Source organism: Vigna unguiculata, chromosome 5 (assembly GCF_037176805.1).
Source record: "Vigna unguiculata cultivar grain cowpea cultivar isolate G323 ecotype 2 chromosome 5, ASM3717680v1, whole genome shotgun sequence".
NCBI lineage: Eukaryota > Viridiplantae > Streptophyta > Magnoliopsida > Fabales > Fabaceae > Vigna > Vigna unguiculata.
In genome coordinates this window covers 9,771,130-9,842,871 of record NC_140796.1, presented here as the reverse complement: position 1 = coordinate 9,842,871, position 71,742 = coordinate 9,771,130, and the positions used below count along the sequence as shown (strand labels likewise).

At 32.0% G+C, this 71,742-nt stretch overlaps 8 protein-coding genes and 2 pseudogenes across 11 annotated transcripts in view; 8 read left to right on the top strand and 2 right to left on the bottom strand.

The window, feature by feature from the left end:
- The first annotated feature begins 1,516 nt into the window (after nt 1–1,516).
- LOC114184911 (beta-glucosidase 11-like) lies at nt 1,517–5,641 on the top strand (annotated as a pseudogene). Its single transcript, XR_014995368.1, has 13 exons — nt 1,517–1,788; nt 1,871–1,940; nt 2,088–2,128; nt 2,302–2,377; nt 2,561–2,632; nt 2,727–2,814; nt 2,939–3,194; nt 3,379–3,494; nt 3,975–4,195; nt 4,710–4,741; nt 4,842–4,929; nt 5,013–5,103; nt 5,199–5,641. The product of XR_014995368.1 is annotated as a beta-glucosidase 11-like (transcript).
- A 5,001-nt stretch (nt 5,642–10,642) lies between these two features.
- LOC114183009 (beta-glucosidase 11-like) lies at nt 10,643–14,930 on the top strand. Of its 2 annotated transcripts, none has more exons than XM_085673707.1 (13): nt 10,643–10,895; nt 10,999–11,068; nt 11,191–11,231; nt 11,405–11,480; nt 11,676–11,747; nt 11,854–11,941; nt 12,075–12,330; nt 12,515–12,630; nt 13,114–13,334; nt 13,772–13,803; nt 13,902–13,989; nt 14,096–14,186; nt 14,285–14,930. In XM_085673707.1, exons 1-13 carry the CDS (start codon nt 10,764–10,766, stop codon nt 14,565–14,567), a joined length of 1,566 nt encoding a protein of 521 aa, XP_085529833.1. In that variant the 5' UTR covers nt 10,643–10,763; the 3' UTR covers nt 14,568–14,930. The 2 variants fall into 2 exon arrangements, with proteins under 2 accessions (XP_085529833.1, XP_027925637.1); XM_028069836.2 differs by having other exon boundaries at nt 10,645–10,895; nt 11,176–11,231.
- A 1,015-nt stretch (nt 14,931–15,945) lies between these two features.
- LOC114184331 (receptor-like protein 6) lies at nt 15,946–19,326 on the bottom strand (annotated as a pseudogene).
- A 13,065-nt stretch (nt 19,327–32,391) lies between these two features.
- On the top strand, nt 32,392–32,778 carry LOC146886052 (uncharacterized). The gene has a single exon (XM_085673283.1). It carries the CDS (start codon nt 32,392–32,394, stop codon nt 32,776–32,778), a length of 387 nt encoding a protein of 128 aa, XP_085529409.1.
- A 598-nt stretch (nt 32,779–33,376) lies between these two features.
- LOC146886051 (uncharacterized) lies at nt 33,377–33,769 on the top strand. The gene has a single exon (XM_085673282.1). It carries the CDS (start codon nt 33,377–33,379, stop codon nt 33,767–33,769), a length of 393 nt encoding a protein of 130 aa, XP_085529408.1.
- A 1,437-nt stretch (nt 33,770–35,206) lies between these two features.
- LOC114184330 (uncharacterized) lies at nt 35,207–38,461 on the bottom strand. The gene has a single exon (XM_028071642.2). The coding sequence runs from the start codon at nt 38,459–38,461 to the stop codon at nt 35,207–35,209; it is 3,255 nt and encodes a 1,084-aa protein (XP_027927443.2).
- A 6,858-nt stretch (nt 38,462–45,319) lies between these two features.
- LOC114183772 (protein trichome birefringence-like 3) lies at nt 45,320–47,944 on the top strand. The gene is made up of 6 exons (XM_028070899.2): nt 45,320–45,727; nt 45,805–46,072; nt 46,165–46,336; nt 46,653–46,849; nt 47,010–47,168; nt 47,464–47,944. The coding sequence occupies exons 1-6, from the start codon at nt 45,547–45,549 to the stop codon at nt 47,792–47,794; spliced, it is 1,308 nt and encodes a 435-aa protein (XP_027926700.1). The 5' UTR covers nt 45,320–45,546; the 3' UTR covers nt 47,795–47,944.
- A 2,452-nt stretch (nt 47,945–50,396) lies between these two features.
- LOC114183368 (UvrABC system C protein) lies at nt 50,397–52,831 on the top strand. Of its 2 annotated transcripts, none has more exons than XM_028070379.2 (5): nt 50,397–50,531; nt 50,756–50,846; nt 52,239–52,300; nt 52,387–52,448; nt 52,540–52,831. In XM_028070379.2, exons 2-5 carry the CDS (start codon nt 50,776–50,778, stop codon nt 52,558–52,560), a joined length of 216 nt encoding a protein of 71 aa, XP_027926180.1. In that variant the 5' UTR covers nt 50,397–50,531; nt 50,756–50,775; the 3' UTR covers nt 52,561–52,831. The 2 variants fall into 2 exon arrangements, with proteins under 2 accessions (XP_027926180.1, XP_027926181.1); XM_028070380.2 differs by having other exon boundaries at nt 50,419–50,462.
- An 8,511-nt stretch (nt 52,832–61,342) lies between these two features.
- Nucleotides 61,343–64,893, top strand: HCC1 (electron transport SCO1/SenC family protein). The gene is made up of 7 exons (XM_028071020.2): nt 61,343–61,567; nt 61,726–61,917; nt 62,070–62,160; nt 62,980–63,192; nt 63,536–63,625; nt 63,745–63,877; nt 64,452–64,893. The coding sequence occupies exons 1-7, from the start codon at nt 61,424–61,426 to the stop codon at nt 64,558–64,560; spliced, it is 972 nt and encodes a 323-aa protein (XP_027926821.1). The 5' UTR covers nt 61,343–61,423; the 3' UTR covers nt 64,561–64,893.
- Nucleotides 64,894–70,881: 5,988 nt separating this feature from the next.
- The window catches only part of G4 (UbiA prenyltransferase family protein), a 5,637-nt gene continuing 4,776 nt past the window's right edge, over nt 70,882–71,742 (top strand). The window contains exons 1-3 of the mRNA XM_028074360.2: nt 70,882–71,090; nt 71,318–71,362; nt 71,480–71,568. Of these exons, the coding sequence (XP_027930161.1) occupies nt 70,973–71,090; nt 71,318–71,362; nt 71,480–71,568 (252 nt within the window). The 5' untranslated portion in view covers nt 70,882–70,972. The remainder of the gene's footprint in view (nt 71,091–71,317; nt 71,363–71,479; nt 71,569–71,742) is intronic.

Below are 71,742 nucleotides of genomic sequence, written 5' to 3'. Positions count from 1 at the left end.
TTTTAAAATACGATAACTAAAACATTCTCACTTGTTAAAAGGCTTAATTATCATTTTGGTCCCCTAATTTGTTGGGTTGGTTTATTTTGATTCCCTTATTATTTTTAGGTTCAATTTGGTCCCCACTTGTTAAAAAAAATTATACTGCCACGTGTCACCTTATGGTTGTGACACGTGTAACCTTATGGTTGTGACACGTGGCAGGTCACGATTGTGCCACGTGTCAAACTAACATTGGTTGTTTTCAATTTAGTCTCTTTATTTACAATTTTGATTCAATTTAGTCTCCCAATTTTTTAAAATGATTTAATTTTGTCCTCTCCAATTTGAGACCAAATTAATAATTAAGCTTAATTACAATTTATACATTCATGTTTAAATAATTTTTTATCATTTATACATCAAATCACTCCTTAAATACTCATGTTATTTCATTTGTTATATTTTTCACTTGTAATTTTTTACACTTGAAAGTTTCTATACATGTAAAAAAAAAAATAATTTGCATAGTTAGATGGAGTAATTTAATCTATAAATATAATAAAAATTATTTTAATATGTATATATAAGTTGTAATTAAGCTTAATTACTAATTTGGTATCAAATTAGAAAGGACAAAATTGAATCATCTTAAAAAATTGGGGGACTAAATTGAATCAAAATTGTAAATAGAGGGACTAAATTGAAAACAACCAATGTTAGCTTGACACGTGGCACAATCGTGACCTGCCACGTGGCAGTGCATTTTTTAAATAAAAAATCTCAAAGTAACATGTGTCACAACCATAAGATGACACGTGTCACAACCATAAGATGACACGTATTACAACCATAAGGTGACACGTGGCAGTTTATTATTTTTTAAAAAAAATTAAAAAATTTAAAAAAAAAATTTTAAAAAAAAATTGAAAATTTCACAAAATGATACGTGGTATATAGGGAGACGGTGTTAAAGTTGACTTAACGGCATGGACTAAATTGAACCTTTTAAAGAATTAGAGGACCAAATTGAACCTAAAAATAATAAGGGGACCAAAGTGAACCAACCCAATAAATTAGGGATCAAAATGACAATTAAGCCCTTGTTAAAATATAACTTTATCCCCTCCACGCGGGGAAGCGAAGCAACGGCCAGCTTCTGATCTCCGATGATACCAAGCGAGTTAGAGCGACCATGAACGATTTACGTAGTTACTGCAATCCGCTCATTCCAGGGGTAACGCAGGTTAGGGATTTGTTCTCACTCTTTCTTATCTAATGTCGTAGCAACTTTAATTTTTAAAAACATGTTTCATAATTACCGGTTGCCACAATAATGTCTTCGCCATGAGAAAAATATCAACGTTACATCTGAAATTATAGCGACACAATTAATGTTCTTTGTTTTGTTATACTTTTTTTCTTGAGAAGGAAAGAAAGTGTATTGCTTTATATATATGTTTTTTCATTTTTTTTTCTGCAAGATAATTTCAGCCGCATTTTCACATACATAACTAGATAGGTGTGGGCACATATGAGTTTACTCATCAGAATCAGAATAAATAAATAAATAAAGACAAGAAATAGACGCTGAATCACAAGAAAGCGGTATCATTTGTGTTTCATGGTGAAAACATTAAAACAGAACACGGCATTAAGAAGAAAAGGATAGAGAAAATGAGGTTGATGATGAAGGTTTTTGCAGTTATAGGATTAGTGCTTCTCATAGTCCACCCTGCTGCTCATGCCTTGAGCAGAGACCAGTTCCCTCCTGACTTCGTGTTTGGCGCATCAACCTCGGCTTACCAGGTTCTTCTCTGTCTCTTTTACACTCTTCACTGTCCTAGTTTTCTGATTCTTTGCTGAATTTGTGATTGGCGTGCTGTGAAAGGTTGAAGGTGCAGCAAATGAAGATGGCAGGAAGCCAAGCATATGGGATACCTTTTCTCATGCTGGAAATGGTACTACCCTCTACTCACTACTCTCATATGTACACTATGCTTCATTTCTTTTCTTTTCACATATTGAATCTATTTTTTAAGCGTTATTGCTCTTATTTTCTTTATAGAAATTTGATGCAAAATTATGTTCCGCGAATCTGTATGCAGATAATGGAGATGTTGCATGTGATCATTATCACAAATATAAGGTTAGTGACCCTGGAGTGTAAGTTTATATATTTTAAGAACCAAAAGAAGTTGTTATATATGTACATGCATGCATACACAAAAGGTCCATCTTGTATGCACTTTAAATTCTTGTTCAACTAAAAATACTTTATGGTTTGTTTGGAGCTATTATGCTACTCTGATTTTCCTGCAGGAAGATGTTAAGCTCATGGCCAATATGGGCTTAGAAGCCTACAGATTTTCCATATCATGGTCAAGGCTTATTCCAGGTGATCATCAAACTGTGGTCAAAGTACTCTTAAACTAATGTCTAAACTAACTAAGTTGTATTAGATACACGCACTTGGTTTAATTTAGGGGCAATCAGTCTCTCTGACTCCAATTGAAGATAGTTGCTCGGATCAAACATTATTATTTCCATGTTCTGACATGTTGTTTCCATGTATTACCAGAAGGAAGAGGACAAGTGAATCCCAAGGGACTACAGTTTTACAACAACCTTATTGATGAATTGATCAACCATGGTTCTTGTGCAGATTAGATTTAACTTAACACGTAAAAGGTTCTTCCAGGTTATCTAATACATATGTTTTTGTTCTATGATTTCTCTTAATGTAGGAATAGAAGCACATGTTACATTATACCATTGGGACCTACCACAAGCACTTGAGGATGAATATGGAGGATGGGTTAGTCGAAGAGTTGTGTATGGTCCCCAAACTTCAAGTCTCTAGTTGTGTTACAGTCTTGTCCTAGATAGAGATTGTGCAAATTAAATCTGGCATGATATTGAGAAATGGTATAACATACTTATATATGTATGTTTGTAGGAAAGACTTCACAAAATATGCAGAAGTATGCTTTAAAGAATTTGGAGACAGAGTTAAGTATTGGACTACTATGAATGAGGCCAATATACATGTACTAATGGGCTATGATCTAGGACTTTCACAACCTCAGAGGTGTTCTCCAAACACTATAATGAACTGTTCCAGAGGAAATTCCTCAACTGAGCCATATTTGGCTGCCCATCATATGTTGTTAGCACACGCTTCAGCTGCTAGGTTATATAGGAAGAAATACCAGGTAAAAATTATGAATCAAATGCCCCATTCTAGCCACTCCACTATGTCATTCATTAGGCCTTATATTTGCATTTTAAACCATGATCAGGAAGGATAGAAGGAAAGGTGATCATCTCGATGATGTCTTTTGGAAACGGTGACAAGATAGTTTAATTTATTCGGTAAACTATTTATTTTGGATGCAGGGCATGCAGCATGGCTTTATTGGGTTTAGTCAACTTCTTTTTGGTTTTCTTCCTCAAACAAATTCTACTGAAGATATAATGGCCGTTCAAAGGGTCCAAGACTTCTTCATTGGGTGGTAAGTAACAATCTAGGCATGGTATCTCTTTGCAATACCTGTTGACATTCATAAATTTGCATCTTGGTATTGCAAAGGAGCAACACTTCAAAAATCATTTGACTCAGGTGAAGAAATAAGATTTCTGTATCGATAACATGCACCTTCATATAAATGTTCTTTAAAATTAAAGCGTGACAATACACACACCTTGAATGTCAAATATAAAAAAAAAAAAAAGTGATGTGACAAGGAGGAATAAACTCTTGAACCTGTGTTTATTTCCCACCTCAAGTCTGTTGCGTCGTGACACTTCGATCGCTAGGCACAATCTGTCACATCACATTTATGTGATCTCTAACAGTGGACTTTATAAATTGTTCATTACTTTAAAGATGTACTGAAATACTGGTTCTGTACCATTTATGAAATTCATGAATGGTTTTATATCTCAATTTTTATACATTATACAGTTGGTTTTGTTATGATTTGTGAGCGCAGGTTTATGAATCCCTTTATATTTGGAGATTACCCGGATATAATGAAAAAGAATGCTGGCTCAAGGCTTCCTTCCTTCACTCAAAAGTAATCAAATCTAGTGAAGGGCTCAATCGATTTCTTAGGCATAAACTTTTACTTCTCTTTTTATGTTAAGGACCGTCCAGACAACCTAAAGAAGGAGAACAGGGATTACCTAGCAGATTTTTCAGCAAAATTACAATGTATGTCACAAGCTGTTTCCCTGACCCATTTTTATTGCATCATAACCAATTCTATATCTATGTTGAAAAAATGTTTCTTTATTGTGGGAGGTACTATCAAGTAACTCTTACGAATGGAATTGGACCATTTTCTAAGATACATGGAATTGGACTTATTGACATATGCTATTTTATATTTTTCAGCGACTGATAAAGGGTTTGCGTTTCCATATATCTGATTTTGTTTCCTGTTTATCAGAGAATATAAGGGTTGTTTTGGTTAAATAGTGTTTAAATTTTTTAATTCATCCGGCCAGGAAACATAATTCTCAATCAATGTCTCTCGCCCTTTATCAATTCAAAGCTTCAATAAATAAACTTCCATAATCCATGCCAACAAACGTTAAAAATCCTGTGTAAACTTTAATATTACCTTGTTATTGCTAAGAACTTGTTCAGATTGTATAAACTTCGGTCTCTGTTGTCATCCATCTTCCTCTAATTTTGTGATGATTATTGTTCTTTCTGGTTGCAGTATATCTTCCAAATATTACAACAAAGTTTGAGGTAATAGCATGAACACGGTGCTATTCTACTCTATGTATTCCTTTATTCCCTTAAAGATTTAGCTTCAATACTTTTTCCACTAATCAGCTGATGGGTTTAGGTGCCAATTACTCCCAAGATTCTCCTAAGGATGTTAGACTCACTAAGGAACGCTTATGGCAATATTCCAATTTTCATACATGAAAATGGTCTTGCAATTTTCTAACTTGCATTTCAACATATTCAACTGTCCTATTATGTAGTTGTATGGTAACCCTTTTTAGGTTTGCAGGCCAACTAACACCTCATAATTCACCATTAGAAGACTGGTCGAGGGTGAATTACTTGCATGCATACATAGGAAGCATGGTTGACGTACTCAGGTACTTGTAGTATTATTTTCATTTTGAAGTGCGAAGGAAAGTTAAAAGGGTGATTTTTGTTTATTCTTTTTCCATTCTTTTGGGTACATTGACAGGAGTGGATTAAACGTGAAGGGTTATTTTGTATGGTCCTTCATGGATGTATTCGAAATAGTGGGTGGATATGAATTAAGTTATGGTCTATACTACGTAGATATGAATGATCCAAACTTAAGGAGAAAACCTAAGCTCTCTGCTAAATGGTACTCAAATTTTCTGAAAGGGAAGCCTATGGATCCAAAGATCACCACGGAAACTCAGAACAATGCAACTGTGCTTTCACACATTCCCTCGCTGCATAGTGGTACATGAACTAATCAGAGCAGGTTTAAAATTCACAGCGAATAATAAAAGGTTTATGAGGTCAACATCATAATGTGTAATGACTAAATAATTTTTATTACTTTTCATTTCTCCAATAAATGACTGATATTGGACTATTTGTTTTCAGGACTTAATGTAAAAAAAAAAAAAAAGCTCGATTTATATTCTGGTTTAAGTTATCTTTGAAATATTTTTTTTTTCTTTTGATTTCTCAATTTCTATTTTATTTCATAATAAAGAGTTGACATTTATAATTCTGATAATTAATAAGGGTACGTACATTACAGTAATTTTATGTATATTATTTTAATACTAAGGTGGTATATATATATATATATATATATATATATATATATTAAATTTTAATGTATTTGATATTTTTAAATATTTTATATATTTCTCGTGTTAAATATATTTTTAATTTTTGAGTTTTGATGTGAAATTAAAATTCGTTCCTAGCATTTGAATTGTTTATTGTGTCTGACACGTTCTTGTTTTAATATCGGCTGAAAAACGCATTTGACACAAAAAAAAATAACTTAATTGGATTAAAATTACTATATCTATTCATTTAAAGTTTGAGAATTAAAATGTATAAAAGTTTTGGTAATAAATTCTAATTTTGCATCAAAGTTCATAGACTAAAAACATATTGGTTTAATTAGTCGTTGGTACCCACTTTTATTCGGATGTGTCAGCTTGGTACCCACTCTTAAAAATGTGTCAATTGAGTCTCAACTTTTGGAAAGATGTCTTGATTAAGTCCTTTCAGAAAAAGATTATTAACGCAGTTAACGGTATTAATATTTAAAATGACTTACACAATTAATTATTGATATTTATATTAAAATTTAATGGTAAAAGTCATGAATAAAGTTAACTGTGTCAATAATTTTTTTTTGAAATAAATCTAATTGAAACTTTTTTTCAAAAGTTTGAGATTTAGTTGATACATTTTAGAAAACAAGTATCAAACTGATACATCTGAAAAAAGTGGATTAATAAATTTTGTTTGAAGATCTGCCAATTTATATATATATATATATATATATATATATATATATATATATATATATATATATATATATATATATAATAGGTTATCTGTAAAAGGAAATTTTCCGTTTTCCTTTAAAAACATTACCATTTTCATAATATTTTATTGCAAAATCTTCACATTAGATCTTGGATGATCTCTTTTTAATATAATCTCCCACTACAGTAGCATTCAATATTTACCATATGGAAGGGTTTCTAGAAAAAAAACAATTCTCAAAATCTAAAAAAAAAACATTTTTTTTTTATGTTTCCATACCAACAAAAATTAAGTAAGATTAAATTATGAGACCAACAAAAAGTTTAATTAAAATCTCAAAATGAAATCAATGACTAAAATAATTAATGAAATTTTATATATTACGAATTACAATGAAATCAGTCACTAAGATTAAATTTTATATAAAATATTTTAATTGAGAAAGATTAGCTACAAATATTATTTTTTAATATAAATTTGTAACAATTTTGTTACAAACCAGCTACAATTTCAATTCCTTCGCTATTTCGTCGCAAATTAACGAGAAATTAACTACAAATATATGTTCTAGTAAATTTGTAGTTATTTTTTTACGAAAAAGTTACAAATTATTTCCTTCGTCATTTTCTCGCAAATTAGTTACAAATATATATTTTGGCCAATCTATAGCTATTTTGCTACAAACTCGTAATAATTTTATTCTTACACTTTTTCTTCACAAATTAGCGAGGGATTAACTTCAAATATTTTTCCTCGTTAATTTCTCTAGCAAAATAAAATTTTTCTTGTAATGAACCTAGAAAAGTAAACTAAATTTTAAAATAAGATTTTTCAATAAAGTTTTGTTATTTTGAAAAAAAAACTCAAAGACTCAAATTAAATTCGTAATACTTATATATTAATAATATAAATTTTATACATATTCATATAAATAGGCATATTAAACAAATTAACATTCTCGTAGTTAAATCTAATGTTATATTTAATGCCATTTAAACATAAAATTATAGCTATAATTTTGTATAAATATGATATCAATACAATTGAATATCACATATTCTAGTGAATTGCTGATGAAGGCTTAAACATACACCATATCATGTATATATTTATGGACATCACTCTAAAAAAAACTCCAAAGACATCCATCAACCTATGGTAAGCACTATCACCACTTGAAACGTCGTTTGCTCATGCCATAAAAGTGATAATTGTAAAAGAGACCTAATGACCAACAAACAAAAGATGGTAATCCAATGATAACTTAAACACCATATACAATTCTCATATAATAATATATTTTTCAATAACAATAAACCAAATTTATCCAAGACAACAATTCTCATACCACAAGACATTCTCAACCGTTAACATTTATATAACCTAAACTCAATTATCCAGATTTATGCATCCACTCGGACTTTAGAAGTTTTGCTTTATCATGTAAAATGAATTCCTTAATGTTACAATTCCAGTAATAATATATGGTCCCTCTCTCTCAAGACAAAGTGAGTTCACCTATAGCCTAATAGAAATGGGGTCTACAGCTTCAAGACCAACTATAGGAACCTGTTTCCCTCTTCACCACCTACACTCCTTCCTTTATATGAGTCTGAGAGTCTAGTAGAGTATAAGGATAACTTCCAAAGAGTGTTACTAGTATATGCATAATACTAGACTTACATGTCATATCGTTCTTCCTTAAGAATTATATGACAATACAATTGAAACACAATATTCAATCCACATATAACATTCCTCAGACCTGATAACATTTTCTTGCACCATTCAAATCCACCACATGCATAACCTCCTCATCAAATCACATATTCACCAAGCCCTCATTCTCACAAGTATTCTTTGTATTTATACATTTACCACATTCTATTCAAATAAACATCACACATTAACCATTATATATATATATATATATATATATATATATATATATATATATATATATATATATATATATATATATATATATATATATATATATATATATATATATATATATATATATATTAGTGATGGATATACTTAATGGATACCCCTACCCTCTACCTCTTAGGTAGTAGATACAAATATTTAATAGATTAAATATATTTAGTCCTAAATTTGCATGCGAAATTGGAATTCGTCTTTGTTCCAAATTTTAATACATTTTAGTCCCCAAGCTTAAAAAATGAATAAATATAGTCCTTTTAACCCAAAGACGTCACATTTTATTTTACGTGTTAAACGGTATTCTAGGCTAACATCTGGATTGGAACGTATCAAAGTGTCAAATTATATAAATAACTCAAATGTCAGTTTGAAACAATTCAAATGTGACGTATTTTAACTCAAAGACGTTATGTTTCCTTTTACATGTTAGTTTTTAACCCAAAAACGTTACATTTTCTTTTACATGTTATTCATTTTTAAAATTTAAAAAATAAATTATATCAAAGTTTAAGACAAAAACAAATTTCAATTTTATATCCAATTTTAAATATTAAAAACATATTTAATTCATATTTAATTACTTACTTATTGGTGGATAAATATAAGTAGGACGAATATAGATACTATGTATCTAACCAATAAATATCAGTCAAGTTTGAAATTTATATTTTGATGTAACTTATTTAAATTTATTTTTTTAAATATTAAATTTATTTACATTAATATTTATTTTAGTGTGAAATATTATTTGGATTATACTCTCTAAAATTAATTTTTTTACGTCAATTTATATTCTAAAGACTTTTTTTTAAAATAATTTTATTTAAAGTCAATAAAAGAACATATTGTAAAAAATATATTTAGATATCCATGTAAGTATACAAAATATTTTAAATATTTTATTTTATAAATACCGACAGGTAACATAATTAATAATATAATAATATATTTTTTAGATGAAATATCACGAAGATAAGGTCTCTCACCAAAATGTCCTTATATATAGATATTCTTAAATCAATGTCTTAAATAAGTTATGCAATAGACACACTTGGTTTAGTTTAGGCACAATGAACCTTTGAGTGTAAGGGATCCAAATGTTATTTTCATGGTGGTCGTGATCATTTTGTTTCCGCAACAACCTCATCAATGACTTCATATATATATATATATATATATATATATATATATATATATATATATATATATATATATATATATATATATATATATGTGTGTGTGTGTGTAAAATCTACTTATATACAAGTTAAATATATTTTATATTTTTTTCTTATTTTAAAATATAATAATTTCATTATAAATTTATAAATCACTTTATAACAACTTTAATTTTTAAAAATATGTTTCAAAAATTACCGATTGCTACAATAATGGCTTTGCGTAGGGATGACAATGTGGACCGGCCCGACCCGTTTAGGTCCGGTCCGCATAAGGCCCACACATTGTGGACTGGCCCTTCTGCCTTGCACAATTTATGCAGACTGTAATCGTTGGCCTGTCCCGCACATCACTTGACCCACGGGCTGGTTCACTTTGTTTTTTTTTTCCTTCATTATTTTTAATTTTTATGATAAAATTTTCAATGTTTGAAAATTGGAAAACTTTAAGAAGTTCACAAAATTAAGTAAAGATTTTGAGGAGTTGGACGATAAATTGATAATTCATATTCATACTATAACATACATAATGTATTCTTTAAACTTTTGCATATTAAACAATATATAATACTTGTCTTTTTCAATCATACAAAAATTTGAAATTTGGAACGTAAGTTCATAAAAAAGATAACTAATATACATATACATAAGTACAATTTTTTTTTTTCTATGCAAACATGCGAACAGGCTCATGGAGACTCCAAGCTTATGCAGGCCAAACTATAACGGACTTAAGAGTTCAACTTCTAAATAACGGGCTTACGTATTTTATCCGAGCCTACGGCCGGCTCGTTGGGCCAGGCATTTGCCACCCCTACTTCAACGTAATTAAATATCAATATTACACCTGAAATTATAGTGACAATAATTGAAGTTGTTTGTTAAATTTCTTTTCTTGAAAATGAAATAAACTGTATTGCTTTATATATATATATATATATATATATATATATATATATATATATATATATATATTCTGCAAGATAAGATCTAACCTACACGTCTCAACCGCATTTTCACCGTGGACAGTTGTGATCTTCCAACAACACTCAGCGGAATTAGATTAAATAATTAAATAAATAAATAATCAAAACATTAAAACAGAACACGGAATTAAGAAGAAAAGCATAGGGAGAATGAGGTTGATGATGAAGGTTTTTGCAGTTATAGGATTAGTGCTTCTCATAGTCCACCCTGGTACTCATGCCTTGAGCAGAGACCAGTTCCCTCCTGACTTCGTGTTTGGTGCATCAACCTCAGCTTACCAGGTTCTTCTCTGTCTCTTTCACACTCTTCACTGTCCTAGCTTTTTGATTCTTTGCTGAAATTGTTCTCATATGTCATGAATTTGTGATTGGCGTGATCTGAAAGGTTGAAGGTGCAGCAAATGAAGATGGTAGGAAGCCAAGCATATGGGACACCTTCTCTCATGCTGGAAATGGTACTACCCTTTACTCACTACTCTCATATGTACACTATGCTTCATTTCTTTTAAGCGTTATTGCTCTTATTTTCTTCATTGAAATTTAATGCAAAAAATATGTTCAGCAAATCTGTATGCAGGTGATGGAGATGTTGCATGTGATCATTATCACAAATATAAGGTTAGTGACCCTGGAGTGCAAGTTTATATATTTTAAGAACCAAAAGAAGCTGTTGTATATATACATGCTTGCATACACAAAAGATGCATCTTATATGCACTTTAAATTCTTGTTCAAGTAAAAGGACTTTATAGTTTGTTTGGAGCTAAAATCCTACTCTGATTTTCCTGCAGGAAGATGTTAAGCTCATGGCCAACATGGGCTTGGAAGGCTACAGATTTTCCATATCATGGTCAAGGCTTATTCCAGGTGATCATCAAACTGTTGTCAGCGTACTCTTAAACTAATGCCCAAACTAAAATGTGAAAAACTAAGTTGTGTTAGATACACACACTTGGTTTAATTTGGGGGCAATGAGTCTCTCTGACTCCAATTGAATATAGTTGCCTGGATCAACCATTATTATTTCCATGTTCTGACCATGTTGTTTCCATGTATTACCAGATGGAAGAGGACAAGTGAATCCCAAGGGACTACAGTTTTACAACAACCTTATTGATGAATTGATCAGCAATGGTTCTTGTGAAGACTAGATTTTCCTCTTAAATTTGATTAACACACAAGAGGTTCTTCTAGGTTATCTAATACATATGTTTTTGTTCTATGATTTCTCTTAATGTAGGAATAGAAGCACATGCTACATTATACCATTGGGACCTACCACAAGCACTTGAGGATGAATATGGAGGATGGGTTAGTCGAAGAGTTGTGTATGGTTCCCAAACTTAACGTCTCTAGTTGTGTTACTGTCTTGTCCTATGTTGAGATTGTGCAAAATACATCTGTCATGAAATTGAGAAATGGTATTTATTGTGATTAACACATTTATATATATGTTTGTAGTAAAGACTTCACAGCATATGCAGAAGTGTGCTTTAGAGAATTTGGAGACAGAGTTAGGTATTGGACTACGTTGAATGAGGCCAATGTGCATGCAGTATTTGGCTATGATATAGGACTCTTACCACCTCAGAGGTGTTCTCCTTCCCCTATAATGAACTGTTCCAGAGGGAATTCCTCAACTGAGCCATATTTGGTTGGCCATCATATGTTGTTAGCACATGCTTCAGCTGCTAGGCTATATAGGAAGAAATACCAGGTAAAAATTATGTAACAAGGGCCTCATTCTAGCCACTCTACTACATCATTCGTTAGGCCTTCTATTTTCATTTTAGACCATAATCAGGAAGGATAGAAGGAATGGTGATCGTCATTATGATATCTTTTGGAAATGGTGATAAGATAGTTTAAGTTATTGCGTAAACAATTTGTTTTGGTTGCAGGGCATGCAGCATGGCTTAATTGGGTTTAGTCACCTTCTTCCTGGTTTTCTTCCTCAAACAAATTCTACTGAAGATTTAATGGCCGTTCAAAGGGTCCAGGACTTCTTGATCGGGTGGTAAGTAACAATCTAGCCATGGTATCTTTTTCCGATGCCTTCTGACATTAATAAATTTGCATCTTGGGATTCGAAAAGAGAAACACTTCAAAATAATTTTACTGAAGTGAAGAAACAAGATTTTTGTATCTATAAATGCCCCTTCATCTAAGAGTTTACCTTTATAGCGTGACAATACACACACCTTGCAAGTCAAATATAGAAAAAGCGTGGTGTGACAAGAAATAAACTTTGATCTCTAGGCAATGTGACACTTTTTAGGGGTACTTTAACACTGATGTTTATAAATTATTTTTAACTTTAACTCCTAAGTAAATTGAAACTCCTTAGATGTACTTAAGTAGTGTTTTTTACACCAGATATGAAATTCGTGAATGGTTTTATATCTCAATGTTTTAGTAAAATCCAACATAATTTTCCCAAACAAATAGATGTTCGAATTATAAATTATGCACTTGATTTTGTTATGATTTGTCAGTGCAGGTTTATGAATCCCATCATATTTGGAGATTACCCAGATATAATGAAAAAGAATGCTGGCTCAAGGCTTCCTTCCTTCACTCAAAAGGAATCAAATCTAGTGAAGGGCTCAATCGATTTCTTAGGAATAAACTTTTACTACTCTCTTTATGTTAAGGACAGTCCTGACTACCTGAAGAAGGAGAACAGGGATTACCTAGCAGATTTATCAGCAAAATTACAAAGTATGTCACGAGCTGTTTCCCTGACCTATTTTTATTGCATCATAACCAATTCTATACATAGGATAAACAGGTTACTTGTATATAAATGTGTCTTTATTGTGAGAGGTACTATCCTACAGTTTAAGAATCAATATACTTCTTATGAATGGAATTGGACATTTTCTTAAGATGCAAGGAATTGGACTTATTGACATGCTATTTTATATTTTTAAGCGACTGATAAAGGAATTGCGTTTCCATAGACTTTGTTTCCTGATTATCATAGAATGTAAGGATCTTTTGGTTAAATAATGTTTAAAAAATCTATGTAAAATTGAATTGTTTTGCTAAGAACTTGTTTTGATGGTAAACTTCAGGAGAATCAGTCTCTGTTGTCATCCATCCTCCTCTAATTTTTTGGAAATGAAACAGCTGATTATTGCTCTCTCTGGTTGCAGTATACATTCCAAACAATACAACAAAGTCTGAGGTAATAGCATGAACACGGTGCTATTCGACTCTATGTATTCCTTTATTCCCGTAAAGATTTAGCTTTAATGCTTCCAACTAACCAGCTGATGGGTTTAGGTGCCAATTACTCCCAAGATTCTCCTAAGGATGTTAGACTCACTAAGGAACGCTTATGGCAATATTCCAATTTTCATACATGAAAATGGTATGGTAATTTTTCAACTTAGAATTCAGAAGTTGCATGATTCTTTTTTCAACATATTCAACTGTCCTATTATGTAGTTGTATGGTAAGCCTTTTTAGCTTTGCAGGCCAAGAAACACCTCATAATTCATCATTAGTTGACTGGTCGAGGGTGAATTACTTGCATGCATACATAGGAAGCATGGTTGATGCACTCAGGTACTTCTCTTATTTTCATTTTCAAGTGGGAAAGTTAAAAGGGTGTACAAAAGCTGATTTCTGTTTATTATTTTGCTTCATTGTTGACACATCTAAAGGAGTGGATTAAACGTAAAAGGTTACTTTGTGTGGTCTTTCATGGATGCATTCGAGTTATTGGAGGGATATGAAAGAAGTTATGGCCTATATTACGTAGATATGAATGATCCAAACTTAAGGAGGCAACCTAAGCTTTCTGCTGAATGGTACTCCAGCTTTCTGAAAGGGAAGTCTATGGACCCAAGGATCAGAAAGGAAACTCAGAACAATGCAAAATACAATCCCTCACTACATAGTGCTACATACACTAATCAGAACATGTTTAAAATTCAGAGCGAATAATAGGTTTATGAGGTCAAAATCATAATGTATAATGACTAAATAATTTTTATTAGTTTTCATTTCTGAAGTAAAAATGACTGATATTTGACTATTTGTTTTGGGGACTTAGTGAAAAAAAAAAACTCCAATTTATATTCTGTTTTAACTTATCTTTGAAATATTTTTTTTTTATAAAACTCATGCTAGGCATCATCACTATGATCCTTGACAGTTTAGCTTGGTTGACACCCCCAAGGACATCTATCATTTGCATCACACGAAAATATCATTAAAAAAAAGAAGATACAAAGAACTCATGGGGGACCCAACCAAAACCATGAACAAAAAACAGGCAAACTATAAAGTTATACACTAGCTAATAAGCCCTATACATAGGAAAAAGAAACTTAATTATGACAAAAGTCCAAACTTATAAAATCTAGCATAATCGTATACCATTTGAATACTTTTCTAGAAGACAGACCTAATCTCGTCAGCTTATCACAACAATGATTTTCTTCTTGAAGATATGTAGCACCTTAAAATTAATACCCAACCAAAACCCATGAACAAAAAACAAGCCAGCTGTAGCTAAGAAGCCCTATACATAGGAAAAAGAAACCTATTATGAAAAAAGTCCAAACTTATAAAAATTGGCATAAACGTATATCATTTAAACACTTTTCTAGAAGACAGGCCTAAATTCGTCAGATTATCAACACGATGATTTTCTTCTCGAAAAATATGTGACACCTTAAAATCAATACCTCTACAAAACTTAATGTATTTCCTCCAACGACCTCTAATAGACCATGATACAACCTCTTGATGAGAGAAAGCTTTACAGACCAAGGGTGAATCAAATTACAACCAAAGTCTTCTAAATGTGGCTCTTCTAGCATAGTCAATGGCATGATGACTCCCATAAACTTAGCAAAGTGGGCATTCTAAACTCCAAGAAAGTCCCAATTTTGATTTCTCAATTTATATGTGATTTAATGTATATTACTTTAGTATACTAAGGTGGGAAATGTGACATGTATTATAAATATATATATATATATATATATATATATATATATATATCTATATATATATATATATATATATATATATATATATATTAGAATCATTTTTTTCGTATATATTGATGTAGACATTTACGTGCTCTATTTTTCATTTTTCTAGCAACTGTATATAGCTTTCTAAAACTCTATGCTTTCTTGAAAAAGCATCATATATTATAAAGCAAGTCTGTAGCTTGCTTAGTTTAACTCAGTACACCATTACAGCGCACAAACTCTCCTTATTCACGACATTACATCAGAAACATGAGAAAAAAACACAAACATGGCAGAACATAGTACAAGATTTATTTGTTTTAGCCTCATTAGATCAACTATCCTGTCCACCTTAGAGATCTATACCTTTGTCCTTTGTGGTGTTCATAAAAGAAACCAAGTTGTGGAAAAAGCATGTAAAGTAGGTCATCGACATGCTTCCAATACAAAACCCTCCAACACTCAAACAAAATAAGGGGGAGAATAACAATTCCTAAGCCAAAGATAAATCCCAGTTCTACACTTAAAAAACTCCAGTCAATTGATCCTTGCATTTCATATACTGGTGTTGGAGATGAATGTCCCCCCCTAACACTGCTGCAATCTCTTAGTGGTGGCCCACATAATCCTTCATTGCCTTCAAAAGAACTTGAATCAAACGTTTGTATTTGAGCACCTGTGGGAATTTCCCCCCACAAATGGTTAAATGAGAGATTCAAGTATGCTAGAAAGTTTAAACCAGCAAGCTCAGAAGGGATTTTTCCGCTCAAACTATTGTTTGACAAGTCCAAGGATTCTATATTCATCAAATTTCCAATTGATGAGGGGATGTGGCTTGAGAAAGTATCGTGACAAGTTAAGAACATTCAGTGCAGTCAAACTCACAAGTTCTTCAGGTATTGGACCTTCAAAATGGTTGGAGGAGAGATCCAAGGAAGCGAAGATAGTGGGAATTTTGATCAACTTCATTTGCAAAGCTTTGTCCACAACTGTAACTGAATCCAAGTAGCGACTGCCATATTCGTTAGAAACTCTATAATAATTAAAAATGTGGACAAGCACATCATAAGGTTCAGTTTCCAACAATTTGTGCAATTTTATTACTAGAAATTTGTTGATGCACGACAACGTAGACAAACTATTGTAACGCATAATGTCATCAAAGATATCGAAAAATAGTGTCCCGTACTTCCCATGGGATTCGGTCTCACATCGCATCATTTGTTTCAAGCCTCTCAAAACTTGTCCAGTTAAAATACCAATAAAATTATTGGATGCTAGATCAACAATGTGAAGCATATCCCAATTGCTAGTGCTACGTGGGCATGCAATAGGACCATTGAGTTTGTTTGACCTCAAAATCAGCACTCTCAAGGTGGAAATTTTCATCAAGAAGCAAGGAAATCTATCATCAAACATATTGTTTCCAAGATTTAAGACTTGTAGACTCTTGCAATTTGCAAGAGTGTTTGGGATAACACCTTCCAAGAGATTTCCATTGAGATTGAGGAATCTTAAACTACATGAACTTGAAATGGTGTCAGAAACATAACCCTGGAGTTTGTTTTGAGCAAGATTTAGTACTCGGAGGGTACTGTTCCTTCTCATCAAGCACTTGGGGATGAGGCCATTGAAGCTATTATAAGAAAGATCAAGTAACCGGAGAGAAGACAGATTACAAAAGGACTCGGTGATTTTTCCTTGAAAGTTGTTATCTGAAAGGGAGAGAAAGTATACAAAAGGAACATACTTATCCATGTTGAGTGGCGCAGTGCTGAATTTATTGATTGAGTAATCTAAATGGACCACATATTTTGTGAAAGTGGGAACTGATCCAGTGAGTTGATTGGAATGAAGATCAAGGATGTATAGGTTGGAATTCAGATCATCAAAGGGTCCTTCCATATTTGTGAGAAAATTGTTCGAAAGGTTTAAATAAACCAGAGATTTAAATCTCCAGATCCAGTTTGGTATTTCTCCTTGAATCTGGTTGTTGGATAGGTCTAAAGCATTTATTTGGGTTTGGTTTCTCAGGAACCCCGGAAATTCTCCTAAATTGCAAGAACCCAACAATAAATATTTCATGCTGGGAAAGGATGAAATGTCATGATCATCCTTAAGAGTTACATCAACTGATAATTTGTTGTGAGAAAGACTTAATGTATGCAAATTTTGAAGCCTTTGAACCATATCAAGCCGCATGGTGCCATTGAATTCATTGTCAGAAAGTTGTAGGAAACGAAGTCCTTTAATATGAAAGATAGATACGGGAATATGGCCATTCAATCTATTGCTGCTCAAGTCAATCAACTCTAGTTTTGAGGAAGAAGCATTTGGAAATTCATCTAATAAACCATCAAGTTCATTATGAGAGAGTGTAAGCTCTTGCAAAGATAGAAGTGTAAAAAGAGACATGGGAATGTTTCCACTAAGGTAATTATCTCCTAGATTGATGCTGAGGAGATTTTCAAGTCCCTCAAAATGAGTTGTAGTGATAACTCCTGTCAGATTATTGTTCAAGATTGATAAATATCTGAGATTTTTTACCATCTTGAAAGAGGGAAGAGGACCAGTAAACCTATTAAAAGATAAGTCCAAATGAACAAGCTGAGTGAGATTTGAAATAGAACCTGGTAACTTACCAGAGAAATTTGTATTACTAAGATTCATGGTGTGAAGCGGAGCATCTTGTATGAAGTTTGGCAAAACTCCATGAAGATCCCTGTTGTTTGATATATCAAGAACCTTTAGGATTTGTAGTTGAAAGATGCCCTTTGGATAAAGACCACTCAACGAGCAACTGCTGATCTCTAAGACATTCAAATTGGAGAAATTTGCAAAGAATTCTGGCACCGAACTTGAGATGTTATTCAGACTCAGTCTAATTATTGAGAGTTTCTCAAGTGTTGCTAGCTAAGAATCAATTGGTCCAGAGATATTGCATGATGACATGCTCAACACTTGAAGATTTTGAAGAGAAGATAGAGCATGACACCACTCCTTTCCCTCAGCAGATACCTTTACACCGTCAAGGTATAGTTCTGTGATTTTTGCAAGATTCTGCAAAAACATTGAAATATTTGGATTCTGGAGTTTAAGAATAGGTTGTGAGGTAAGTGGTGTTGACAAGTCAAGTGTTGTCAAATATGTCAGATGAGAAATCTCACCTGGAATCTGGCCATGAAATCCAGCATTTGATAAATTCAAGTACCTCAAACTCTTTAGCTTGCCAAAGTTGACAGGAATGGAAGAATTGAAATGATTGTAAGCCAGATTCAACCTCTGCAAATATTCCAGTTCAAAGAGAGTGGAATTATCTAGTCCTCCAAAAATAAATTCCTGACTCAAGTCAAGACCAATGACAACGCCCTTGCTGCATGTTACTCCATTCCATTGACAGCAAACACTGCTTTGGTTCCAGTGAACCAATTTTTCAGATGTGGCTGGGTTGAATACAAGGCTGTCTTTAAAGTGAAGTAATAAGAATTGTTGATGGTGAAGACTGTGGCATGTTGCTACGTTGATGTTGATATTCAAGTATATCATGCACAAGGGTATGAAGACACGGAAGAAGATTTTATGGATTCTCATTGCTAATGAATAACAAAGTTCTGACCCAAAAGTTTGAAAACTTTAAGTCAGCATTCAATTTGGGGTGTGATGTTAATGGTTTCTGTCGAACTTATTTATAAGCTCTAAATCAGTGATATTTAATTCTACCTAAGGACAATGAGTCTTGTAAACAAGGGGCTCCATTCTTGAAGTTTGGACAATTAATGAGTCATCTCATCATGCAATATTCTTATTCTGTAATCACGGTAATCTCAGCTACGTGTGTGTAAATGTATGTATTAGATATTTGCTTTTGTTTCTGTTGTAGTTCATTTTCTTTTTTCTGTTACGGTTTAGTTTGTTTCTTTGTTTTTTTTTTCTCTGTTTTATATAATCCCATTTTGGTTATTCTGTATTTCATTCGGTTAAATACATCTTTCTTCTCTTCATTGTTTTTCTACAAACTCTTCTTTCCTCTATGCACAAGTTTAGTCCTAGGGTACTGCTATCATACGATCTTTATAGGATATCCCGTTGGTTATAAAGAACCAAACATCTTGAAATTTCACTTCACTTCATTAGATAAAATGTGAAGAAGAGAACTATCAAATTAATTCTACGAGACTGTATAAACCTCATATTATTAATATTAACAAATACATGAATACACTCCAGATGAAAAGGATGTGTAGGAAGAAATTCAAACATTTCTGTTATTCCTTTCCCACATTAATTCCTAAAAACAATGGGAGAAAATATGAACCTTCATTCTGTATCACATGACTTCTCTTGAAAAATTAGGTTGAAACTCTTCTAGATGAAATCAGATCGACATTAAACTGTGGCATGTACGATGTAATCGACCGACACAACAACCTGTTCTTGTAATAAACGTTGCTACTTTTAACTTTTGCATAGTCCACCATTCCATGCGCTTCACATTCAGATGCTGTCGTCTTCAGAAAGGTTGACAAAAACATTCTTTCGATTCAATCAAATTCAAGGGGATAAATTCAAATTTTTAATAAACAAATCGATCACTGTAGAAATATTAATACAACAATAATAACATTAAATAATATTGTAATATTATAAATAGGTAAATATAATTCAAATGTGATGTTTATGGATGTGCAATTGAATGTGAAATTATTCACAACATTTATTTTAGTCAATAATTAAAATAAAAAATTTTAAAAAGCGGTGGTTTTTTCTAAGGGGTTCATCATATAGATATTATATCATTAAGAAGATATTATATATATATATATATATATATATATATATATATATATATAATTTCATATAAGAGATTGACATCACTTTTAACATAAAATCTTGGATTTTTATTTTGGGATTATCATTTTTAATTAAAAATTTCAAAGCTTTTTCTTATATGGTGTTTTACTTGTCATTTTTACTTAATGTGAAACTTGAGTGACCTTTATTTATATCATTGTAAATATGGTGATGTCGTTGTTATCACAACCATCTAAGTTAGCCACCAAGATGAACCTAACTTTGATACCAATTCACATAGGGATTGACACAATTTTGAACCTAACTTTGATACCAATTCATATAGGGATTGACACAATTTTTAATTTAAGATCTGAAGATATTAAATTTATAAGTATTTTTTCTTACATGGTGTTTATTATTGAGAATAGTTAAAGTGTGAGTCAAAAGTCTCACATTGGATAGAATAGACAAAGTTAAACACTATATAAGAATAAAGATCCATAACACCATTGCCTTAAGGTTTTGGGGTTAAAGTGGTGTCAACTGTCTTATATGTGTAAAACTAATGTCATATAACCATATGGAACCACAATTTTTCAATGATTATAACCATAATCCATATATATCCAAAACATATGAAAGAATATATAAACCCAATAGTGGTATCAAAGCCGATGGTTCGGAGTGACTGACTGCATAACCATAACCATAACAAAAAGGAGTCACCTAAGTCGATGGTCATAATCTTTATAACCCCAAATAACCAATTTTTCAATTCTGTATTAATGGACTGATTAAAGATATTAGAAAAGGCATAAAAGATGAGAGAAACAAAGAACACAACAATTTTTATGCTGGTTCGATTCAAAATGAATCTACGTCCAGTCTTCTCCTAAGTAACCCACTTAGGAGGATTCCGGATTCCACTAAATCAATAGAGTTACAAGAATTACAAGAGCATCTATATAATTCAAGACCCTAAAGACAGGAGCTTGATCTACAAATCAAAAAGTCCCCCTAGATGCAGTGCCTCCACATAATTGCACCTAGACTTTCACTTTACACAGTGAATCATCTGTAAACAAAAATATAATAAGAAAGAAGCAAGGAACGAATACACCTAATGAATATGTATATTTGTAACTTGATCCTAGATCAAAGCTTGGCCCATCAAGGTTGAATCCACCATAATTTTTCTTGAATGTCCGATTGAATGATCTTCCAAGAAAGCACAAGAACTTTGTGTATCTTAATCTCAGAAAAGAAGTATCTCAGTTTCTCAGTAATTTTGTTATTTCTCTCTGTTTTAAAACTGATTTCAAAACTGATTTTATACCAGAGTTTTGCTGTAGTAATTAATAGATTATCGTGGGTGTATTTTCACTTCATCAGTACAGTGCCCTCATATAATCTATTAGTTAAGTAGTTAATCTATTTACGAATTCTGTTTTTGACACATTCAAGAGTTTGATAACTGATTTGATTCAATTCAAACTTGTTTTTCATGTAATTCTAGATCTATAACACCTAATGCAAAAGATAAAAAACCAGGATTAAGCCTAAATGAATGATGCACATCTTTGTAAAGCTTTGGACATCATGAAAACCATCTTCATTGGAGTTGAGCAAGCTCCCCTTTCAACAATATATTATAAGAAAAAAAAAATCCTAACAAAAGTTTATAATTCTAACTTATTGAAAACACAAGCTCACCCCACGTAGCAACAAATATGTCTTCTTCCTCTTTACCACCTTGGCCTTCATTCACGCGAAAACCATCACTCAATAACCACCACTTTCCTTCGGTGTTTATAATATATTAATAACTATATTCAATCTATTTATTTCATTTATAGTAATTAATGTGTATGTATTTTTTTATAAATGGTATTTTCTAAATTTGTATTATGTCCGGATTCAAAATAAATCTTACTTTAGCAACTTAGTTCATATTGAGGGACCTTTGTCCCATAGTGGGAGCAGGAGTGGGCTCGTGGCCTCAAAAAATTTTGATTTTTTTTAATTTATGTAGTTAAAATTTTTGAAATTATGTATGTCCAAAAAAATTTTTTTCTTTTAATTTATGTAGTTAAAAATTTTGAAATCTTTTTTAAATTATGTATAGTATTTTAAACTTTTTCAAATTATGTGTATTATACCAAGAATTAAAGAAATTAAATTAATTTTTTTATTTCATTTATAAATCATAATATTTAATATTAATTAATAATAAAATTTTAAATCAAATATAATAAAGAATAAAACAATTATTAAAATATTTTTTATTTGTCTTAAGAGTTTTTTACATATTATATTCATCTTTTACTTTTACTTGTTTTTTAGAAAGGAAATCGTTGTTTCTACTCTTATTTCTTATATGTTTTCTTTCATCCTTGAAAAAAAAAATTGTCTCACTTAATAGTGAAATATTAGTTTAATAATTAACATTATTTTTTATCTAACGAACTTTTTGTATATTCATTTTTATGAATATATAAAAAAAAATATTGTACTATGTGTTTTTTCATAACCGATTTTTAATTATAACTTGATTATCATGGATTTTTATTTTAGTATTTACATTTAAATCTTTTATTAGATTATGACAAATTATTGTGTATTCTTAATCTTTTATATATATATATATATATATATATATATATATATATATATATATATATATATATATATTAATGAAGAATAAAAGAAGAAATTCTTATTTTAAGAATGATAAAAGGGAAATTATGTGTGAAGATGAAAACAAGAAAAATTTAACCTTTTCACATATGTCCTCATGATACAAATGACTCGCTGTCCAGTTATAGAAGTTCTTTTTTAAAGTTCAAAGAATCACAGGTGAATCATTATTATAATAGAAAATTTATTTTTTTGTAATGAAAATTATCAAAAGAAGATTGTTGAATAAAGATGAAAGGTGAATTTTTTGCTGACAATATGTTTATTTACATTGAAAAAAAATAGTTGAAAATTTTAATTCTAATCCAAGATGAGTTCAAAAATATGAAGAAACAAATGACAATAATTATGATTTCTTTATATAATTATGGTTATACTAAACTATGTTTTCATTATTTTTAACCTAGTGACAATAATTAGAGCTGTCAAAATGGGCCGCCTAGCCCGGTCCAACCCGATCCACCACGGGTCAGTCACTTAGTGGGCATACCCAACCCGCCTCACTTGTTAGTGAGCCGAAAAAAATTCGAATCCGATCTGGCCCATCACAAGTTGGTGGATTAAACGAGTTGACTCACTAGCCAACTTAATTAAAAAATTGTAATTTTTTTTCTTAAGTCAGAAATTATATTTCAGATTAAAATTTAAATAAACTTGAATACAATCTCAATATAATCCAAAATGATGTTAAACTCCAATACAAACCAAAATAAATAAATAAAAATATAAATTACTATCTAAGATCAGAACATTCTTGTGACTTATCCAATTTTTTATTGAATGTAATACTTTTTTCAGCAAACTAATTATACTTTTTTCAAATAATTATAGTTTATTGAATGCAATACTTCTATTAATACCAGACGAATGAAAGAAAACAAAAATCAAGTCAACAGTGAGTGAGGGATGCAAATTTATCTGCTTGTTAAGTCGCAATTGATGTTGGTCCTTGAGTTGAGATACAACGTCAATCTCCTTACTATTTGTAGTTGAAACTAGGTTTCCATTTGCCAACTCACCAATGTGTTTGATTAAAAAAACAACACAACATTGCAAATTCCAACATAATATGCGTCACCATACGGGTTGGTGGGCCAACCCGACCCACCACGGGTTCAACCCATGTGAGTCGGATTCTTGGTGGGCCAGATCAAAAATTGACTCATACTGAAATTTGTTAACAAATTTCAACCCAACTCAGTCCGAACTCGTGGTAGGCTGGATTGACTCATAACTTCTGACCCATTTTGATGACTCTAATAATAATTAAATATATAAATTTTGATCATATTATTTTGACTTCTTCTAAAATATTTATTCAAGATTCGTAAACTGATCCAATCAATTTCTTTTGCATACATATAGATTAATGTATAAAAAAATTTAAAATTTTTTATATTTCATTTGCCATTCGTAAAATTTTAATATATATTTTTTACACTCCAAAATATTTGTTAAAGACCTGTCATGAATGTAAACTATTTCTACTTTATGAATAAATAATTATTAATGACATTTATTACTTTGATGCGGTGAATATGTGTAGTCAATTTTTGGCGAAATATTTTTCGTAGATTATTAATTACCCTAAAAGATTTTACCACTTTTTTGACATCACATCAGTAAAAATCTACATCAATTATGTAATTAAAATAAAATATTTGAAATAATCAATATAAAAATATCCTTACTACTAGCACTTATCAATTAATTTATTTTATATATTACCTGTGAAAACAAATAATAAAATTATTTATTATTATAATTATAAAATTAATATAAATAAATTTTAATATTTTATTGTAATTATTTTTTTTTTGCAGATAAATTTTTAATAACAAAATAGTTAAGTTGAAGAGATAGTTGAATTAAGAAAAACAGTTAAATTTAAAGAAAGTTAATTACGATATAAATTGAAAAAATAAAATAAAATATATTTAAAACATAAAATTAGAAAATAAATGTAGATACTAAAATAATGAATCACCTATATATATATATATATGTTTATCTTAAATTAGTTGTCCATTCGTTTATTCACAATATTTAAATTAAATATATTTTTAATTCTTAAATTATTTTAAAAAATTGTGTCTAAATTATATACACATTTCCTCTTTACACTTTATAAAAATGATATGATGTAAAACGTCCTTTTCAACAAATTGTATGAAGATATTATATTATAATTCATCGTAAAACTTTGTATGCCAGAAAGATATGAAAAATCATCTTCAAATAATATGTTGAGTTGTGCTTAAATTAATATTAAGGAGTGCAAAGTTTAATGACATTTGGGATTCTTTACAACAAAAATATCAAGAAATTATCAAGTTAGGAAAGTCAAAAATATTTATATAATTAAATATTTGTAGATAAAAAATCTGTAATAGAATAAAAAATAATATTATAAATGGATATCTATAAGTAACCAAAATAAATATTTTTTTATATGCATAGATTAAAGGAAGGATATATATATATATATATATATATATATATATATATATATATATATATATTTTCAAGTTGAAGTATGAGAGATTTTACATTTCAATATTAATTTGATCTGAGAATATATATATATATATATATATATATATATATATATATATATATATATATATATATATATATATATATATATATATATATATATATATATATATATATATGGGGTGATATTTGTTATATATATGATCTCAAAAACTAATTTTTATATTTTTTAAAGTTTAATTTAATATGTAGTTAGAGGTTTTATTTTGAGATTTAATTAAGTAAATTTAATTAAAAATGATATTCTTAAGTTATTATTATTAATCATGTGAAACTCATTTTTTTCCCATGATGACAAAAATAATTTATATTTGTTTTAAAAAATAGGTTTATATGTATGTAAATAAACATTAAATTTTATTTCATATTATCTTTATGGTGTTTATCTTACTTTCCTATCTTATGATTGTGTATGAAAAACAAAATGTTATAATCTCATCTTAGATGAGTGTTTCTAGTATGCCCAACCCTTCACTCTCTAACATCATAGTGGTATTTATGGGAAATGCATGGCATACAAATATGGTAAATAATTCAGTAACTTTTCAAGGAACAGATAACTCTTCCATCATCTTCCTATTTGCTCCAAATGCAGTTATCGTCCTTAAAGGACAAATTGGAGTGACTTTTTATCCTTCCAATAGCTCAAGTGAATCATATCCCTAACTTATTCCTCTAATTGCTTAAAGAAGACTACTACATGAAGAAGGAACTGTGATTAAATAATACTCTTTCTCCCCATAGTGTAGGAAAAAGTAGTATGTAATATAATGTAAAATATAAGATGCATAAAGTATTGTAAATTAAAGTAATTATAAGTTACATGGTGTAATATTGTGGAAAAATGTGTAAATACTAATAATGGTTAAGATAATAATACATCGATGTCTAAATAAGAAATAAAATAAAAATTTGCAATGATATAATAATAATGGTTAAGATAATTTAGTTTTTAGGATGTCTCAACTACTCTTCAACTTACTTAATGGATCACTCGATTACTCTTGTGTGTCTCTAACTCTCTCAAGGCCCCTTTTTATAATGAAAGCTTGAGGTTTCTAGATCAAAAGTGATAGTGGATATTAAATGTCATTCACATTTCCAAAGATGAATCTATATTTCTTCAAGAGTCAAAGAAAATAATTCCAAGACCTTCGAAAAAACATTTTCTATTTTCCATGCATTGGAATTGCATCCCTTCAGTAAGGAGGTATATATTTCCGACAATAATAGTATATACCTTTCAAATATTAGAAATCATATCAAACTTTAAACATTAATATAATTGCACAATGAGTTGTGTCATTTTTTCAATCCTTCAAAAATTTATCACTTATATCGGACAACACAATGAAGAAATTAAGAAAGGAGTAGGCAACGCTTCTACTCAAACAATGGAGTTAGGTTTAAGTTTAAGGTTAGTGACTTTGATTAAAAACAATCTAGGATATATTTTGGTTATGAAATGTACACTTTGTGTTACAATTGTTTTAGTTTTGAGATATATATTTTGTGTTGGAAATACAAGAAATATTCTGCCTTTTAGTTTTGGATAATTGTAAAAAATATAATTGAAACTTTAAAAAAAGGCAACATTTAATGTTTGTTAGTACATTTAATGTTTAAAGTGGCATTAACTTCACATCGATGTTGTATGATGTACGATGTTAAATGCATGTTTATCTTGATGAAAATCGACATCAATTCACCTCAAGTAAAAGTTGGTGTCAATTCACGCTGGTCTTGATAAAAATAGACGACAATTTACATTGATTTTTACCTTCAACGTCAATTTATGTCACTCGTTATAACGTAAGTTGTTCCCTTAATGTAAAATATTTAAAATAATAGACCATAAAACTTTTGTTGTGTTACTATGCTTTTTCCTTTTGACCAACACTTGAATATAAATACACCCTCAAGATTTAAGATTTTCGGTACGCTTTGAAGATTTTGAGATAAGTTGTTGGAAGGAACATATGATTTAAGGGAGGAATTGACTGAGTAAAAGAATATATTTAAAGTTGCTTGTTTTAGTTTTTATTATTTGTTTAATTTGTTTTTGTTACCCATGTTTATGAATATGTTGCTAGTGTGTTAGGACTACATCTCCTAACAGGCCCATTGTGGTGGAACAACTAAGCCCAGAGAATATTCAATAGGAAATAGAAAATGATGCAAGACCACAACGAATTCAGAGGAGACAAATTTACCTTAAAGATTATGTAACCAAATGACTATGTGACAATATCTATAAAAATTGGTTAAGCAGTAGGGAGTATGTCTAACAAACTTTATTCTCTTTTCTTATTTTGCACTATTTTGAACGTTGCATGTATGACGCTATATAAGCACAGTTAATGATTATGAAAAGGGGGACATATGTTAAATACAAAATTTCTCCCCTGATATTCTCATACCTTCTGATTTCCTTTATGTTTTCTGTGCTAACCTATCATTGGTGCTTTCATTGACTCTCTTCCTCCCATGGTTGACACTTTTGACGTTTTTTCTTCCCTTGACAAAAAACTGGAGCAAATACTTCTTTCCCAGGCTAATTTCTCCAATACATTACATGACATTGTTGCTCACACCTCCATTTTGGAATCCAAATTGGAAACCAAACTCTCTGTACCACCTCCCACCCCTACATACACCTCTACACCCCCCCCTTTAAGTTCGACCTCCCTTCTTTCAATGGTGATGATGCACTGGGTTGGATTTTTAAGATCACTCAGTTTTTCGATTTTCACAGTACACCACCAGAACAAAGAACCCAAATTCCTTCCTTCTACTTGGAGGGCCCTGCACTCGCTTGGTACCAATGGATGCACAATAATGGTCTTCTCACCTCTTGGATGCCTTCCTCCGTGACTTGGAACTGCGTTTTACACCATCAAAGTTTAACGATCCGATTGTTGCACTTTGACGCCTCACTCAAACTCAGACCCTTCATGACTATATTTCCAAGTTCGAGTCGATCGCCAACCTCATCTTAGGGTACCCAGCCAACTTCTACCTTAACAATTTCATCTCCAACCTTAACCCCACCTCCGACATGAGGTCACCGCCCTCCAACCCATCGACATGCCACAAGCTGTGGCATTCGCCAAATTACACGATGACAAATCCAAACTCTCTTTCGCTGCTATGCCTTTCCACAAATTCCCCAAAACACCACTCACCACTCACCACTACTACTACTACCCCCAAACCACTCCCACTACTACTTCTCACACCTCCCTCCAAACTACCCATCAAACGCCTTATTGAAGCTGAAATGCAGACACGTCGTGAGAAAAACCTTTATTATAATTATGACGAAAGGTATACATGTGGCCATCGTTATAAGTTCTAGTTCCTCTTGCTCATCATTCCTGACCCCGACGATGTTTCTAGCACACTGATAATGGTAATTTTTACCATTATCTAAGCTATATTTCATTAGAAAAATCATTTCTTCCAAAGCTTTTAACCTACTTAATCCTCAATTTTACCTTACTTTTGTAAATAAATACATTATTGGTTACATTGATCTAAATATACCACTAATCCCCAATTTTTGTGTCCTTTTTGTAGATGGGAAGCTTTGTTCCAAAAATCCAGACTAATGAGTGACCCGGAATAGCAAGGAGAAGAAGAAAAATGTCAACAGGAAGCGCCTGACGACGCGAAGCCAACGCCAGGCGGAACAGACCGCAGCCACGCGCTAGCCAAGAGCCAGACAGGCGCTACTGTTAGTCACCGCTTGGCGACACTTGGTCACCGCCGGGCGGTAGCGGGAAGACTTGCCCCCTGTTTCGTGGCTTGCGCCTGGCGGTGAGACCCTTCCGCCATACGCCAGTGTTCGCTGATGTGGCAAGTTGGCTCTTTTTCTTCTGTTTTCGCGAGGGGAAAGGCATCTTTGGCATTTTGGAGGCACGAAGAACACATTTGGAGAGCTTGGAGGAGTGCTAGGGCTTGTGGGAACAACTCCATCTTCCTCTTTGTATCTTTTTCTCTTCCATCTCTTCCATCTCTTCCATTTTTAAGCTTGAGCTTTCCATGGCAATGGAGAGCTAAACCCATTTTTGTTGGGGTTAGATGTAGCCACGAAACTCTTGTGTAAATGCAAATGTTTTGATTATATATATGACTCTTTCATTAATTGCTAGTCTTCTTATTTCTTCACTTAAAGCTTGCATTGATTTAGCCATCTATTGCATGATTTTTGGTTCGTTGGGTGTGGAAATATCTTTTGAAACCTAGATTTGGAATAAGAAAACTCAATGGAGCTTGTACCTAGGAATGGGGCTTGACCCATTGGTTGTCTTAAACCTTTGTGCATAAAGCAAATTTGCTTATTAAGAGTTCAAGGAATTAACTTTTAATACGGAAATTTTGGCTCAATCTATTAAGGAATTAGGGTTTGAGTAATATTGTGGGTTGACATTAGCATATTAATGAAGAGGATGTTAAATTGTAGTTGCATGAGAGCATAGTTGGTGAATTCTAACCCCGGCAATATCAAGTCATATCATTTCTAATCTTTTCCATTCACTAAGTGTCTTTAACTTCCAAAGTTCAATTTTAATTATTTATGCAAAGTTTAATTTCATACATTGAAACTCAAAATATGGATTTATTCATTAGTTTAAATTAGTCACTAATTACGCAATTAATTAGTATACACGAGTCTCTTGGGAAACGATATCCCGGTCTTACCGGTTACTACTTGCGCGACTTGGTACACTTACCAAAGTCATAACACTCACTCACGGAAGTGGATTGTGACCCACCAGATAACCATCTTTGGAAGCAGGGTTGATCAACCTTCACTCTTTTTTAGGTCATTGGAACCCTAGAACTTTTTAGGTCACGGGCTCTATTAACGGTTATGAAGTACAAATCATGGTTGATAGTGGTGCCACCCATAATTTCATACAGGCAAAGGTAGCCCATTTTCTTAACCTTGCACTTGAGCCCACCCCTAGCCCACTCCGGGTCATGGTTGGGAATGAGGAATTTTTACCTTGCACTACTTTCTGCCCCTAGGCCCACATTACCTTAGCAAATCTTGACTTACCTATTGACTTATACCCCTTGGATGTATCTGGCACTGATGTAGTCTTAAAGGTTTAATGGCTTACTCAAGTTAGCCCTTTCATTATGGACTACAATGGCCCTTTCATGAGATTTATGTGGGAGGGTCGGATGATAGAACTCAAGGGGGAACAAAGCCGAAACCCTACACCTATCACCGTCCACCAACTTAAACGCCTACAACAAATCAACAGATTAGATGCCCTCTTTCAACTCACACTCGAGCCTTCTCCCTCCATCCATTTCTAAATTTCACATATACCTCATTTGCCCTTTGATACTGTTATTCCTTCTTCTTTGACCCCTCAACTACAACACTTACTCACCACCTACTCTTCTCTGTTTTTCCCACCAACCACTCTTCCATCGACCATTCCATCACCCTCTTACCCAACACTGCTCCCATTTCAGTGCGCCTTTACCGTTATCCATACTTTCAGAAACAAGAAATTGAGGCTCAAGTTCAAATTATGTTGCACTCGGGATTCAATACGCCGAGCACAAGTCCTTATTCTTCCTCTGTTCTTCTTATTAAGAAGAAGGATGGTACATGGCAATTTTGCGTCGATTACCGTGCCTTCAATGCAATTACTGTTAAGGACAAATTTCTGATTCCTACTATCGATGAGCTTTTAGATGAACTCGGTAGTGCTACATGATTTTCGAAACTGGATCTCTTTGCAGGTTTCCACCAAATTTTCATGTTGCCCAATGATTCTCCTAAAACGGCGTTTTGCACCCACAACAACCACTTTGAGTTCAAGGTCATGCCATTCGGGTTGTGCAATGCACCTTCTACCTTTCAGGCAACCATGAATGACCTATTGCACCCTCATTTACGTCGTTTTATTATCGTCTTTTTTGATGATATTCTTATATAAACCCCACCTTGGAGGAGCACATCTCTTATTTGGAAACAACCTTCCAATTGCTACTTACAAACAATTTTCATCTTGAGGGTGCCTAGTGTTTCATAGGGCAGTGATCGATTCAATATTTGGGTCATGTAGTTTCTTCTCAGGGTGTCACACCATATCCTTCAAAGGTCCAAGTTATCGTTGATTGGTCCTTACCCACCACTTTGAAGTCTTTGTGTGGTTTTACAGCCGATTTGTAAAGGGGTATGCCTCTATTGTTGTTGCCTTAATTGATTTAGTTAAGAAGGATAACTTTACTTGATCTTCTTTAGCTACTATGGCGTTTGAGAACCTTAAAACCACTATTACTTTCACACCAGTTTTGACTCTGCCATAGTTTGATCTAATTTTCATTATTCACACAGATGCCTCCGGTTTTGGTATGGGGGCCATGTTATCACAATAGGGACACCCAATTGCCTTTTTCAATAAGCAATTTTGCCCTAAATTGCGTAATTCATCAGAATACATAAGAGAACTCTAGGTTATCACATCTGTTGTTCAGAAATGGTGCCAATACTTGCTCAGCTGCCACTTCGTCATCTACACTGATCAGCAAGCCATCAAGGAATTTCTCTTATAGATTGTGCTACTCCTGACCAACAATCATATGTAGCCAAACTATTGGGCTTCAACTTTGAGATTCATTTTAAACCTGGCAAAATAAACACCGTTGCTGATGCACTTTCCTGTGTTTCACCTAATGCAGACTAATTTTTCCTCATTTTTGTGTCTCAAATGGACTTTCTCCAAGACCTTAAGCACACTCTTGCTTCTGATGCTAATTTTTTGGATCTTAAGAATCATATTCTGCAAGATCCCTCCATGTTCCTTGATTTTTCCATCCAACAGGACCTGATACTATATAAGGGAAAATTTTGGCTTCCTAAGTCATGCTCTATGATTCCCTTGCTCCTCCAAGAGTTTCACTCAACCCCTTTGGCTGGTCACCCAGGGGCTGCTCGTACATTGGCTAAAATCAAGGCTAACTTTTATTGGGATTGTATGCGAAAAGATGTTTTCTCTTTCGTTGCTCATTGCACCACTTGTCAGCAAATGAAAATTCTCACCCAACGTTACAACCTATCCCGCCTTCGTCACGCTGCTGGGAGGATCTCTTTCTAGACTTCATAATTGGACTGCCCCCGTTTCAGGACCACTTTACTATCTTGATTGTGGTGGACCGGTTCTCTAAAGGTGCACATTTTGGTATGTTGCCTCGACCATTCACCGCCACTAAAGTTGTTGATCTCTTCACTAATTTGGTGTGCAAATTACACGGCCTTCCTCGGAGCTTAATTTCAGACCATGATTCTATATTTCTCAGTCACTTTTGGCGCAAACTATTTCATTTGAGTGGCACAAAGCTGTGTATGTCCACAACTTACCATCCTTAAATGGATGGACAAACTGAGGTCGCATAAAATTATCCAACAATATTTGCATTGTTTTGTCCATCACCAACCATCTTTATGGGGCAAATTCCTTCCATGGGCATAGTGGTGCTTCAACACCACCATTAATTCCTCTACTAGTTTCACTCCATTCGAAGTTACATTTGGTTTTCTTCCACCAAACATCCCTCAAATTTTGGATATGACTACTACCAATGCTACAGCGCAATTTGACACCAGCTCCCGCGACGCAATTCTTTGCAAATTGCTGTCCAATCTTCTCAAAGCACAACATGCCATGAAACGATGGGCTGATTCCCATTGACAGGATGTTCACTTCCATCAGTGATTGGGTTTACGTAAGGCTTCGCCCACGTCGTCAACACTCTATCACTAGTCAGTACCTTGGAAAGTTGCAGAAAAGGTTCTTCGGCCCCCATCAGGTTCTTGAAAAGATAGGTGACGTGACATACAAATTGGAGCTTCCTTCTAATGCCAAGATACATAATGTGTTCCATGTGAGTCTTCTCAAGCCTCACCAAGGCCCCCTTCCTTCTCCTCAACCACTACCTCTTCCCCCTGACATTGAAGACAATCAACCAGTCCTCACTCCCACTGCTATTCTAGATTGGAAGTTGTCCTCTGACACTGATGCTCCACAACAATTAGTTTTGATTCAATGGCAGGTTCTTCCTTTGGAAGAGGCCACCTTGGAACCTTAGAACAAATTCAAGCCTAATTTCACCTTGAGGATAAGGTGACTCTCACAGAAGGAGGAGATGTTAGGATTATGTCTCCTAACATGCCTATTATGGTGGAACAACTAAGCAAAGAGAATATTCAAAAGAAAATAGAAAATGATGCAAGACCACAACGAATTCAGAGGAGACCAATTTACCATATGAAAAAGGGGGACAAATGTTAAATACAAAATTTCTCCCTTCATATTCTCATACCTTCTGATTTCCTTTCTATTTTCTGTGCTAACCTATCATAATGTGTGATTAGTTAGCTATATTTTTCTTTTTTCTGTTTTGGTATCCATGTTTAGAGTATGTTGTTGATATGTTTTAAGGAGTTTGCGGCAGAGTTAAGTCTATAAATGTGCAACGGCGACAGAGAACAAAGGTGTAGTTAGAGACGATGATAACAGAAGTGCCATGGTGCAGAGAGAAAAATCTTTTGGTCATTTTACTGTTAGTCTGGAATGTTGGTAACAATCATGGGGGGTGTAAGAAGAAAAACCCTATTATGATAACATGTTGAACAAATGACTACAGGAAACCTTCTTCCTGCATATTTCTTCTTGGGGCCATGTAAGAAAAAATATTTTGCTATTATGGATCGTATAATTCAAAAGTCAAAAATAATTTTTAAATTGTACAGAAATTAAATTTTTCTTTAGAAAAAGTTTTTGGATGGTACAATAGTCAAAAATAAATTTTATATTATAGATTAAAAAACTATTTTTTCTTTATTCATTATACCCAATTTTAGAAATGAGTTTGATGTTGATGCTGGATTACAGCGGAGGTTTCTATTGCCTCCTCCTCACCTATATAGGAGACCAGTTCCCTCCTGACTTCGTCTTTGGTGCATCAACCTAAGCTTACCAGGTTCTTCTCTGTCTCTTTCACACTCTTCACTGTCCCAGTTTTGTGATTCTTTGCTGAATTTGTTCTCATATGTTATGAATTTGTGATTGGCGTGATCTGAAAGGTTGAAGGTGCAGCAAATGAAGATGGCAGGAAGCCAAGCATATGGGACAACTTTTCCTATGTTGGAAATGGTACTACCCTCTACTCACTACTCTTCTTTACAATATGCTTCATTTTTTTTTTTGACTTATTAAACCTAGTTTTTAAGGTTTATTGTTATTATTCTTTCCCAAACAAATAAATGTTCGAATTATAAATTATGCAGTTGCTTTTGTTATGATTTGTCATTGCAGGTATATGAATCCCAAACAAACTCGATGCTTTCTTGAAAAAGCATCATATATTATAAAGCAATTCTGTTGCTAAGTTTAGCTCCGTACACCATTACAACGCACAAACTCCTTATTCACCACAATACATCAGAAACATAAGAAAAAAACACAAACGCAAACATGGTAGAACATAGTACAAGATTTATTTGTTTTACCATCATTAGATAACCTATCCAGTCCACCTTAAAGACCTGTACCTTTGTCCTTTATGGTGTTCATAAAGGAAACCAAGTTGAGGAACAAACATGTAAAGTAGGTCATCGACATGCTTCCAATACAAAACCCTCCAGCACTCAAACAAAATAAGGGGGAGGAGAACAATTCCGAAGCCAAAGATAAATCCCAGTTCTACACTTAAGAAACTCCAGTCAATTGATCCATGCATTTCATATGCTGGTGTTGGAGATGAATGTCCCCCCCTAACACTGCTGCAATCTCTTAGTGGTGGCCCACATAATCCTTCATTGCCTTCAAAAGAACTTGGATCAAATGTTTGTATTTGAGTACCTGTGGGAATTTCCCCCCACAAATGGTTAAATGAGAGATTCAAGTATGCTAGAAAGTTTAAACCAGCTAGCTCAGAAGGGATTTTTCCGCTCAAACTATTGTTTGACAAGTCCAAGGATTCTATATTCTTCAAATCTCCGATTGATAAGGGGATGTGGCCTGAAAAAATATTATGTGACAAGTTAAGAACATTCAGCGCTCTCAAACTCACTAGTTCTTGAGGTATTGGACCTTCAAAATGGTTGGAGGAGAGATCCAAGGAAGCGAATATAGTGGGAATTTTGGTCAACTCCATTTGCAAAGCTTTGTACACAACTGTAACTGAATCCATGTAGCGACCGCCATTTTCGTTAGTAAAGCGATAATAATTAGCTAGGTGGACAACAACATCGTAAGGTTCAGTCTCCAACAATTTGTGCAATTTTATTACTTGCAATTTGTTGATATTCGACAACAAACTATTGTAAAGCACAATGTCATGATTATCAAACATATCAAAATATAGATTCTCGTACTTCTCTTGGGGTTTGGTCTCAGATAGCATCATTTGTTTCAAGCTTCTCAAAACTGGTCCAGGGAGAATACCAGTGAAATTATTGGAGGCTAGATCAATAATGTGAAGCATCTCCCAATTGTTAGTGCTATGTGGGCATTCTATAGGACCATTGAGTTTGTTTGACCTCAAAATCAGCACTCTCAGGATGGAAATTTTCATTAAGAAGCAAGGAAATCTATCATCAAACATATTGTTTCCAAGATTTAAGACTTGTAGATTCTTGCAATTCGCAAGAGTGTTTGGGATAACACCTTCCAAGAGATTTCCATTGAGATTAAGGAATATTAAACTGCATGAACTTGAAATGGTGTCAGAAACATATCCCTGGAGTTTGTTTTGAGAAAGATTTAGTACTCGGAGGGTACTGTTCCTTCTCATCAAGCACTTGGGGATGAGGCCATTGAAACGATTATAAGAAAGATCAAGTAACCGGAGAGAAGACAGATTACAAAAGGACTCAGGGATTTTTCCTTGGATGTTGTTATTTGAAAGGGAGAGAAAGTATACAAAAGGAACATACTTATCTATGTTGAGTGGGACAGTGCTGAATTTATTGTTTGAGTAGTCCAAATGATTCACATATTTTGTGAAAGTGGGAACTGATCCAGTGAGTTGATTGGAATGAAGATCAAGGATGTATAGGTTGGAATTCAGATCATCAAAGGGTCCTTCCATATTTGTGAGAAAATTGTTGGAAAGATTTAAATAAACCAGAGATTTAAATCTCCAGATCCAGTTTGGTATTTCTCCTTGAATCTGGTTGTTGGATAGGTCTAAAGCATTTATTTGTGTTTGGTTTCTCAAGAACCCCGGAAATTCTCCTAAATTGCAAGAACCCAACAATAAATATTTCATGCTGGGAAAGGATGAAATGAGATGATCATCATTAAGAGTTACATTAACTGATAATTTGTTGTTAGAAAGACCTAATGTATGCAAATTTTGAAGCCTTTGAACCATATCAAGCCTTATGGTGCCATTGAAATCATTGTCAGAAAGTTGTAGGAAACGAAGTCCTTTAATATGGAAGATAGATGCGGGAATAGGGCCACTCAAACTATTGCTGCTCAAGTCAATCAATTCTAATTTTGAAGAAGAAGCATTTGGAAATTCATCTAATAAACCATCAAGTCCATTACGAGAAAGTGTAAGCTCTTGCAAAGATAAAAGTGTAAAAAGAGACATGGGAATGTTTCCACTAAGGTAGTTATCTCCTAAATCGATACTGAGGAGATTTTCCAGTCCCTCAAAATGAGTTGTAGTGATAACTCCTGTCAGATTATTGTGCAAGATTGATAAATATCTGAGATTTTTTACCATCTTGAAAGATGGAAGAGGACCAGTAAACCTATTAAAAGATAAGTCCAAATGAACAAGCTGAGTGAGATTTGAAATAGAACCTGGTAACTTACCAGAGAAATTTGTATTACTAAGATTCATGCTGTGAAAAGCGGCATCTGGTAAGAAGTTTGGCAAAACTCCATGAAGATCCCTGTTGTTTGATATATCAAAAACCTTTAGGGTTTTTAGTTGAAAGATGCCGTTTGGAAAAAGACCAGTCAATGAGCAACTGCTGATCTCTAAGACATTCAAATTGGAGAAATTTGCAAAGAATTCTGGCACCGAACTTGAGATGTTATTCAGACTCAGTCTAATTATTGAGAGTTTCTCAAGTGTTGCTAGCGAAGAATCAATTGGTCCAGAGATATTGCATGATGACATACTCAACACTTGAAGATTTTGAAGGGAAGATAGAGCATGACACCACTCTTTTCCCTCAGCAGATACCTTTACACCGTCAAGGTATAGTTCTGTGATGTTTTCAAGATTCTGCAAAAACATTGCAATATTTGGATTCTGGAGTTTAAGAATAGGTTGTGAGGTAAGTGGTGTTGACAAGTCAAGTGTTGTCAAATCTGTCAGATGAGAAATCTCACCTGGAATCTGGCCATGAAATCCAGCATTTGATAAATTCAAGTACCTCAAACTCTTTAGCTTGCCAAAGTTGACAGGAATGGAAGAATTGAAATGATTGTAAGCCAGATTCAACCTCTGCAAATATTCCAGTTCAAAGAGACTGGAATAATCTAGTCCTCCAAAAATAAATTCCTGACTCAAGTCAAGACCAATGACATCGCCCTTGCTGCATGTTACTCCATTCCATTGACAGCAATCACTGCTTTGATTCCAGTAAACCATTTTTTTGGATGTGGCTGGGTTGAATACAAGGCTGTCTTTCAAGTGAAGTAATAAGAGTTGTTGATGGTGAAGACTGTGTGATGTTGCTACGTTGATGATGATATTCAAGTATATAATGCACAAGGGTATGAAGATATGGAAGAAGATTTGATGGATTCTCATTGCCAAGAATAACAAAGTTCTAGACAAAAAGTTCGAAAACTTTCAATTAGCATTCAGTGTGGGATGATGTTAATAGTCACTGTCTCTAGAACTTGAAATTTGGACAATGAGTCATCATGTGATCTTGTGATCGGTCTTTCCAGTGGATCACTTGAAACATACAAGAATAATGAGACATAATTCTAATTTAAAACAATCACATAGAGTTCCATTTACTCCAACAATAAATGAATATTGTTCGAAGTTTAAAGTCACTTTGTAGTGTGAATGAATCAAAATGATGTGTCTATGAAGAATTTCCAACATTTATGTTATTCCTTTCCCACATTCACTCCTCAAGATTTCCTGAATTATAATATGAACATTCTGTATCACATTACAAACGTTGCTACTTTTAGTTTTTGTAGCATAGTCTCATTTCATGTGCTCCATATTCAGATGCTGGTTAAGAAGTCTTCTGTCGTACTTTTGATCGAGATAACTATATTCAATAAAGAATTCAAATTTTCAGGCTAATTACATTTAATAAACAATTAGATCATTGAAAGTTAATATATCTAGGCAAAATGTATGATAAGAAAATATAGAAATATTAATACAACAATAATAACACTGAATATTGTAATATTATAAATGAATAAATATAATTCAATTATGATGTTTATGAATATGTAATTGAAAATAAAATTATTCAAAATATGTTATTTTAGTTAATACATATGTCTCTTTTATTTTTAAAATTCTTATCTTTAGAATATATTACATATCCGTAATCAAACGTTTTTTGTCTGCAAATATCTCGTAACCTTTTTTTCCAACGGTTGAATAACACTTGAAATATTTTGACGAATTTGTATTGCACGTGTGAATGGAAAAAATATATATTTTCTCCCAACAAAAGTTTATAATTTTAAGTTGTAGAAAACATACCTCACCACGCGTAGCAACAACAACCCGCTTCTTGGTCTTTAACACCTTGTTTCCTTCATATTCACACGAAAACCATCACTCTTTACCACCATTTTCCTTCATTATTTATAATATATTATATTAATATTAATAATTATATTTAATCCATTTATTTTATTTATAGTAATTAATATGTTTATACTTTAATGTTTTTTCATAAATGGTATTTTCATAATTTGTATTATGTTTGGATTCAACTCCTTTTTTTTGTGTGTATTATTAATCTTACCGTGACCGTTCCAATTATGTATCAATGAGTTATGACATTTTTAATTAATTTTAGAGGTAAATTAGACTCCTACCGTTTGAATTTAACTTATGTTGTTATTTATACTTTATAACTAAATAAATAGTAATGACATTTTTTACATGTATGTGGTGCATCTGTGTAGTCAATTTTGTGAGAAATATTTTTCATGGATTATTAATTACCTAAAAATGTTTACCACCTTCTACATTACTAAAAATTATGTTTTCATCCTTGAGTCATTTTCAAAAATTGTGTCTATATATATTTTGTTTCTACACTTTATATGAAGGTCACGTAAACTACTTTTTCTAACAAACGACACGTAGGTATTCTATTATAATCTACTGTGAAATTTTGTTTGTCATATTGAAAACATGCATTTAATGCCATATTGACAAAGAATGAGAAGGAACTTTGTAAGATCTTAAGTTAAAAGATTTAAATGTGAAAAATCATATTCAAGTAACTGGTTCAGCTGTGCTTGAAACAATTTCAAAGAAGGGTAACTTTAAGGACGTTTAGAATTCTTTAAAACAAAAATACCAAGACATTACTAGAGTAAAACAAGCACAACTATTCTATGGTGTGAGTGGGAAATTTTGCAAGCAATAATCAATCAATGATTAATTTTCTCAAATTTTTATAATTACAAATAAGTTGAGGATGTACAATGAACAAGTGTTTGATATTAACATGGTCAGGTATCTTAAAAGTATTTCTAGAGTTTTTTGTGTTTTATAAGTAGTAAGTATGTGTTGAATAGTTACATAGATGTAGACATGGTTGGTGCTGTGAATTCTAAAAGATTTATTTATGGTTATCTTATGACTTTTGTAAGGAAAGCAAGGGCATGACAATCCAAAAAAAAGTGTTGCTATATCTTCTCAAAGACGGAATATTACTATTAAAGTTGTCATCTCTTGTGATTGCAAAAATTCCTATAAAAGTTTGGATTATCTCAAGAAAAATATGTTTTGTATTGTAATAGTCAAAGTGCAATTCATCCCATCACTCGATCTCTCATATCATTCAAGGTTAAAACATATTGACAATATCATTGATAGAGGGTGTATTACAACTAATTGGGAAACAATAATTATTGCATTGAATCAAATACTTTGCAACTTTGTCTTTTTGTACACTAATTGAAATTATTGTCTTTCGTGCAGAAATTCAAGAATCCTACACCAGGTCCCAAGAAGTCCATAAAGTATGAAACACTTATTAGACTAGTCATACACAACCTAATTGGAAGGATGACTAGACAAGTAAAGAATCGGCACTAAACGAGTATCATATTGATCGTACAAATTCAGCTTAGAATTTTGCAAAAGAAATCTATCCAAGTTGATAAAAAAATTGTGCAACAAGTCTCAACATTATTTGAAGATATTATGACTTAAGATTTGATTATATAAACAACAGATAATTAAAATATTATTGAAGATATATTTGAAGAAAATCCAGAAAGTTGATTGAATATCAAATTATCTATATAAGGAAGTATTTTGGAATCCTCTCTAATTGATTAGTTTAAATATTGTCATATGAATATTAACCTGTCATGAAAGAAGAAAAGGATTCTGCAAATTAAAGATTGCAAAAGTATATTTTGATGATTGAAGTCACAACATTACAATGTTTAAAACTCAAATTGTTGAATGGATTGAAAGGAAAGAACTGTTAATTCAGGGAAGTAATACACTTGATTGAAAATTCGAAAGTGAAGAATGGCGAAGATATTTGAAGATATGAAGATATTCTACGTCAACAATCAAATGGCATAGTGCAACTATAAATATTAAGACTTAAATGAAGAAGATGTAGAACAAGAGAAAGAAAAGAAGAAGTATTAAATTAAATTAAAATTCATTCTTGAAGAGAAAAAAACAAAGAAAGAATGTTCTCTAACATTATATTGTCATATTCATCTTGTTAAAGAGTGATATTAGGTTTAAAAATATTCAGTCATATGTCCTTTAATATATCTTCCATTGTCGAGTACACATATTCATGTGTTTCACCACAATTGAATGTCTTCCAATTCACCATGTCACATCCATATTGTATAATTCTTAAAAAATCCATCACATAAAAGATGTTCCTTAATTTCGACAACATCCAATATTCTCTCATTCAAACAATTCACACAAGGACACCTTATCCTTCCTCTATTTTCTGCATTTCCAGCATGACATGAGAAAATTCTATAAACTCCTTAATCCCTTTTTCATAATAATCACTTATACGTGATAAATTAACTCTAATCCACTCCATAACGAAAAATAACTCCAATACTAAATAAAAATAATAACTATTGGGGTCATACACCTGCGGTCTCAATACCAACACGTTAATCAAGACACATGTTCATAATATTAAATAATTCGAACACTAAATATATATAATAATTATCAGGAGTCGAATGGACTCGATACCAATACGTTCAACAAGAGATATGTTCGTAATATTCAATGAAAAACATATGTCTAATTTTAAAAAATAAAAACCAAGTATAATTAATTTACAAAACTAATTATAGATATAAATAATAAAAAAAATTACAAAATAACTTACCTGTGGAACGAAGGGGGCACTACCACGGGAAAGGAGTAACAACTGCGCTCAAAGAAACGCAGAAGGGAGGAACAACGACCTAGAACCGGAGGTGGTCGTGGGTTTGGGAAAAGAAACATTTTGGCCAGAACCACTGGTGACAGTGGGGACGCATGCAGCGGTGGGGTGATGTTTCGCGGTGGTCAAGTTTTCGGTGAGCTTAGGTACAACACTTGAGGCAGAAATGATGGAGAGGAGGGAAGTTGTTTTAGTGGTCTCGGGGTTTGAAATAGCAAGATAGGGGTTGCCAATAACAAGCCCATTTAGTGTTTCATTTTTCTTCCTGCACTCCCATAACTTCTAGATGCACCCTCATAATTTTTAGAATAATCATTTTAGCATTCGCATAGGTAACTTTTGGATCTTCTATTCTAAAAATTCTCTAGAGCGAACTTTCTAGAATTTCAAGAACCTGATTTTCAATATGAGATTTTCAGAACAAAATTTGTTGAAGGCCCACGTGGCGCAGCAAGAAAAGAACAAAAGCTGGTTCTGAATTTGACAAAATAAATATTTCTTGTGACTAAAAGAAAACTCGCTATTTCAACCCTCTCCATTGACCAAAAACTATATATTTCTATTTTCTTTGTGCCTTGTAAAGAAGATAAAGATTGTATGCAAAGAAAGTTAGACGGAAATTTGTGTTACCTGCAATTAGAAAGTTGACGTAATGGGTTTAGGTCAAATCCACTTTTCAAGCAACAGATTAATCAAAATTCCCTGAAATTGCAAGTGGTGGATTTCTTTATTCATTATACCCAATTATAGCAATGAGTTTGATGTTGATGCTGGATTACAGCGGAGGTTTCTATTGCCTAATGATTATCACAGGGTCACCCATTGAGGATTTGTTGAGTTGATTAATGATTATTGTTTATGATAATCTGATTCAACACTTTGATTGTTATTAATTTAAGGATGTCGATTTTCAGTACGGTCTGGTTAGCTAGGTTAGTGCAACCACTGTGTGTATTATATAGGTTGTAATGTCAATTTCTTCATTGGAAACTTTTTCAAAGCCAAGATCATGGGTGGCTTTCACCATGAAATTAATTTCAAAGCTGTTACAGCCTCCAATATTAGGGTTGGTTCATTGCTGCTTTGCTACTTCTCTGGAAGCTATTCTCATCTTCTTCTGCTCTCCAACTTCTCCACAAAAACAGCTCAACCTTCACACTCCTCACACCCCACTTTGTTAAACAATGATCTTCATAATTACCTGCTCTTGAAAATCAATAATAACTTTCTATGTGACAAGTGGTGCACACTTTATTAGACCTATATAAAATTGGCTGGTATGCATGTTACTACTCATTTTTCTTCTCAATGACTTCACCAACCTTTAATGGATTTGGCACATGTTCAAATTACCAAGATCAGCTCAAGGAAATAAATGGTGGGGTAAGAACTATAGACCAGAATAATTTAAATACATTTTCTTTTTTCGGTATTTTAAAGAATTTTTTAAGAACAAAATCGTAAATTTAAAACAGATAATACTTTAAATATAATAAGTTATCTAAATTTAAAATTTAGTGCCAAAATAATTTGTGTTAGGAAATGTATTGAAATTTATAAGCATAAAGATCTTAAGGCAATTAATTACTTTTTTTGGATATGGCAAAATAATTCAGCCATCCCTCAATTTCAAAGTGAAAAAGAATTATCTAAGAAAAGTGGTTTTGCAAATCATTGTACCATGTATAGAAACAAAATCCTTTTTCATTACTATCAAATTTAGCTAAGTTTCCCTCTTATGCTAAGTTTCAAGTACAATCAAACTGTGTATTCTTGTCTACTTTCAATCTCGTACGCAATTCATCCCTTAACCATAGATTATTTTTGTCTTTTTGAGAAGTTTACTTAATCAATTCAGACTTTGTTTCTTTTCTTTACTTTCACACCCTTTTTCTCTGTCTTGCTTCATTTCAAATCGGTCCATTTTAGTCACTCTTGGTAACTAGGTGCATTTGAATAAACTTTTCTCACTGTTTGCATAAAGGTGAAATTTCTTAAGAAATCAAACAACACTATTACAAGTAGCATGAATAGCCATCTCTACTAAGAAACATGACCTCTTCTACAAAAAATTTCAAGCATTTATATATCGATGTCCAAAATTTCAAGTATTTTCAAGATTCCTCCAAAACCACAAAAGGCCAAATGGACATACAGGGTGGAAAGAAAGAAAGTTGCCCATGCAACCAATAGTTGCTATCAAAAAGGAAAGGATAAGTTGAGTATTGAAATAAGAACAAATTGGAAGCTATCATGTCCCACTCAATAATGGAACAACCTTGCATAAATTACATAATCAGTGTACAGTGGAAGAGCAATATCACTGGACTTATTCTATGCAACAGAGAAAGTCATGCTTGGGGAATGAGGAATATATTCAAACATGGTTTCTGATCTTAACATTCTTTGTTTGGTAGCTGTTTCAGTAGAGAACAGCATTCAATTGCTGAACATGATTCCTCCTTTTAAATGGAGGATAATAGAGAATCATGATTAAGTTAGGTGTATAATTACTCAAATACCTTAACGACTTGATATAAAATTTTTAGACAATGACTTTTTTATAAAATATCCATATAATTTGAAAGAATCCCTTTTTTTAATGCTTAAACAACTTCAGTTTTTCAGAAGAAATTATCTACTGAGTCTAAGTCAAATTTTCACTTACATGAATTCTGATATTCCAGAGCAAGTTTTTAGCACAAACTGAGTACACTACAGAGACAATTTTCATCAACTGATACACAATGTGTGTATACCGTACATAAAAAAAGTAATGTATTAAAATGGAGTAAGACACAATTTAGTATAGTAATCATTTGGGACCATCATCTACTTGATGGTGAGAACAGATCTATTGAATATTCAAGTGCTGATATGAGAGACAGAAACTTGACAAGAATAGTATATTTCCCACCCAATGAATATTCTACTGGGTCTACTTAATGATGTAGAAACCAGAAAGCATGATGTGTGGCTACATGCATAGGTTCCTCTACATGACCAAAGTATGAGGTGCCAAGATGTTAGCCTTTCAACCCATTCCTTAACCTCCAGTATCTTTTAGCATTTTTTAGTCATGCCAAACTATACTATGCTTTAACTTCACTCCTACTCAAAAATGCATAAAACCTCCCCCTCTAAACCCTTTCTACAATGTCCTCATCATTCTGTTGTGTTGAGCACCACTTCATTAACTCTTTCTTCCTACCGTTAAGCTCCACTAATCCCCATGATCCCTTCAGGGATAATGAAGCCTCCCAGAGGAAAACTTCCTCTCCCCATCATTATCATCACAACCTGTGTTCTTGTTTTTGTGGCTATCTTGTATGCAGAGAGACTCAGTTTCCTCTCTTCCAACTCCATTTTCAAGTTCAAACCATGTCCTAGACAAATCACCAAACCAAAGTCCAGTAAGTCAGTCACCTTCTCAATTATCAGTTTGATTCTAATGCAACTATATCTCATCATATCATGATTGTCCTAGCAGATGCAGGTGACAAAACTGCAGATGAAGAGGTTGTGATTGTGAATGTGAATGCGAATGCATCATCATGGATTGATGACAGTTTTGATTTTGACCCTGAGGAGTGCAATGTTGCCAATGGAAAATGGGTGTTTAACTCTTCAGTAACACCTCTCTACTCTGACATAAGCTGTCCATACATAGATAGACAATTTTCTTGTGTCAAGAATGGGAGGAATGATTCTGACTATCGCCATTGGGAGTGGCAGCCAGAAGATTGCACCTTGCCACGGTTAGTTCCACACTCTAACTTGCCAATCTTTTATCATAAAAATGTATGTTTAGTTGATGTAAAGTACATTCCAAAATTACTATGTTTTGCAGTTTCAACCCAGAGCTAGCCCTCAGAAAGCTTCAAGGGAAAAGACTGCTATTTGTTGGAGATTCACTGCAGAGAAACCAGTGGGAATCTTTTGTCTGCTTGGTAGAATGGATCATACCTCACAAGCATAAATCTATGAGACTGGGGAGAGTTCATTCAGTTTTCACTGCTAAGGTATTGATACTTGACTGAAATGATGGTTAAATATGTTGGCTCAACTCAGACAACTTAGATGCAGTTTTACATATTGCTGTTGTTTTCCAATCAGAATTGGAGCTTCACTTCGATACAATATTTTATCAAATGTTAATATAAATGTCAGACTCCAATTCTAATTAGAAAACAATACCAGAAAAAGCACATTTGAAAGTACATCTAAGTTGTGTCCTTAATCGACACAAACACAATAAATAAACACACTAACTCTGAGAGATCATGCTTCTTTTCTGAAATCTCAAGCTAGTTCTTTTTTGTATCTGTGCTTTCACAGGCATACAATGCCACCATAGAATTCTATTGGGCCCCTTATCTTGTGGAGTCCAACAGTGACATTGACATCATAGATATAAGGAAAAGGATAATAAAAGTGGATGCCATAGCTGAAAGAGCCACAAACTGGACAGGAGTGGACATCCTTGTATTCAACACCTACGTATGGTGGATGAGTGGTATTAGGATAAAAACAATGTAAACTTTCTCTGATACTCACTACTAGATCAGCATAATATTTCTGCTGTTCTTCTTCTGTTGTTCATGGCAACCATTCAACATTCTCTTTCAGCATTTGATCATTAATAAAAAGCAAGAAAACAGTGTCTGTATCTGACCTCAACTTTACAAATTTCAGATGGGGTTCCTTTGCCAATGGACAAGAAGGGTATGAAGAATTTGACACCCCAATTGCTTACAAGTTGGCTTTGAAAACGTGGGCCAATTGGATCGACTCAACCATCAATCCAAACAAAACCAGGGTCTTTTTCACCACTATGTCACCAACACACACAAGGTCTCTTTCTTAAGAAAACTAAGTCCAACTTATTATTATAGCAACAACTTAAGCTATAAGCTAAATGCATGTTTGGATTCACAGTAAATCCTCTACAACCCTGTTCAAATACTAGTTAGGTAAATATTCACATCCTTTATAGTATCAAGTTGAAGCACTTCAACTAGTTTTGGCCATCAACTACAACCATCAGTTTCATCCAAAAACAATTTATAAGTCAAGTACTTGTTTGCTTCCTTTATATTGCTCACTAAAATGCTCAATATTGTAACAAGTCGAGTGTGTTGTTTCTCAGAAGCCAAGACTGGGGCAACATGGAAGGTGTGAAATGCTTCAATGAGACAAAGCCAGTGATGAAAAAGAAGCACTGGGGAACTGGTTCTGACAAGAGAATAATGAGTGTGGTGTCGAAAGTGGTGGAGGAAATGAAAGTTCCAGTGACATTCATCAACATAACACAGTTATCAGAGTACAGAATTGATGGCCATTCCTCAGTTTACACTGAAACTGGAGGAAAATTGTTGACTGAAGAAGAAAGGGCTAATCCAGAAAACGCAGATTGCATACACTGGTGTTTGCCTGGTGTTCCTGATACGTGGAATCAAATACTTTTGGCTATGTTGTAACAAAACAAATATAAAGATCCATGCTTTTTTTTTTCTTCAACACTTGTGACATGAAGATGTCAACTATTTTGTTTGTTTGTGTACATTATTCATGTTGAAATGTCTGTGTGATATGCAAATATACATGTTTCATGAATAGTTCACATTATAGCACATTGTTGAACCATTGAACCAGAAGGATCACATGGTCACACAGTGACATTGAAGGGGTGTCAAGTTAATAAAAATTGTGTTCCACTTCACATTCAAATCAAAGAAGCTAATTATTTCTTCAATGTTTCAATGTTTTACCATAATGCAGGGGAAAGGAAGATGCTTTCATGGCTGTCAAGAACAAGCAATTGAAATTTATGAAAATATATATATATATATATATATATATATATATATATATATATATATATAATAAAGAAAGCCTTTGGTGTTAAAATGTCTGAATTAAAATCTCATGCAGAAACAGAAAAACTGTCATAATAAATGCAGCACTCAATTTTTCTGTTTATTTTGTAAATCTTTTTATTTGTGGAACATCTTTAATTGTTGAAGTTCTTTTATCTATATGTATATTCTAAAATTTATTCAGTTTTGGAAATGTAAAAATTATATTTCAAAAATCAAATTCTGAAATACTTAAATAATAAAATATATACTCTGGAATTTAATCTTTAGATGTAATTTTTAACATTAGATTAAATGCCAAAATGTTGATCACAATCAAGAGAAACTTGGAAAATATATGTTTTTATAAATAAGTACAAAAACCACATATAAAAGGGGCACAACAAAGGGGGTGTATAAGTAAAAGGAGGTTTGAAAAACAACTTTTAAACCCGCTGGACTAACCCAAATTATTATTGAAAACAAAGTTCCAGAAGAAATAAAATCAAACATTTTTATGGTTTTCAAATTTTTACCAGATTATAAATTTTTGAACAATTATATTTAGTTTGAAACAACTTTTTTTTTTAAATTATACATTTTTAAGTAGAGAATAATCAAATTTCAAGAAAACAGTTGGCTTTTCAATTTTACTCACATTTGATGAATATTAGAAGCAAAGTAATAAAGATTGTATCAGTTTTCTGGTTCTAATAAATGATAAGTTTTTTTTTTTTCTTTTTCTTTTATGCTTTTATATCTCAATAGAACTTGTTCATAATAGCTAAAGATAATTGTCAACGATTCATTGTTCACCGTTAAAAATGTCTATCTTTATGGAGATATGTAGCACTATTAATATAATTTTTATTGATTATTTTTGTGTGACATGAGATTGTTGGTAATTTATAATTTACCAATTTTACATAAGGACCCAAAATATCTTCTAAACAAATTATCTAAGAGAGATTTATATGAAATATTAATATCCTAAAATAAGAAAAAAAAATGATATTTATAGTAATATAAACTAAACTCGGATTATAAATACTTATCAATATTCAAATACTCAGAAATATCTCATCAGAACTCTTATTTGGGTGACCTAAAGTTTAAATAAAATGACAAATCCAAACCATCTTAGATCAATAAGGTAAATTTTGAGTAAAAACACCAATAAATTGTTTAATTTAGTCTCACTTGAGACTTGGTTTATAAACATTAACCTCACATATATTTTATTTTATTTTTTGTTTTTTTATAAATCACTCAGTTAAAACCAACATAAGTTATTAAGGTTAGAGTTACTAAATGATTTTCAGTCCCAGTATAATTTTTATATTGTTTATTTTTTATTTTTTGTTAATTTGTCCTCTTGTATTTTTAAATATTTTTAATTTTTATTTATGAGTTAACGATTACACTTGATACACTCATGATATATATGCTTACACAACTTTTCTCTCTATTTTGTAATTATGTTTTTCTTTCTTTTAAATTAGTAGAGTTCACAATTGATTGCGATAAGTAATTATTACTAACAAAGTATTTTTTCATAATTTAGAATATATATATCATAGGTGTTGAAAAGGAATATGAAAATTAAGAGTTGCACATAAAAATATAAAATGTCTTCGCAAAAAACTTATCAAATTACATATTATACATAATCACTTATTTCTTACAAGTTAATTCATCTCAATAAATAATAACAGAATAAAGGTTGCATGGAACAAAGTAGTTCATTTTAATGTTCTAACAATAATTAAAAGAAATATAAATTTCAAATGGCTAAACAAGCTTAATGCATGTCTAAATATTTTTAATTAAAATATATATTTTATCTTTCAAAATATTGAGGAAATGTTGACTATAATCTCTATAAAAAGTTTAACATATTTTAAATTTGTATATTTATTAAAAATAATATAGTTTTAATCCCACTGACACATATATTTAGTAAAATATTTTAACCAAAACGTTGAAACAAATTTTATAATTATCGATAATTTTATGTTTTTAGATCCTAATTATTTTTAAGAGTTTTCTTGTCTTTGATAAAATTTTACTTTACTTTTTGGTTTTTAAATTTATGTAACTAATATTTAATCAATGAAACAAAAATAATGTAGATAATATTTCTAAATCAAGATAATTTTCTTTTTTAAAAAATTGGATAATATATATTTATATTTATATAAAGTTACGTAACTAAGCCCATCTAAAATAAATATATTTAAACTTTTGCCCAAAGTTTGCCCAAGAAATGTGATATAAATGGAGCTCAAAGGTTAGTTTTCACCCTTAGCCCCTTTTTCAGATTCTCCCATCTCAATCCATAACGATCTCTCATATCAAGGTTTGCGGTTAATACCCAATTTTGTTTTACCTGTTCTGTTTTCGGTGTTCGATTTCGATTTTGATGCCCTATTTTTGGTTATTGTTCTCTAGTATTTTCACTTTTTCAGCAGGAAGAAATTCAGATTAGGGAAGAAAAAACAGTGATTGTCACATACTAAGTTTTAATATTGGGGCGGTTTTGAATTTTTTGGATTTTGGAAAATGATTTTGAATCGTTTGCAGTTTGAAGCTGAGAATTAAACATGGCGAATTTCATGCAAAGGGTTGTCTCTTACGTCGTGAACGAGGTGGTTGTCAATGGGCTTGCCAACAGGTGTCTGTTTTTACCACTTCTTTACTTTGTTTTATTGTAATTTTGTTATTGACCCGAGCATACATAATCGTATGGTAGTGTGTTAACTCGAGCATACATAATTGTTTTAAGATTCTGATTGATGTTCTTTATTGCTGACACTCGTTTTTCATTGAGGGGCTCCAACAAGGGCAGAAAGAAAAGCATGGAAAAACTACAAGTTTTGGAAACCTTGAAATTGAATTAACCTTGTCTATATGCTTCAGCATGAAAAGTCCCCATGGGATGACACGGCTATATTACTACATTTATGTAATTGACAGATTATCGTTTCCATATCTATGTTTTCGTAACATTCATTAATTGCAGAAAAACCTGACATTAGGATTATTAATCGTGTGATGTGCTGTAATTGTTTATGGTTACGTGTGTATTGTGTCACGAATTTGTGTTGTTCCTACTGTTGCAGCCTATATTGTGATTTATAGTTCCCAGTGATAAAACACATCATTATCCCCATTTTATGAGCTTTCTAACCCATGTTTTCTTCTGATCTATCCTCCCTATTTTTCTCATCAGATACGGTTTGAAATCCTTCTTCCTCACACCCTCTGTTGTGTATATCTATTTATTTTTTTTAGCATAATCTTGTAATGATTCCATAAACTACTGCAAGAATTAACTTAATTTGCTTAAGTGTTTAAGTTGTGTTATTTTCTTTTAAGGCTTTTGAGTACTATTATATGTGTGTGTGGATGGAGTGGGGAGCATAGCTTCAATCCTTTCAAGATTCCACCTTGGGCAGTTTATTTAATTTTTTGTTTTGTTTATTTCATGGAAATATTATTTTCTGAATTGATTTACACAAATTAATGTGTTCAAACTTGTTTGATAGTTTTTGTTTGAAAATAAGTTTTTTAAGATCAAGGTAAACCATCTTCTTCTGAAAGGTTTTTCTATGCTCTCCAACAATATTTGTTTCTCTTCAGAGTTCAGAGATATTACCAGGGCAATCGCCTCTTTGGTGGCTATGCTATTTAAGGCGGATATCCTAATCCTGCTCAAATTTGAAGTATTCAACTGTATGATACAGAATCCTAATCCCACTCAGAGTTAACGTTTTTTTCTGACCCCTGTCCCATCGGAGCGCATTGATTTCCCTCTCCGGTGCATTATTGTTAGGAATTTGTCAAATGACTTAGGTTTAGGCTTCAATAAGTTTGGGAGTCTTTGTTGGCAGCTGTATGGGAGTGAGTGAGGGAAAAGTAATGGTTGGGTTTGAGATGGGAACAAGAGAAACAAAAACATTAAACTGTGCTCTCAACTTTTAATATAAAAATTAAATTATTATGGAAAGCAAGTTTTCAAAAATAATCAGACCTCTCGTGTTGATGTTTCTTTGTGGTTTCCCAGCCCAGCATTTCAGAGGTTTGCAGTGAGGACATCAAGAAGAATTGAAGATATTTCTATCAAAGGTAATAGGAGAAAAATGATTGGTTTTCGATATTTGATTGACCTTATGAACAGATCTGTTTCACACTTGTGTTATATATTCTGGCAGTTAATCAGAAGAAGCAGGAGCTAATGGAACAGGCCAAGGACCTGTCGGAGGACATCTCGGAGGTTGTATTCTTTCAAATTAATATAAAACCAGCTACTACTGACATTGTGATTATTGGTGTTTAACTTTTCCTTTTTCTTTTGATGCTTCCAGTCATTCAAGAAGAGGCCGTGATTATGGTGTTCTAAAGTTGATGGACTCGTGTTCTCTGTAAATTTGTTTAGGGACAATAATTTTGGTTCTTAATTCGCGATCCCAAAGTTGGGATGTAAATGTTAGGTTTCTTCCAGTTTGATGGGTGAGCTGAGAACTTTGATTGGTGAACTGAGAACTGGATTAGGATATTACTGCTAGGTTATACTTTCACCGAACATTATTTTTCCTTCCTTTTGAAACTATTGAAGACTGATGGTTATTACAAAATAGTATTTTGCATTTTTTAGTATGTGCTGTTTGGACTGTATTGACATGAAATATGCAAGAGTTGTAGCAGCTGATAGGGGATTTTTTCCCTCTTTTTGTTTCACCTAGGGCGTTTGCCTAATTTAATATAAAATCCAAACCAAAACAAATTAGTATGTTGTAGTTCAATTTGAATTGGTTTTTGCTGCATTTGTTATAAATTTGTTAAATAATTTTTACGAAAATATTGTTAATAGTTTATAATGGAAAATTATTAAATGAAAAGGTATGTTGTAGTTCAATTTGAACCGGTTTTTGCTGCATTCATTATAAATTTGTTAAATAATTTTTACGAAATATGAATTATTATGAAATTTTATAATTAGTGCTATCAAAGGAAATCGTGCCTAAAATTTGTGAGAAAAGAAGTCCCACATGGATGGGAACTTATTTTGGGGCTTACTTTTAATGTTATAAAAGGAGTCCAGTGTTTCCTTAGAAAATCATCCCAAAGTCTCTTCCTTTTTTATTCCTTTTTGCTTTATTTGCTTGAGAGAAGAATTAAAAGAGAATAGTAGTTTCTCCTCTAAGAGAGAATGTTAGTTTCTCCTTTAAGGTTCTCCTTGTATTAGTTTCTTCTATTTCCAAGAGAGGGGTTGTCATTGTTTTCTCCTTGGGATTAGAGAGAATGATATGTAATTTTTCCTTTTCTTGAATAAATTATATTCGTTGTCTATTATCTATTTTTGTTCCTTTATTCTCATCTTGTATTTTAGTTGTGAGTACTTGTGCTAGTACTCTGATACCCAACAGTGGTATCAGAGCTGTTGGTTCGTTTGTGTGATTATCTTTCGCTGTTATTGTCATTAGAATAGTGCTGTGATAGTGGATAAAGTGTGGTAGTGTGAAAGTGCATGTCTAGGAAAGACTTGGTACTTAAGCGTGTCCATTAGTGACCCACCTCTCTTTCCTGGGAATTACCTGGTGCACTGGTTCACGGTCTGTTTCCATTGTTCCAGTAGACAGTACTATTCATAGTGAGAAGTGCATAAGTCGGTTTTAAGGCCATGACAGCAAGATACAAGATAGAGAGGTTCAATGGGAAAAATTTCTCATTGTGGAAACAGGACAATTGTCTAGAAGCAATTGAAGAAAAACCTGTCGGCATTACAGATAAAAAGTGGAAGGAAATAGATAACAATGCTATAGCAAATTTGCACTTAGCATTGACAGATGTGGTTTTATCCAGCATTGCGGAGAAGACTACAGCGAAGGAGATTTTGGATACTCTTACAAGCCTGTACGAGGTTAAGTCACTTCACACAAGAATATTCTTGAAGAGAAAACTCTATACTCTTCGAATGAGTGAGTCTACATCGGTGACAGACCACATCAACAATCTAAATACATTGTTTGCCCAACTTTCAGCGGCAGATTTCAACATAATTGAAAATGAACGCGCGGAGCTTCTACTTCAGAGTTTACCTGATTCGTATGATCAACTTGTCATCAACATTACAAATTACAACGTTGTTGACCTCCTACACTTTGAGGATGTTGCCGGAGCTGTTCTTGAAGAAGAATCCAGGCGAAAGAACAAAGAGGATATGGTGGAAAATGCAAAGCAAGCAGAGGCTTTGACGATGATGAGAGGCAGATCAACAGAACGTGGATCTAGTGGGAGTCAGATTCATGGTAGATCAAAGTCTCGAAGTAAGAAGCATCTTAAATGCTACCATTGTGGCAAAAGAGGGCATGTGAAGAAAGATTGTTGGCATTTGAAGAATGGAGGAAAGAACTCTGAGGCATCAACCTCACAAGGTTGTATGGCAAATACCTCGGAGGACGAAGATATTCTGTGATGAAGAGTAGAGATCTGGTAAGTCATGAAAGCTCAGAAGATCATGGCAGATGTGTATGTGCTTTTGGAGATACGTTGCAGGATGCTAATGCAATGATTGCATCGACAAGTCAAGAAGAAGCAGTGTTGACGTGACATCATAAACTTGGGTATAAGTTAGAGCGAAGTTTGCAAATCCAGGCAGAACGTAATCTCTTACTCGGGCTCAAGAAGGTTGTTTTACCTCTACGCGAGCACTGTGTGGTAAGCCAACAAACATAGTCATAGATCGCAGATGGTTAGTTTGACTACCAGGAAAAAAGAAAACACAAGAAGACTTGATTTATTATGATGTAAGGGAATCACCAGAGTTATCACTAGGAGAATCAAAGTTTACTCCAGGAGATTGTGGGTGTACTACATCAAGAGGAAGTCAAATGTGTTGTTGCCAGTTCAAGGAATCCAAAGCACGAGTAGAGCTTGAAACTGGGGAAAATTAAGTGCTTGGGCTGTGCGAACAATGTGAAGGGGTACCACCTGTGGGTCCCATTACCCACAAGGTTATTGTTAAGTAGAAATGAAATGATGCTCCAACCAGAAGGCGTTAAAGAACAAGAAAACTTGGTTTGCATGGTTGAACAAATCTCAGTACGGTTTAAAGAGAGCTCAGGTGTTCGTACCAGAGATTTGATTCCTTCATAAGCCTCGGTTACAACAGATTGGGTGTTTAGACAATTGATGTTGTATGTGGATGACATGTTGGAGGTAGGCCCCAACAAAGTTCAAATCCAGGAATTGAAGGCCTAATTAGTAGGGAGTGTGAGAAGAAGGACTTGGAACCAGCAAACAAGGATTTCAGGGATGCAAATACACCGAGACAAAAAAGATAGGAATGTTTGGCTTTCTCAGAAGAAATACTTACTGATAATCTTGCGGCGCTTCAACATGCAAGATTGCAAGCCAATTTCGACCCCACTTTCTATCAATTGTTCCTCACGTATGAGTCCTAGCAGTGAAGCGGAGAGGATGGAGAAGTCTCGAGTACCGAGTGCATCGGTGGTGGACAACCTTATGAATGCTATGATGTGTACAAGACCAGACATTGCACAAGCAGTGGGAGTGGTTAGTAGGTTCATGGCGGGTTTGGTGGAGAGCATTGAAGTATTGACAAGAGGTCCTTAAAAGGAACCTCATGTGTTGCATTGCGTTTCAGAGGATCAGAATTATGTGTCGATAAAGTCTACGTGGATTCGATCCTACTGAAGTTTATCAGAAGAACAAGTAACATGAAGGCAGAGAATAAAGCATGGTGTGAAGATTTGATTAATTTCATCAAAATCTTCAAGTGGGAGATTGTGAGAAAAGAAGTCCCACATCGATGGGAACTTACTTTGGGGCTTACTTTTAATGTTATAAAAGGAGTCCAGTGTTTCCTTAGGAAATCATCCCAAAGTCTCTCCCTTTTCTATTCCTTTTTGCTTTATTTGCTTGAGAGAAAAATTAAGAGAGAATAGTAGTTTCTCCTCTAAGAGAGAATGTTAGTTTCTCCTTTAAGGTTCTCCTTGTATTAGTTTCTTCTATTTCCAAGAGAGGGGTTGTCATTGTTTTTTCCTTGGGATTAGAGAGAATGATATGTAATTTTTCCTTTTCTTGAATAAATTATATTCGTTGCCTATTATCTATTTTTGTTCCTTTATTCTCATCTTGTATTTTAGTTGAGTACTTGTGCTAGTACTCTGATACCCAACAAAATTGAGAGAAAGAACAGTAATTTGGGTTGTTAAAAAAATCAACTATGATGATGCCTTTCCATTGAGTTGATGATGGTAGCACTTAAGCCTACAATATTTCAGTCAAAGTTAAGGTAAATAGTACTTCGGGTAAAATTAAGGTTAAAATACTTCCTTCGTCTATGTTTTTATTGAAAAATCTCAAATAGGTCCTAAGATTTTTCTTAGTCTCAATTAGGTCCATATTTTTGAAAATGTGTAACAATTAGGCTCATTCCATTAGTATAGAGTTAATGGTGTTAAGGATATGCCACGTGTCAGCTTTTCATTTTTTTGAATTTTTTTGAATTTTTGTAATTTTTGTTTTGAAAATTATTCATGCCACGTGTCATATCAATATTGTGCCACGTGTCAAGTCAGTAAGGTGACACGTGTCAAGTCATTGTTTGAATCTCAATTTGGTCCATATATTTGTTATTTTAATTATATTTCAGTCCATTTTTTTTTTAATTTTCAATTTCATCATTTCCAAATTGAGATCAAATTTAACTTTTATATAAATTTTATAATGATATTTTTATTAAAACATTTTAATAATATTAAGTTTATTTTATATTTTGTTTAAAAATTTTAAAATATTTATTTTAACTTATTACAAAATTGTTTTAAATAATTTATATACAAATGTTAGAATTGGTTTAAAATTAATAATTTTATAAATTTAAATATAAAATTTTAAAACAATTTTGTAAAAAGTTAAAATAAATATATTTTAAAAATTTTACAAAAATGGACTGAAATATAATAAAAATAACAAATATATGAACCAAATTGAGATTCAGATAATGATTTGACACGTGTCACCTTACTAACTTGACACGTGGCACAATATTGACGTGACACGTGGCATGAATAATTTTCAAAAAAAAATTCAAAAAATTCAAAAAAAGATTAAAATTTTTTTAAAAAAATTCAAAAAAATGTGGAGCTAACACGTGACACATAGAGATGGCAAATAAACCCGTCCCCGTGGGTATTGTCCGAACCCGTCCCCGTTTTGACGGGGAATCCCCGCATTGACTGGGTATGGGTATGGGTATGGGGAATCCCCGACTTTTTCAGTTGGGTATGGGGATGGGTATGGGGATGTACATATACCCGCCATAATACCCGTCCCCGCCATATCTCCATTCTCGTTTAAATTATTAAAATATTCACAATTAATCAAGTAACCCCTATATATATATATTTTTTTTTCTATTTTTTTTTCTTTTAATTATTTCATTTGTCATGAAACTCATTCTCATCTCTAATATATTTTTTATCTTATCATAATCTTTATGTAATTATGTTAAAATGATGTATGTTAATTAAAAAAAAATTATGCCTCACATTTGAATATTTATATTATTTTTTAATATTTTTATTTATTATAAATTTTTCTTTCACATGAGAATGTTTATACTCTCAATTTAAGATAATATAAAAAAAATTCTTTACTTATTATTATTATTAATTTTTGTTTAATTTGAAGAACTCTTTTGTTTCATTAAAATAATTTTCGTTATTTTTCAACCATTAATTATATGTTAATATTTGAAAAGCTTTCTTAATTCTCTAAGATATTTTTCGTCTTATCATACCTTAGTTATACATTTGATTTCCTTTGTGTGATTTTTTTCGATAGTCTCTCAAATTATTTCTAAAACACACATTTGTTAGTTTTTTAATATTTTTATTTATTTTTTTTATTTTCATCATGTAGAATAATATTTCGATATATTCTATCTAATTATTTTTTATTTTATAACTCATTATTAATCATAATGTAATTTTTTCACTTTAAATTCTGTTTGAAGTGGTTAAAATTTTATATATATATATATATATATATATATATATATATATATATATATATATATAATGATATTTAGGAATAGTATATGATAATTCACTACAAGAAAAACATGAAATGGTGACTGATTTAGTCAGTAACCCATATCAGTCACTATTTTTCGTCATTGGTGGTAGTAGTTGATTTATTGTCTGAATCAATGACTAAATTAGTGACCGATTCAATGATCGAATCTGTAATTGATTTAGTGACCAATTTAAATACTAATTTATATGTAATTTAATGACAAATTTTTTGGTCACTAATGATATTTCTATTTAATTTTAACCACTTCAAACATAATTTAATAATTAGTTCTGTAAGGTATTTTTCATTTTATCATACCTTAATTATACATTTGATTTCCTTTGTGCGATTTCTTTCGATAGTCTCTCAAATTATTTCTAAAACACACATTTGTTAGTCTTTTAATATTTTTATTTATTGTTTATTTTCATCATGTAGAATAATATTTCGATATATTCTATCTAATTATTTGTTATTTTATAACTCACTATTAATCATACTGTAATTTTTTCCACTTTAATTGTATAAATAACTTTTATTTACTACAATATAAAAATTTAATGTAATTGCTATGAATATTTTTTTGTCACTATCCAACATATATTGAAGTTCAAAAGATACAAAATCTATGTCAAAATTTTATTATTATGTTTATTATTTATTCTTTGTGTCATTTTGATCAAGTGATGTATTATAACTTTTATTAGTGTATAAAAAAGAGATTCATTATAATTTAAAAAATTGAAGTAAACAAACATTTAAAATATATTTTAATTTGAATATTTGTTTTCCTTTTATTATTATGTTTATTATTTATTCTTTGTGTCATTTTGATCAAGTGATATATTATAACTTTTATTAGTGTATAAAAAAGATATTCATTAGAATTTAAAAAATTGAAGTAAACAAACATTTAAAATATATTTTAATTTAAATATTTGTTTTCCTTTTATATTTTTTTGAAATATTTTTTAATTTTATCAACTAAGTTCATCAATGTTGTAGTTTGCAAATTTAACAAATGTTTTGGTTCACATGAAATTTTATTTGGTATTCTAATATAAAATGTAAACAATTATAATTTATTTTAAGGTATTTGGCATCGAAGAAAATCCTCCTAATATTGAATATTTCATAATATTATGTTTTCTTTACCGTAATTTTTTTTCTTTTATAAAAATTAATATTGAAGTAGTTAGAACACGGGTACGGGTATGGGTACGAGATTATACCCGTTACCCGGTGGGGATGGGGATGGGAAAAAAGTTTGATACCCGTTGGGTTTGGGTATGGGGATGGGGATGAATTTTTTATGCGGGGATGGGTATGGGATAGCGAAACCCGTCCCCGCCCCGCCCCGTTGCCATCCCTAGTGACACATCTTTAACACCGTTAACTCTATATTAACGGAATGGATCTACACAATTTCAAAAATATGGACCTAATTGAGACTAAAAAAAATCTTAGGACCTATTTGAGATTTTTCAACAAAAACATGGACCAAAGGAGTATTTTAACCTAAAATTAAAGAGCTACATTTTAGATAAGTTTTAAATTTTTATTTTAATTAATTAACTTCTTTTAAACAAAATCATTTCTCTGCTCAAAAACATTTTTTTGAAGCTATTTCAAATTCTTCATAAAAATAAACTCTTCTGAATAACCACTTTATATATATATATATATATATATATATATATATATATATATATATATATATATATATATATATATATATAGAATATGTATCATAAACCGTAATTTATTATTGGTAAGAGTTTATTTGTATAAAATATGTATTATTAACCCTCATGAAAACACATGTACATCAGTAATTCTGTATTTGTATTTTCTAATTTTTATAAAAGTTTGATTTTAGATTAATGATATTTAATTTTAAAAGATGTAATTAATTTTTAAAATTGTCGTTAAATAAAATAAATATTACAAATAATTTTTAGAATAATAATTTAAGATAAATTATTTATAAAAAAATTAATTTTTAAAATAATAAATAAAATTAAAAAAATAAAATATGTACAGAAAAAAAGTTTTTAAAATAATTATTAAACACAAATGAAGTTATTAATAACTATTAAAGATAAACTATTTATAAAATAATTAATTTTTAAAACAATATTAAGAGTGAAATTGAAAAAAAAAATATGTGGACAAAAAAATCTTATATACATATATATATATATATATATATATATATAACCTTTTAAATTATTTATAAACTTTTATGATATTTTTAATTGATTCTATATTAAAAAAAATTATTCATTGTAATTTTTTTCTTATTTAATTATTTAAAATTTGCATATTTTTTAATTAATTATTTATTTTTATATTTTTTATTAACCGAGTATTTATTCATCATATTCTCTTATGGTGTTTCCAGGACATCACTTATAAATAATGATTAATAAAGTGTCGTCATTACCATCTTATGTATATATGAATTTACTTGTTATCTAACATTTTTTTATTAAAGACAAGTAAAAGAAAAAAGAGTTTAGACAAAATAACAATTATATCATTAATTGAATAACAAAATTAAACAGTAAGACTTTTCTAATATTTATTGAATATTGAATGTAAAAATTTAGTTATTTGTATTCTTGTATACTTTTATAACATGACTTACACTACTTTTAATATTACTTTATTTTTAGTTTTCTTTATTAATTCTTGATTTATTCTTCACAAAAATGAAATATTAAGTTTGAAAAGATACAGAAATAATTTATTATTAGTTGATAACTAATATTTCTTAAAATTTATTAAAATTGAACTTGATTTATATATATATCTCAAATTAGTAGGGTGATTTTTTCATTTAGGTTTCAGCACAATTTATATGATGAGATACACAAGTCACATATTTTTCAATATATTATTTATGGTTTATTAAAAATTAAAAGGTTATTTATGAGTAAAGCTTATTAAATAGGAAATACACCTACAAAATTAAATTTTTTAATAATTTTTAATTAATAATAAAAAAAATTAGAAAAAGATAAAGATATGCTTATTATTGTAAAATTCAACAAGCGAAACATCAATTCCCAACTAGAAATGAAAGTATAAACCCTTGTTGTCCCATTTTCTGCAAAGGTTTAAGGTTAAGGTTTTGCTCTAATGGCGTCCATGATATCTACCAAGGCCAACCAGTTTCGCTATTCTACGCGTCTTCTCTTCTCACACCTTCTTCAGCATGGCAGGCCCGCCACGCTTTCAACTCCTTTCTCTCCTCATCTTCAACTACTCCATCACCCGCACCAGGTTCGGTTTCCTTTCATCGCTAGTCATCCATAAGAAAATAATATTTGTTTTTGCACATAAAGTTCATTGCTTTGATTCTATCTCTCGTCCTTCTTTTTCCCGTCTCAATTGGGTCAGTTCAAATTCTCATTGGGTGTCTTTTTCCTTTGAAATTTTAGGCTCGGATTCAAGGTTTTGGTAATGGGTCGTTAGGGTTGTGTCAAAGGTTTCTGTCTTCTTCTGCTGTTAATGTCAGTGGAGAAAAATCAGCCACAGATTCAGATCACTCTGCAAAAGATGTTATGCTAAGAGGAGGAGGAGGAGGAGAACAGGATCAGAAAAGTTATGCTAGGAAACCTGTTCGTGGAGGGGTGTGTATACCTACATACATATATACATATACTTACACACACACACAATTGTTGTTACTGGCAATGTGGTTTTTGTTCCTTGGACATTATTAATTTGAATGTTATGTGATGGGGACTGGAGTTTTGAACTCATGTTGTGTTCTTCCTTGCAGCCTATCTCTTGGTTGAGTTTTGTCTTACTGGTTCTCACTGGAGCTGGATTGGTGTTCTACTATGATAGGGAAAAGAAACGACATATTGAAGGTAGATTACTATGGTGAGTTGTATTTTTTGTGGTATGCATGTGGTGGTGTCTTTGTTAATTGCATATTTATTGTTTGTTTACATTACCTTTTTTACCAGTGTTTTAGTCTAAGCACTGTGCAAGATAAATGTTTGATTTTATGTAATTAAAACTCATAATAAATAAATATTTGTAATATGTAAATTGTACTAAAATTAAAATTATAATAAATAAACATATTTGAATATATAAATCATATTTTAGGTTTGCATGAAACGATTTAAAGTATGATATAAGATTATCTTTTATGTTGATGAATTCTTTTAACAAAAGTTATTGAAATATAAGTTAGAAATAGAGTTATAGATAAAAAAGAGTAAATAAAAAAGCAATAGAGGGCAAAGAAAACTAAGTATACATTTTGATGGTTGAGAAATAAATCTTGTGGTTAATTGCTGGAATAGTGTCTGACATGTATGTCCAATGAGGGAAGAAAAGAATGTACTGAATCTCTAACTAAGAGAGTGGAGAGATAGAATCTCACTCTCCAAGTTGTAAATTTTAATTTATAATATAAGAGTGGATATGTATTTTTTGAGTTGTTAAAAAAGTGTGGCATTTTTCATTGTGTATTTTTTTATAGAACCTTAGCGGGGTTAAATCTAGTTTGTGGATGAAGTTTGTTACAATGTTTATAGTACCACGTATTTGTGTATCAAGGGTAGCGTGAAAACAAATAAGATCAAATAGCTCCATTTCCTGTTGCATTTCAATTTGTTTTTTAAGGTACTGTGGATGTTTTGCTCTTCTGTTTGTTGATTCAACTTTTGTTGCTGTAGAAATACGTAGTAATACGGAGACAGTTAAGCAGGGTCCTTCTGTAGGAAAAGCTGCAATTGGAGGCCCATTTCGCCTTATCAACCATGAAGGAAAACATGTAACTGAAAAGGATTTCTTGGGAAAGTGGACTTTGTTATATTTTGGCTTTACTCACTGCCCAGATATCTGTCCGGAAGAACTACAGAAGTTAGCTGCTGCTGTTGATAAAATAAGTAAGTTTTTAAGGTGATTTATCAGTGTATGTATGTCGAGCTGATTTTCATACTTTACAGATCAAAATATGCTCTAATTTTTATTATCACAGTCAATAAATAATTAAAATCCCAATTGATATCTGAAATAATGAAATTCATGAGAGATACATGTCTATAGTGTGGTTGAGTCATTGAGGTTCAATGGGATAGTAACTAAATGAAATTTCAAGTGCTTTTTGCTGTTGGCACATTGGTTTACCTATGGCTGTTAAGAAAACACTTTACAGCTCTTGAATCTTATATCTTTTGTTCTTGTGATAATAATGGTAATAGTATCCATGTTTCTTTTGATACCCTGCAGAGGAGAAAGGTGGAATAGAAACTGTTCCAGTTTTTATCTCTGTTGATCCTGAGAGGGATACCGTTGAACAAGTGGGTGAATATGTCAAAGGTGCTTCGCGTCTATTTTTGTGCTCTGTTGGGTATTTTTTTCCTCTGGAAAGAGGCTGGTTCTTTAGATAGATATTAGTTACTTAATTTAAGGTTATTGTGTGAATTTATACTTTTCAGAGTTTCATCCAAAGTTAATTGGATTAACTGGTAGCCCGGATGAGATCAAGAATGTTGCCCGTGCATATCGTGTTTACTACATGAAGACAGCAGAGGAAAATTCAGATTATCTTGTTGATCACTCCATAGTTATGTATGTAATATCACTTGTGCTTCATATATACTACATTCTGTTTCCCCAATTTATCTTGGTGCTATATCCTAGTAATTTGCCTGAGATTTGGAATCTTGATAATTGAAATTGAAATTTGTGGATGATCTCACCTTGAAATATGTTTGTGGCAAGGATGAGATGAGAGTAATGGTTATGGAGATAATGTCCATTAAGTTGTGAATGACCTAATGTTCATCATGACAGAGTATTAATTATTATACTCACGCATTACAAGTTTCTTTAACTTTTGACCAAATGCAACATTTCTGGTAAATTTCTGTCTGTTTCAGTTGTTAGTGTCAACATATTCTGATAGAGGATCTTTTGGCTATTTTGTATAACAATTAGTATTCATATAACCGGATAATTTTGTTTTCCTGGTTACCCTTCTCTATTGATTCTCTTTTTGATTATGCTTATGCATTTTCATTGTTATCTGAGCGTATGCAATTGTATATTTAGTTGCTGCATCTGCAGTATTGTATTGCTTTTGTAAAGTATGATTCTTGTTGAATTATGAATACTAATCTGATAATATGATAATTCTTTCCAGATATCTGATGAGTCCTGACATGGAATTTGTAAAGTTTTTTGGCAAGAACAATGATGTTGACTCACTTGCTGATGGAGTGATTAAAGAGGTAAAGCAGTATAAGAAGTAGCTGCAAATCCTTGCTATTGGTACCCTCATTTCTTTCACATGGGAAACAAAATTGCCTATGAATTTTGGTCTCAGTGGTAGTTGTTAACTACACCAGCTCCTCTCTAGGTGATTCTGGAGATTTTACAGTTTCAAAAGTAACTAAATTGGTGTCATTTATTCAATGTTTTAGTATTGTACTTGAAATTTTTTTTGTAGACATGTTCTTTATGTGCATTTTGAGATGCATGTTCAACATATGCCTTATATCTGATGTGGGATCTTATAATAAGAAACACCATGGTTAATGGACAATTTCTTGATGAGATGTTAAATTACAAGTCATTATTGGTGAGATATCGTATCACTTATAAAACGAAGGTTTCCTTTTTTTCATTAATAATAACATATTTCTATCAAATTTTTACAGTTTTTGTTAAAAGAAACTCATACACTTTCACTTTTTTTGTTCATTTTGTTGTAAATTATTCAAGCATTGAGTTGTGTTCTAAAAAACATAGTAGAAAATGGAAATATTGGTCTAATTTATTTAACCACCTTGAGGAGGCTATTTGTTTCACCCATGTGAGATCTGCAGGCTGATACTGTTATGAGGTCACATCTGATGTAATTGGTCACATGGTTCATCAAGTTCAAAGCTTTTAAGATTTGGTATTTAGTTGCTAAAAGATTATAAAAGGTTCATCAAATTTTCAACAAGGGGAAATAGGAAGAAGAAAGTGGGCACATTATAATCAAATAGAGTAATGAAGAAGATAAGAAAGGTTCTGCAATAACTATATTGTTGACATGTAATAAAACATTTAAGAACAATTTTTTTTTTTTGGAGATAGATTTTAGTCTAAATGTTTTCTTCAATAAATCGAAAAATATAATACAACAAATATTCAAGTTAATCCTCTCTAATTTTGTCTATGAAGCTTTTTTTTTTCTATTCACTAGTAGAGATTGAGATTTTGACGTCGATTTCAGAATATTAGTTTTTTTTGTTTTTCTGTTTCAATCCTGGAAATTTGAGACGATTTTTGAGTTGGTTGTTTTTTATATTTAATAAATTTGAAATAATAACTTTTAATACTATTGAAGATTATATTTAATATATTTTTGGTAATTCAAAAAGTTATACATAAATTAACTACTTTTAATAAGGATGAAGTGGCTATGATTAATTATTACTAATATTTAATTTTAATTTATGAGAATTCTTAAAACAATATAATTGTTGAGTAATAATAATAATTAATAATTGTTTTAATATTATGCTAACATTAAAATAATTAAAATATGAAAATCATTTTGAAATACAAGCTTTGAAATGTTGATTTAAATTAGGAATTTATAAACTTTAGAATGATTTTCAATTTAAATCACATTTGATAATAGTTTTAGCATGAAATTTAAATTATTGTGGAAAACTATTATATAGTGAATTATAAAGTAGGAAGTGTTTACTATAACGTCCCAACTTACTAGAATAAATTTAATAAATAATACGTAGCATGTTTATCGTATAACATATAGCACCAACAGAAAGTATACGGAAAGGAATACCTAAAGGCACAACAGAATGCCTCAAACAAGAATTGAGAGAAATAAATGGCATAAGGATCGCTCACAGAGTAAGAAACTAGGTAGGCATCAATGTCTTAAAAGTTGCTAAAAAGAGAGCCATATCTAACACCCCTAAACTTGAAAGCAGTATCACCACCATCTGAACGATCTCCAGGAATTTTCACATCTACTCACTCCAAGGATTTGGTGATCATCACAAAAAAGGAAAAGCCAAACAGAGAAACAAACACCAAATAGAAAGGGTAAGCTAAAGAAAAAGATTTTTAATCATATTATGGAGCAAGTAAATGTTAAATCAGATTATAAACATACGAAGCAATAAACATCCAAACCATGTGATAGCTAACAAATGCAAGAACTTCTGACTCAAATATCCAGATTATACTCTTGATATATAATTCTAATGGAAGTATGCGCTTGTGTTGGTTTCTAAACTCCGCTGAGTCTAGACACAAGGGTTTATCACCCAACCACACCCTAGGGTTAAAATCCTGATTGCCTAAGGCCATTATCCTGCCAAAGACTGGGACCTCCTGCCATTTTATATGAGTGTGAATGATTATTAAAGTTTAGGATACATTCCTAAATCTAGACATCTCCTATATCAAAGTATACACTAACCGCACCATCACCAAGAGTTTCCCATGAAACTCTTTTATGCATAACATTCCAAATGCCATCTCAAGCATTATAATCTCATGCCAATGTACCACCAACCAACCAACCCATTCTTATTTCATTTCATACCAAGCAAGTCAATATCACATGAAACATACACAATCACAGATTCATGCATTTAAGAGTAATTGAATCAATCCACAAGTTAAAGTAAGGAATTAAAATTCTGTAGCAATTCTCACTTAAGCTAACCTGGTCTCGCTTAAACTAAACTAGTCTCGCTTGAAGTAAACTGGTCTCGCTTAAGCTAAACTGGTCTCGCTTAAGCTAAATATTCTCGCTTGGGCGAGATTGCATACAGGTTTTTGCGAGTTCTCGCTTAAGCGAGATAACTCGTCGCTCAAAACGGAAGCTTGAGCGGGAGTTCGAGGAAAAACCAGGGCGAGCTTCTGCTATTCTCACCTAGGCGAGACGTGCTCGCTTTAGTTCTTGCCACTGTTCACGCATGCAACAACTAGACATTCGAAACCAAACAACATCTCAATATTTTCCAGACAACCACAACTTCATAGGGGAAACTTGCTCAAACCCTAGCATAGCCTATGTTGGAGAGAGAGAGAGAGAGAGAGAGAGAGAGAGAGAGAGAGTGAGAGAGAGAGAGAGAGCAACGTTTTAGTGAGAGAGCGAAAAAAAGGGAATGACTGAGTGAGAACAGATATGAGAGGTTTTCCTGCCTTTGGAAAATAAAAAGTTGGTGGACTAACCTTGGACCCTCCCTTACTCACTAAAGCAAGGCCCATTAAGCTTAAAAGAGAAAAAAAAAGTCTTACATTTATTTAAATGATTTTTTAATATTAATATTTAGTATTAGTAATCTAGATATATGTTAACTAAATTAAATCATTAATTTTATTATTATATTTATTATTAACAATTTAATGCTTTGTATGAAATATTAAAAGAGTAAATTTGTAATTATCAATATAAAATAAATGTGATAATGCATTGGTATTAATAAATTAAAATTTTGGTGAAGTTTGTAAAAATGAGAAGTTTTTTTATTGATAAGTTAATAACCTTAATTATTTTTTTATATAGTATTCATCTCATTTAATTTAATAATGTCATTTAGATATACACATTCTTTCTTGTAGTTTTTTATTGCATTATTTTAGTATGGATTTTTGTATTTTTTGTAATATTATTCATTTCTTAATGGTGAGTAGGTGATGATCGACATTTGAAAATTACACCTTCATTAGGAGATTTGGGTGCTTGTCCCTTATTGTTGCAATTATGACCATGACATCATGTCATACATTGTACCACCACACAGTTTAAATTTTGTTAACATATTTAAAACATTAAAAAATATTTTTATTTTTTTAACATATTTTAAATCGTCAAAATTAATATTAATCGTTGAAGACAAATAAAAATTAATATTCATCGACGTATTTTGAAGACAAATAAAAAAAGTAATATGAAAAAGTTTAATATAGTTTACCAAACTTATTATTTTATGTATAAATTATAAATTGTAACGTCACAATTTAATAGAATAATTCTAACAAATAGAACACGCTGCATATATATGGTATAAAAAAAACATCGACATAAAGTATATAAGAATTAATCATTATAGTTATCCATAAGATACGAAAAGAAATACCCCAAAGGCACATCACAATGCTTTAACCATATACTAAACACAGATTAGATTAAATTGACAATTTGCTCATAGAGCAAGAAACTACAAAATAACAGTACACAAGGAGAAATGTTCAACAATGACCAACAAAGGATCCAAGAAGCTTAACTATACAACAGCTTCCCCACCAACAACACGATCACCAAGAGTCTCCACATTGGCTCACACCAAGAATTTGGTGATCATCGTAAAAAGGAAAAACCAAACAGAAACACAGACACAAATAGAAAAAGGGTAAGCTAGAGATGAAAATAATTTGCATCATATAAGTATACAAACATATTTTTAAACATGCTTTTCTATAAGCACACAAGGCATGTGAAGGCAAAAAATGCAAGACTCAAACTCAATTATCTGAATTATGCACTTGATATAGAATTCTAAAGGAAATATGCGTTGGTTTCTAAACTCTGTAGAGTCTAGACACAAGGGGTTATCACCCAACCATACACAAGGTTAATCCATGATTATCTAAGGTCATTATCCTGCCAGAGACTAGGACCTCCTGCTACTCTCACCACATAAATCATTCTACTCTATATGAGTATGAACACGATTGTCAGAGTTCAAAATACTTTTCTTTATCTAGACATCTCTTATATCAAGACATACATTAACCACACCACCATGAAATCTCGCAAAGAGTTTCATGGAATTACGTATACTCATGCCATGTCCATGTTTCTCACATCAAATCCACATTTTATCTCAAGCATTATAATCCCATGTTAATGCCCAACTAGCCAATTCATGTCTCATTTCATACCAAGCACAACATATAACAATATCATCACATAAAACATACGTAGTCACAAGTTCATGCTTTTAAGAGTAAGTAAATCAACCTATAAGTGAAATCACAGAGTTTGCAATAAATCTGCCTCATTCTCGCTCAAGCTAAGAGGGCTCGCCCAAGTGATAGGGTCCCCTCGCTTAAGCTAGAACCTCCTCGCTTGGGCAAGAACTGGAACAGAGGATGCAGTGCATCATTTTGAGTTCTCGCTTGGGCAAAATGCCTCGCTTAAGTGACAGCTCGCGCAGAGGCAAAGGGGAATTCTCTGCTATTCTTCCTTAGGCTAGAGGATTCTCGTTTGGGCGAGAATAGCAGATTCTCTCCTACTCCTACATGCAACAATTGAAATCCATCCAGAAACACATACAATATATTTTCAGACCGTCACAAACATCATCCAAGTACCACAAACATAAAACAAAGCTAAAACAAGCATAGTATTGTAAAAACATGAAAACTCTAACTTCCCTTACCTCGAAACTGAGAACTGATGCAAGAAACCCTTAAGGGAGGAGCACCCAGAGATTTAAGAAGCTAAAAAACAGAACTATGGGAGACAAGAATGAGACCACGGCTGAGACTCGCGTGGAACTAAGCTACCAAAGAGAGAAGAACGAGGACATAGTTTTAGAGCTCAACTTACGTGGTGAAAGATTGTGTTTGCTAACTGGAAGGAGGATTTTGCAATTGTCCTAGCACAACTCCTACTTCAGCCTTGAGAGGAAGAGTGAGAATTGTTTTCAATGAATGAGACGAAATGATAAGGTTAGGGACTAGAATTGAGGTTTTGGGTACTAAGTGAACTGACTCTGGACCCCTAAATAAAAACCATGCCCAAATCGTTAGAAAAAAAAATGGGTCTTACATGAATTATTTGTTGTTATTAGAAGAAGAGTTTATTAAAAAAAATATTTCATGGTTTATGTACTTTTTTTCTTATAATTTCAATTATTAATAATAATCACTTCATTCCTACTAAAAATAACTTCTAATATCTTCTTAAATTATATATTATTTTTTAAGTGAAAAAATAATATAAAAAATATAATATTTAATAATGTTAAATTTATTATTATTTTCCAATTTTATTAAATATAAAAAAACTGGTCAGAAATTGTCTTAGAGGAGGTCATTTCCAGGAGAGAAGGAAAAAAAAGGTCAAAAATCGGTTTCTAAAGTTTCTATTTATATATGCAACAGTAAATTCATCCGGTTTAAATGAAGTTCTCCGGGTCTACTTGGACATTTCTGTCATTTTATTGAAGAAAAGAAATCCATTTTTCTAGCCACCATTGAAGTATTATAAAAACTGAACTATTTTTTTTTTTTAAATTTAAAGAACTAAATTATTGTTCTTGAAAGGTAAAATAAGAAACTGAACATATAAGATAAAAATTAAAAGTAGGATTTCATCTAAAATTTGTGTATATCAGATAAAAGTATTATTAGATATTTAAACTTCACTTTTAAATGTATTAATATCTCTAATTAAGAAAAGAGAGGGAATACTTTATATGAAGTTTTGAAATTTGTTGCAAAAGATAACCTTAAAATGTAACAAGAACCGGGTCAAGTAGAACCCGGTTTGAATCAGCAGTGAGTGAGTGAGTGACAAATTGGGTTTGTTTATTACAACTAGTTTATCACCACCACTACTAATAGGATCCACAGCACATGTCTCTTTCTATATCTGAAGCATCTTAAAGCTCTGAATCTTCAATGGCTTCTCTACTCAACATGGTTTCGGTTCCACCAAGAATATCGCCACCCTCACTCGCCAGAACCCCTTCACTTCAAGCTCGACCCGTTTTGCCACCCTTTTCTCTCTCATTTTCCAGTGGGTGACTCATAATACCTCTTTCTGGTTGCTCTTTCAGTCAGCGCTTGTGTGTTCTGTATACCCTTTTGGGCTTTCATTTGTTTTCCGACCTCCAATGTGCTAACCAGTCATGCTCCTAACAGTTTCTCATTGACCAACATGGCAAAAGTTGCAGTTTTTATGTTATTTCTATGTGGCTTCTTGCAATGGATTTGAAAATTTTGGTGTTTGTGTGGATATTGCAGGGAGGAGATTATCTATTAGGGCAACAGATACCGATACTAATGAAGGTGTTTCTGGGTTTTATAGCTTCATGGTGCTGTTCATTTCATTTCCCATTAATTTTGTTTTTCTCACAGAATGTTTTGGTTTTTTGTCCCAATTGGTGGGGTGTTTGTTTTGAGCAGTTAAATCTGAGGCGCCCAGTACAGCGCCATCTAAAGATGGTTCAAGTCTCAATCAGCTTCTTGGTATTAAAGGAGCTGCCCAAGAAACAGTGAGTCTACCGAAACAGTTTTGCAATTGCAACTCACTTTTCACTATCTGGTGTAGATTTGTTGACTGAATAACTGCTCTTATTGAATCATCTAAATTAATAGAATTCCAACCACTTGATTCCTTGAGCAGGAATTTGGCTTGTGTGTGTTTATGGCTGTTCATGGCAGCTCAA

Bases quoted from the DNA above. Each gene is read 5' to 3' on its own strand.
- LOC114183009 (XM_028069836.2), top strand. From the start codon at position 10,764: ATGAGGTTGATGATGAAGGTTTTTGCAGTTATAGGATTAGTGCTTCTC. The intron at 11,481-11,675 runs GTGATCATCAAA...ATGTATTACCAG, and splicing joins ATGGTCAAGGCTTATTCCAG to ATGGAAGAGGACAAGTGAAT. The intron at 12,631-13,113 runs GTAAGTAACAAT...TTGTCAGTGCAG, and splicing joins CAGGACTTCTTGATCGGGTG to GTTTATGAATCCCATCATAT.
- LOC146886052 (XM_085673283.1), top strand. From the start codon at position 32,392: ATGGACTTTCTCCAAGACCTTAAGCACACTCTTGCTTCTGATGCTAAT.
- LOC146886051 (XM_085673282.1), top strand. From the start codon at position 33,377: ATGTTCACTTCCATCAGTGATTGGGTTTACGTAAGGCTTCGCCCACGT.
- LOC114184330 (XM_028071642.2), bottom strand. From the start codon at position 38,461: ATGAGAATCCATCAAATCTTCTTCCATATCTTCATACCCTTGTGCATT.
- LOC114183772 (XM_028070899.2), top strand. From the start codon at position 45,547: ATGATCCCTTCAGGGATAATGAAGCCTCCCAGAGGAAAACTTCCTCTC. The intron at 46,073-46,164 runs GTTAGTTCCACA...TATGTTTTGCAG, and splicing joins GAAGATTGCACCTTGCCACG to TTTCAACCCAGAGCTAGCCC. The intron at 46,337-46,652 runs GTATTGATACTT...GTGCTTTCACAG, and splicing joins ATTCAGTTTTCACTGCTAAG to GCATACAATGCCACCATAGA.
- LOC114183368 (XM_028070379.2), top strand. From the start codon at position 50,776: ATGGCGAATTTCATGCAAAGGGTTGTCTCTTACGTCGTGAACGAGGTG. The intron at 52,301-52,386 runs GTAATAGGAGAA...ATATTCTGGCAG, and splicing joins TGAAGATATTTCTATCAAAG to TTAATCAGAAGAAGCAGGAG. The intron at 52,449-52,539 runs GTTGTATTCTTT...TGATGCTTCCAG, and splicing joins TGTCGGAGGACATCTCGGAG to TCATTCAAGAAGAGGCCGTG.
- HCC1 (XM_028071020.2), top strand. From the start codon at position 61,424: ATGGCGTCCATGATATCTACCAAGGCCAACCAGTTTCGCTATTCTACG. The intron at 61,918-62,069 runs GTGTGTATACCT...TCTTCCTTGCAG, and splicing joins GGAAACCTGTTCGTGGAGGG to CCTATCTCTTGGTTGAGTTT. The intron at 63,878-64,451 runs GTATGTAATATC...AATTCTTTCCAG, and splicing joins GTTGATCACTCCATAGTTAT to ATATCTGATGAGTCCTGACA.